This window comes from Pseudorca crassidens, chromosome 20 (assembly GCF_039906515.1).
Source record: "Pseudorca crassidens isolate mPseCra1 chromosome 20, mPseCra1.hap1, whole genome shotgun sequence".
NCBI lineage: Eukaryota > Metazoa > Chordata > Mammalia > Artiodactyla > Delphinidae > Pseudorca > Pseudorca crassidens.
In genome coordinates, this window is record NC_090315.1 from 27395593 (window position 1) to 27460548 (window position 64956).

Below are 64956 nucleotides of genomic sequence, written 5' to 3' on the forward strand. Positions count from 1 at the left end.
CTGGGACCGTATTCACTATTTTCCAAAGATGGCTGCACCTATATATATTATGTATGTGTGTATATATATATATCCCTTCTCTCAGGCTCTTACAAGATGGCATTGATGCTCCTCTGCCAAGAGGGAGAGTCTCTGTTTCCTACACTTGGACCTGGCTCCATCCTTATAACTGCCTCGACCAATAGAAAACGTAGAAGTGACACCGTATGACTTCTGAAGCCCTTACAAAGCAACGTGGCTTCCTTCCGGCTCTTTCTGTCTTGGGCTGCTTACTCTTAGAACGTAGGTACCGTGTTGTGAGGAAGCCCGGGCCTCAGATGGAGGTCGCATGAGTGTCCTAACTGCCAAGACAGGCTCACATGGGAGTGAGTGAGCTTTCAGATGGTTCCAGCGCCCAGACTTCAAGTCCTCCAGCTGAGTCCCCAGGCATCATAGAGATGGGCCATCCGCACTGGGTCCTTTCTTTCTACAGTTCTGATCCACAGAAACCGTGAGAGACAGGGAAAGATTATTGTTGTTTAAGCCACTGCATTTGGGGGTAGTTTGTTATGTAGCAACAGATCCCTTGACCAGCCCCCTGCTCCCGTCCTCCCTCTTGCCTTATGCGCACAGCACCCTGTACGTTTCTTCTTTGCATCTATCTCCACTGTCATTATGTCTATTTGCAAGTTTATGTGAGTACTGTTTCATTTCCCCACTGGATGTAAGCTCCATGAGGGCCAGAACCCTGTCTTGCTGTGTCTGTTTTGTCCCGGCAGTGAGCAGTGTGCCCAGTTCTGTGTTCAAAACACGAGGCTCAAACGAAGCTGGTGAGAGGCAGGGGCCAGCAACCTCCAGCAACCTCAGGGCAGAATTCCAATACTTCCAGGAATCCCTTGGGCACCAGCAGGTGACAGGGAGTGAGGAGGTGCACCGGGATGGCTGGGGACCTTGTGGGTGGCAGCAGATCCTGACGGCCACTGGAGCTGATGAACTTCAGACCCTGGTCCACTTGGCAGCTCCTCCCCCTGCCTGAGGATCCTTTGGTCTCTTCCCAGGCCATTGGACACAACTTGCTAATTCCTGCAGGGGCCTTGGTGGCCCCCACCACCCGGAGCGCTCTGTCCTGCTGCATGCTCCCAAGGTCCAGGGCGGTTAGAGCCTGTCAGACCCATTCCCACATGTGTCTCCTCCAGGAAGCCTCCCAGGATGGAGCCCTTTATATTTTGGATCACCCTTGTCACCTGACACAGGAAGGCTCCATTACCCGGTGGCCCTTGGTCAGCGCTAGGGGGAGGCTATGTAAAGTCCTCAGACCACCTCAAATGAATATAAGTTGACAAAGGCTCACGGGGTTCACAACAGAACAAGCAAACGCCCCCAGCATCTTCCCTTGAGACCTTTTCCCAATCTCCTCTGTTGGACCTTTCCTCTACCCATCACCATGGCAACCTGCATCTCATGACAAGCAACAGAGACATCGCAGGAGGCACGGGAGTCACAGGCCTTCGCCTCCACCCATCCTTGGAGGTTTTCGCCCTGTCTCTTACCTCTGAGGTCTTCTCCCCACATCGTGAACTGGTTGGATGCCTGCTTGGCACCTTGTTTGGGGTCAGGGAGAGCCCGCTGGGTGACCCCTTCTCCTGCATAGTCCCTGTTTTCTTTCTTCTACTTTTCTATCTTGATGAAGATGTTGGCGGCTTTACGAGCCCACAGGAAGAAACAAACCACGATTTGTATTTTGTGATTCTTGAAACAGCTTTCGTGTCCTTGGGACACTCTAGGAGTCACGGTCCCCACCCCACCCTGCCGCCAGCCACTGCCTGTTGGGAGGCCAGCTAACCCTTGTACTGTGTCCTGCCAAGACGGTGCTTATGCAGACATGACTGAACTCTACGGACCAGCCTGGGAGGGAGGACGGCGGAGTGCTCTGAGAACGCTGCGGGCTCTGGGCACGAATGAAACTACACGGCAGGGGGTTGTTGGGGGCACTGCATCAGGGACTGACTGGGGGTTAGTCAAGGCAGCGTAGAACTCAGCCCCTCTTTCATCTGGGGCCCAGCACCCTCCACCTAACTCTGCTTTTGTAGGACCCCTTTGTTCCTCCCTCCGCAAATGCTGACGCTTGCTTGGCTCACAAGCCTCTCTGTTCAGCTACTTGAGAGTTTCCCCGTCTCCTGGTCTCTGGCACGCAGAAGTGCTGGTGAATTTGCTCTTCCTGGAGGCCCCTCGGTGCCCGTTGTTAGTGATGACTCAGGGCCGCGCTGCCCATTTCCCTGGAGGAGCGTCTTCTTAGAAAGGGATGGGCTGGCACTTCCCAGGTAGCTTTCTGCACCAACCCCGCCCTGGCAACTTCTAACACCTGTCTTGGTGGAATGGCTTCCCAGCCTTCTCAGATGGGGCTTCCGGGCAGCTGCAGCTTGCCTGAGCTTGCAGCCCAGCAGCAGCGTGGGCGTGGAGGCGCCAGAGGGCCACGGGATCCCTGGCCTGCGGTGTGTCCCTCTCCAGGGAACCTCAGAACGTGGGCACAGAAGGGACTTAGCGCCTTGGTGGGCAGCAGAGGCATCGAGGCACGGAGATGTGCCTTTCTGATGTGTCAGTCACGGCATCTGTATGATCCAGTGTCCCTCCTGTGGCCCACTGGGAGGTGGCAGTGGCTGGCCGTGCTCAGGGGAGGAAACTGAACTAGGGTGGGCACTGAGCCAGGACTGTGCATCCATAGGTTGGTCAGCCAACGATGAAGGGGCCTGGGGCAAAGAACTCTGACCCATTGGGGTGGCGTTAGCCAAACCAATCAGATTTGGACCAGATTAGAGAATACCGAAGGACTGGGCAGTTGAGAGCCAGAGGAGACCAGAGACGCCGCCAGGGAGATCCCAGGGTCGAAGCTGCTGCTGTTCCCATGCCACCTTGGGCAGCTCTGGACCTCGAGTCCTAATGGGTCACAACTGTGCTTCCCTCCAACACTGCCTCCGCCCTGCCCCATGGCTCCTACCTTGGCCACTGTCTGACCAAATACACCTGTGTTCAGTGTTTTTGTTTTTTTTCTCTAAGTTTTACGGTTTCACACTGAGACCTATGGTCCACTTTGGGTTAACTTCTTTTGTATATGATGTGAGATATAGGTAGAGGTTTTATGTTTTGGCGAATGGATTTTCTACGTTGCATCATAAATTATCACAACCTTAGCGGCTTAAAATGAAACACATTTATTATCTCACAGTTTCTGTGGGTCAGGAGTCTGAGCACAGCTTAGCTGGGTCATCTTAGGGTCTCACTGGGCTTCAATCAGCGTGTTGGCTGGGCTGTCTTCTCATCTGGAGGCTTGACTGGAAAGAATCTGCTTCCACGCTCATCCAAATTGTTGGTGGAATTCATTTCTTTGCAGCTGGAGGACTGAGGGCCTTGGCTTCTTGCTGGTGACTTTCAGCTCCTAGAGGCCACCCAGTTCCTAGAGGTCTCCTGCAGTTCCTTGTCATGTGGGCTTTCTAAACACAGCTACTTGCTCCAACAAGCCAGCAGGGAGAGGCTGTGGAGCAAGTTGCCACAGGATGGAGTCTCATGCAACATAATGTAATCAGGGGAATGACATCCCTTGTCACTTTGCCATATTCTGTCGGTTAGAAGCAAGTCACAAGTCCCACCCACACTCAAGAGGATGGGTTTACACCAAGGTGTGAACACCAGGAGGCAAGGGTCATGCGGGGCCACCTAAGAGTCCTTCTGTCACTCGGACATACCAGTTAATGAAAAGAACATCATTTCTTCATCGACTTGTCTTTGCACTTTTGTGAAAAATCAATTGACTATATTTGTGTGATTCTATTTTTGGACACTCTTCTGTTCCACTGATCTATGTGTCTATCCTTTGCCAGAAACATAATGTCCTGATTCTGTAGCTTTCTACTAAATCTGGAAATCTGGTAGTACGATTCCTCCAACTTTGTTGCTCTTTTTCAAGATTGTTTTTGGATATTCTAGGTTCTTTAGCTTTTCAACATAGGTTGTAGAATCAGTTTGCAAATTTTTACCAAAAAATCCTGCTGGAATTTTGATTGGAACTGCTCTGAATCTATACAAGTGATTTAAAAATTTGAAGGTTTGAGGGCTTCCCTGGTGACGCAGTGGTTGAGAGTCCGCCTGCCGATGCAGGGGACACGGGTTCGTGCCCCGGTCCGGGAAGATCCCACATGCCGCGGAGCGGCTGGGCCCGTGAGCCACAGCTACTGAGCCTCCGCGTCTGGAGCCTGTGCTCTGCAACAAGAGAGGCCGCGATAGTGAGAGGCCTGCGCACCGCGATGAAGAGTGGCCCCACTTGCCACGACTAGAGAAAGCCCTCGCACAGAAACGAAGACCCAACACAGCAAAAATAAATAAATAAATTAACTCCTACCCCCAACATCTTCTTTAAAAAAAAACAACAAAAAGCAAGATATAAGACAAGTTCTATCGTCCCACATAGTTCCCTCTGGGCCTCCCCTTGCCACCACTTTCTGATTGCTGTTCCCATAGGGTAGTTTTGTCTGTGCTAGAACTTCCCATACACGATTCATGCAGCGTGTACTTTTCGTCTGGCTTTTCTCACTCCATGTAACGACTGTGGGATTCATCCATACTGTTGCGTGCATTATCTGTACAGCCAGAATAGTATTGTCTGAGTATCTGCTGAGTAATATTCCACCATATGGATGTTCCACAATTAGTTTGGACACTTGGGCTGCTTCCTGTTTCGGCGATTAGAATAAGGCTGCTATAGATGTTCTTGTACAAGTCTTTGTGTGGACATATGTTTTCATTTTCTTCAGTAAATACCTAGGAAGAGAACTGCTAGGCCATAGGGTAGATACTCATCTAACTTTATAAGAAATTTCTGCTTGTTTTCTAAGGAAGCCTCAGTTCGTTCTTCCTGGTCTTGACCTCCTTTTCTCTGGATGAGAAAAAGAGATTCCAAGAATCAGCAAAGATTGGAGCTGTACAAGTCTTCAGAGGTCAGCCTCCGACCCCTCATCCTGAGATGGGGATCCAGGCCTGGGGAGGGGTGAAGTTTGTTCAAGGAACTCCTGTGAGACCTGGAAGAGCCAGAACTGGGACTGGTGGCTCCCGATAAACTTGCTCCTGGCTTCAGCCAGGTTGAGGGGGTGTCTGTTCTTGCAACCAAGTTTCTTGACAGAAACGTATAAGAGAAGTGCAATCTCAGCCCCTGCGTACTACCCACATAGACTCACCCCAGACGGAATGGGAGACGCCAGCTGGGTAAGGGACCCAGGCCACGGCTCCCTGAGGGCAGAGGCTACGCCACCTTGTTCACAGCTGTGTGCTCCCTGTGCCGCAAGTAGAAGCTGCTAAATGAACAGACGGTACAAGCTGCCAGAGGCTGATGTGCTGAGGGGCAGGGGGCCTTCCTGGGAGACTTCCTGGAGGAGTGGCCTTGGAGCTGATGCCTGGAGAACTATCCCTCCCAAATCTCTCAGTGCTCTTATGTCCATGGGTCTGTCTCCCAGGGGGCCAGACCAGTAGCAGTGTGGGCACTCACTGGTTTTACATACTGGGACACTGACACCCCGACGGGAAGGAACGGGCCTGAGGGAGGTCACAGCAGAGCTGGGACCAGAACTGGCGGGGGGCAGTCCTTGACCTGAGAGGAGATGGGCTTGGAGGCGAGAGAGATGGGGACTTCTGCCCTTACAGCCACCCAGATAGCAGCCTGCATGGGCCTGGAAGCGTGAGTTTCCGCTCTGGACAGCTGGTTGCAATTACCAAGTGCAGGAGGACAGGCAGGCAAGGGGGGTGCTGCCTCCAGAGAGGGGCTAGGGAAGGCAGGGCACTGAAAAAAGGCCCTGGAATGCAGGCCACCTGGACGGCTCTTCCTTGAATGTTCCAGCTTAAAAAAAATGAAACTTCGCTACTTTTCTCTGGTCCACCAATTGGGCATGTGATTCTGAAGACCTCATACAATTTTTAAAGATAAGAAAAAAGTGTTCTTTTTCTTGGAAAGTGATGGACAAGTGCTCCTCTGTAGATTTGCTCTCCGGAGGTGTCTCCTGGGTTCCCCTGGGCAGGGCTGGCTGGTAAAGCCCCGGGGCACACAGGGTCCCACCCAGCTCCAGGGCTCAGGTGTGCACAGGAGTCCTGGAAACAGGCCCTTCTGATCTCTCTTTCTCTCCCTCACCCCCCTTTTTTTTTTTGCGGTGCGCGGGCCTCTCACTGCTGTAGCCTCTCCCGTTGCGGAGCACAGGCTCCGGACGCGCAGGCTCAGCGGCCATGGCTCACGGGCCCAGCCGCTCCGCAGCATGTGGGATCTTCCTGGACCGGGGCACGAACCCGTGTCCCCTGAATCGGCAGGCGGACTGTCAACCACTGCGCCACCAGCGAAGCCAGCAGGCGGATTCTTAACCATTGCGCCACCAGGGAAGCCCATCCCCCACCCCCTTTTTTGAAGGGTCCTGGTCTGCTCTGTACAGAAGGAGGAGGGTGAAGCCTTCTTAAAGCCCATGGGAAGTCAAGCTCGTGGTTACCTTGGTGGTGTGGGGGGGGCACAGGGGGCTCCCGGAAGCTCACGTGCTCCGTTCCTTTGTCTGGGTGCTGGTGACATGGTATGATGGGTTTGGGAACACTCAGTGAGCCGTCTATTTATGATGTGTGTGCTCTTCCCAAAAAGTTGAAAAAAGGACAAAGGAACTAAGCCCGCTTAATTAATAAGGGGCAGACAGCAGGCATTATCTTGCCAAACGGCGGTGACGGAGTGTATGATAGGGGAAACTGAGGCGCAGAGGAGTTAAGGAGTTCATACGCTGTCATGATTAGGAACGAATCTCTGCCCCTAGAAAAGCCACCTCGCCCCTTTCCCAAAGAGGAGCCAGTGGGTCTCCCTGATACCAGGGAAAGCCCTGGAACTCTGCGGTCACAGGCGGCAGGACGGAATCACTCCTTGGTCCTGGCTCTTCAGGGAGGAGACAAATGGAGGGCCAGAGGTGTTGCCGCAGAGGAGACCCAGCTCAGTCTTGGGGAAGATCTAGTCGTGACCATTTGGTGACAGACCACCACATGCTGTTGACTGGTGGGCCTCCCAGGAGACACCCTGGGGAGCCCAGCAGGGATTCCTCAGGCAGTGCCCTCCCTCCGCCACTCCCTTTACCCACTGCAGGAATGGAGCTGGGTTAGCCAGAAACTTAGGTCACGTTCCCGTTCCAAGAGCCAGGGAGGGCTGGAGCGAGGGTTGTCTGCGAGGTGCAGGAACAGGCTTGGAAAGGGCTTTTCCAAAGAGCAGAGCGTGCACCCCGGCTGGCCCCCCGCGGGCCCCCAGTTCAGGGAAAGAAGGCAGAACACATCCCTTAGGACGCAGCAAACCCTCTTCCCTGACCTCTCCAGCCTCCGCTGTGGCCTTCCTCTCCATGTGCTGTTCCTCTGCCAGGAACGCTCTTCCATTCACAGCCCCACCCTCTCTTCGTGGCTGATCCCATTTACCCCATTCGCACTTCTGTCTCTGGTCTCCTCGCCCAAATAGGCTGTCGGTCCCCCACCGTTGCCCATCCCAGCAGAAATGCAGTACTCAGAAGGGACTAGAGGTTGACATCAATGAATGCATGCATGGACACCCAGCTGTGGCTTCCTGAGTCATTCAGTGGAGGGACGGAGTGTGGACGCCTGGGTTCAAGTCTTGGCTCTGCAGGTCACAGGGCGGGCCTGCCTCAGCTTCCACATCTGTAGAGTGGGGGAATCATTCTTGCCTGTCCCACTGGGCAGCTGCAGACTCATCCAAGGAGGAAGATGGTGGGGCGCTGTGGCTGGGACTGTGACGGACGCCTGGAAAGACCAAACAGATGAGGTCTGGGTTCAGTCTGGAGGGGGCTGTGGAGAAGGGAGGGGGTCGAGGCTCGTGTTGTCAAGTCACTTCCTGTTGCGAGGGTTCTCAGGGCCAGCCCCAGGCCGCAGACTTTCCTGGGGCTCACCACGACCCTGACGGGGGCTGCAGAGCCCCAGGGGTGGTTTAGGCTGGGACGATCATTCCGCTAAGCCTCAGATGGCAGCAGCAGATGGCCCCAAGCTGGTGGCAGGGGGCGGGGGGGTTGGGACGTCTGAGGTAGGCAGCCCCTCTGCGGCCGCCAGCTCTGTGGCAGACGAGGGCCTCCTCCCACCAGCTGTGCCAGCAGTCACCCTCCAGTGTCCCCACTCAGCACGACCTCCATCTGCGCGCGATGCTCAGGCTGGTCCTCAATGCCCACGTTCCTGGTCGGGGGCGAGAAAGCTGGAGGTGTCAGGCGGCTGGAAACGCTCTGAGAGGAGACCCCGCGTCTCCCAGGGGGGCAGTGTATGAGATCTGGACGCAAGGCTTGCCTCACCTAACGGCTGAAGGTCCCCGGAGCCCAAGCCTGCCGGCCTCTGCCCTGTGAAACAGGAGGTCTCCGCGTGGCGGACTCTTCCAGTCCTCAACGGCGTGCGCCGATCCTGCTGGGCTCCCAGGGCCCACCAGTGCCATGCAGGGCAGTGACTGGGGTCTGCGGGGCAAGCGACGGGCTGCGGGAAGACCCTGGTTTGGTGGAAAGAGGCCCGTGTGCCTGGTGGGCGGCGGGCGCTCCCTTCCCTCTGTCCTTGTTCAGAAGTGTCCCAGGTAATTAGAGCCAGCTTCTGCCCGGCAGTGAGGACGCACAGCTGGGCTGGGGGTGGGGAGACCAAGCCAGTCCCAGCCGCTTGTCCCAGGAGGGAGGGGCCCCCTGGCTGCCCAGCTCTGCACTCTTCCGCCTCTGTGGGGCTTGGGATTTGGAAAACACTGAAGGTCAGATGAAGCCTGGAGGACAAGCCCTTCCTGGAGCCACTGAAGGGGGGTGTCAGGAAAGGGAGGGACTCGCAGGTGCCAGGCCCTTGTCTTAGGATTTTATCCTGGTGGCAACAACTCTTCATAGGGTGTCGGTGTGTTGAGGGCACCCCGGGATCCCCGGGGGTTCCAGACGCTGATCTCCCTAGTCTGGGGTGCGGCCTGGGCACAAGCATGTTTACAGCCCTTCCTCCAGATGACTCTGATGTGCCTCAGGATTGAAAGCCGCCAGCTGTGAGGGCAACATCCTCACTTCATTCACAGATGAGGGGACCAGCCTCATCTGAGAGGTTGCGTAACTTCCTCAAGGTCACACAGCAGGAAGTGCCAGAGAAGGGCCCACGCCCTCATCGCCAGGGCGGGAGGAGCATGGGCGCTTTGCAAAGGCCCCTTAGGGCTGTTTCTCGCCTCCCCCAGCACTGTCCCAGGCCCACAGCGGCGGCTTAGGGACAGGGGAGAGGGAGGCATCACAGAGGGGCTGGCAAGAGAGCACGCAGAGGATGCGGGTACTGGGGCTCCAGCTCTACTCCCGCCACTCACCAGTGGGCCTCAGGTTCCTCAGCCTTAAAATGGGAAGAAGCACCAGTGCCCTGCCCACCTTGGTGGGAAGGGGGCACGTGTTGTACCCTCAGGAGGGGCTGGCAAGGGGAGAGGGACCCGCTGTCATTGAGAGACCCTCTAGTCTGGGGAGGTCATGTGAGCAAAGCAGCTTCTGCAGCTCCTCGAGGCCAGCTGCGGGAGGCCCTCTCCTTCCTGCAGCCTTTTTTGGTGGCTGAAACCCTAGACTGATCCCGGAGCCAGACAGGCGGGCAGACAAGCGCATTCTTTTCAGGGGAGGCCCCCTCCTTCTCTCTCTGGAAGCCGGGAGCGGGGAGGGCAGGCCTGCCCAGGCCTGACCCCAGACTGGGTTTCAGACTGTGGGGCGAGTAGGGCTCCCTGGGGACTTGTGGGGCGAGCGGTGGGAGGGAAAGGCCCAAAGGCCCTAGTCTGCGGCTGGGAGTCGTGTGGGAAGAGGTGGCAGGGGGCTGATTCCAGGAGCCCTGGGGCTCCTGGGCTGCAGCTCCAGCACTGGCTGTGGGCACTGATGCCCAGTTTCTGGGCAAATCCCTGCGTGCCCAGCCTCAGTTTCCCCGATGACTGTCACCAGCCCTGGAACTACAGATGTCACAAGACTGGAAACTGAGCTGTAAAAAGGGCTGCTTTCAGTTTTCAAAACCCATCAAAGGTCACTTTACTGCTGTGCATCCCCCTAAATGAAGAGGAAGGCGGGTATGACGTGCACACAGGCATACTCTGGACGGCGCTTCTGCAGTGCTGGTCAACTTAAAAAAAATAACGTGTTCCTGGCGTCCTCCCACAGGAACAGGGCTGGACACGGGCCCCACTACTCAGGAAGGTGGGAGGTGGGAGGCAGCTTCCTTCCACAGCCTCCCTCTGCCCAGCAGGCTGACAACCTTGAGCCGGGTCACGAGCCCTCCATTCTGCTCCCTGGGTGGGGGAGGGGGTCCATCTCGGGCGCCATTCTGGCTGCTAAGTCGCCCTGGCACAGCCTGCCTCTCGGGGAGGTGGAATGGCTGCGGGAATTCAAACCCTGCATCCTGGACACACGGGCTTTGAGCAGTGCGAGTCTCAGCATCGCCGGGCCTTGTCTCGTCTCCTGCAATATGGAGACCTCAAAGCAGCGGCGTAAGGAGCAGATGAGGCAAGACCCGGCCTGGCGGGTGCTGTGTCAGCCAGGGATCAGCTTTCCCGCGCATCCTGTGGCCAAGCAGCGGCTCCGCTGGTGTCCCTCTGGTTCCCTCTCTGCTGCGACACCAACGGGCTCTCCAGGGAGCCGAGCCTGTTAAGGGGAGCGATGTCCTCTCCAGGTCACAGCAGGACCTCTCTGCAGCCCTGCCGAGGCTCTGAGGAGGGTCTGGACCACACTCTGGGTGAGCCAGCAGGGACAGAGAAGAACATTCAGAATCCAGAACACGAGATCGCTGAGCTTTTGCAGACACAAGATCTCTGCCTTTGGGATGATCTGTAAGGGTGTGAACAGTTCCGTAAGTGCCCACAGCGCTGCTGGGCAGAGCCAGTCACCACAGTCACTGAGCGGGCTCTGTGTCAGGCAGTTCCTGGCCCATTTCTTCCTCACGACAGCCCTGGGCTAGGAAAGAGGATCCCATCACCGATCTCTTACCGGTGAGCACGCGGAAGGGTACAGAAGGTCTAACTCTGACGAAGCAGGCCTGGTCTCTGCCCAGCTAGGCAACGGAGCAAGGAAATTCACATCAGGGCATTTGTTAAGGCACAACCTCAAGAGGACGGAGGATGGGCTTCCCTGGTGGCGCAGTGGTTGAGAGGCCGCCTGCCGATGCAGGGGACACGGGTTTGTGCCCCGGTCCGGGAGGGTCCCACATGCCGCGGAGCGTTTGGGCCGCTGAGCCTGCGCGTCCGCAACGGAAGAGGCCCCAATAGTGAGAGGCCCGTGTACTGCAAAAAAAAAAAAAAAAAAAAGAGGACGGAGGATTCCAGGGAGGAGCCACCCTGCGTGAGGGTGTGGGTGGAGCCTCCTGAGGTTACTTGGAAACTGACTGGGGGGACGCTCCTGCAGTGCTGATGCTCTGGTCTTTGGGATCTTCCTAACGATACAATGAGATTCCCTCATTTGATCTGCCAAGTGTAAGGACAGTGATATGTATGTCACTCAAGACTCTTGGTAAACCCAACTTAAGGAAAAAGTGAAGTGTGTCAGGATAACAGGCACCTCAACATCTGAGGAAAGGCATGAGAGCCCTCAGGTTTCCATGACAACAGGAACCTGGAACTCATGCCACCAGGAATCATGCTGTCATGCTTCTGCTTCTCTCCCACTATAGACCAGCTCCTCCCCTGACCCAGGGCAGGAAGCAGCCTCCAACAGACCTGGGTGTGACACTCTGTAGCCTCCCCCACCACTACCAGAGGGGACAATTCCAAGGAGTGGTCCTGACTGGCCTTAGCTTGGCCAGGTGTCTGTCCCGGCCACCTGTGGGCAGGACGACAGAGCACACTGCTTGGCTCAGCCTGGGGCAGGTGCCCATCCCTGGACCAGGTGGTGTTAGAGCCTTGACGTGAAGGGAAAATGGAGAGTAGTGGGTTCCAGGAGTGACTGCTGAGAATCTGATTTCCGAAGGCCTTGCTGGCTGCTAGAGCCGCTGTCAAGAAGGCACCATCCTCCAGTTCAATTGAGCAGACTTTATTCAGCACCTATTAAGTGCAAGGCACTGTGCTAGGTACTGTGGGAAATACAGAGAGTGAACACAGACAGCCCTGCCCACGAGGAGCTCACAGTCTAGAAAAGGAGGTAAGACACGGTACACAATCAGCTGCGGTGACACCAGCCAGAGTGGCAAGTGCCGAAAGCAAGACACAAATGCTATGGGGTCACAGAACACCATGAGGCTGCTTCTGTCGGAAGCTTTAGGCGAGGGTACAGAGGACGCAGGGCTGGGCCTTTGAGCGGGGAAGCCATTTGGGAGAAAGGGCATTTCTAGCAGAGGAGAGATGCACTCAGAGGTGGGAGCTCACAGGTAACAGAGGAAATTGGGTGGCTGCAGTGAGTGGGCAGGTGGGCTATACAAAGTGGGCAGTTAGGTACAACTGGGAGGTGGACAGCCAAGGATACTAAGCTCAAGGAGGTCTGAACTTGACGCTCTGGTCAAGAGAGCCACTGATCACCGAACAAGAAGAGGGGTGTGCAGAAATGTGTTCTTAGAAGATAAATCTAGTGGTTGTGGAGTCTGGGAGGGAGAGGGGGAAAGCTGAGAGGCGGGCTGACTGGTCAGAGGCTGACGCCCACACGGAGGCCATGAGAGCGTGACTGGGGGGCAGTGGTCAAAAAGGGACAAGAGTGGGCAAGGAGATCTTGTGGCGGGGGGGAGGGAAAGGAGAGCAAGGAACAGACGCAGGCCCAGTGTCTGGGGGACAGTGGGTCTGAAGATGTCCCAGGGCTTCTAGGTAGAGCTAGAAATGAACTCGTGAAGGGCAGGGCTGGAGCTGGGACTGGAAGCCATTGCAAAGAGGGGCGGTGGGAGTCAGGGAAGTGTGCTGGCCCCTAAGGGTGAGGGCTTCTCAAAATGTGGTCCCTGGGCCACCCGCATGGGAACCATCCAGGGAGCTTGCTGAAGCTGCAGATTCCCAGGCTTTACTCCAGAGCTACTGCATAAACATCTCTGGGGGTAGTGCCCAGCAATCTGCATTTTTACTAATAGCTGCCCTCCCTGCTGTGAGTCCCATAGCTGGTCCAAGGTTTGAGAACCACCTGTTGAACTGGCCTTTAGGTAAAAGAAGGAAGAGGAATGAAGACGTTTAGGAGTGAGGGAAATCTCAGAAAATAGGGAAATAAGGTCAACGATGTCATGCTACGGTCACTGAATGTGGACACGGAGATTAAGGATTGGGAAAAGGCCTCTGAATTTGGCAACTGGGCGGTCTCCGATGACTTTCCTAGACTATTCCCACGTGGTGGGGTGCAGGCCAAGTTTGCAGACAGGGGAGTGAAGAGTGGCAAGCGTGTGGGGGGGAAGTAGCGACAAACAGAGTTCCTTTCAGGTTATTTTAATCTCAAGGATCTGGAGGACATGGGGAATGATGGAGAGGTAGATAATGCAGAAATGGAGTCTGAGTAACTAACCAAACAAACTACCGTTGGGAGATGAGAGGAGATGGGCCCGGGGATGGATGGACGGACGGACGGAAGGAAGGACAGGTGGGGACGTGGAAGGGCTGGTGGGGAGGTGGAACTGGGGAGGGACCTCCAAAGGACGCGGTGTCTCAGAGGTGTGTGGGAGGCAGGCTGGGCCTGAGAGGGGGTGGTGCCCGGGCCCAGGGCCTGGGGGGAGGGGCACGGACCTGGCGGTGGCGGGGTGCGCTCAGAGCCTCAGGGGCTTCTATGCGTGGATCATATTCCCCACGTGCCACAATAAGCCCGGGCAATAAAGCAAAACCACCCCTCCTGTCACGGACACCAAAAGCTGCAACAGGCCCCCAGAGTCCCTGGAGACACAGCCACGGCCCGCTATGCCTGCCAGAACAATGCTGACCCTTCATCCAGGATGGCTGAGAGGCCTTCTTACCGTTCTTCCAGCTGGCAGCCTACAGGGTCTCAAACACCGGCTACTTGACAGAAAGGTCAAACCAGTCTTTCTTCTCCCAGAGGCGGCAGCCTGGGGCCTGGGGAAGAATGCAGGCCCAGGAATCACTCCGCATCACCACCTACTTATTCTTTAACCCTGGACAACCTCTCTGAGCAGCAGACACCAGTCTACTGAATGAGGGTGGCATCCTCTGCCCTGCCACCTACTTCATTCATTCCATGGAATGCCATGGAATACGGGATGCAGAGCCACCGCACACGACAGCCCCCTACAGCCCCAAGGCGTTACAGGAAGCACTGCTGCTGACACTCCCAAGGTGGTTTAGAACTCTCCCATGGGAGGCAGACCATCAAGAAATAGTTTACAGCATCAACACTGAGCCTAGTATTAAGAGGAGCCTGGGAACAAGTAACGGACTTCTTTTAATAATCGTTTGAAAATTGAATTGTAAAATATTAAATTTAACTAAATTTGATAGATTTAAGAACGAACCATGAATTGTTTCATTTACCAAGGTAAGTAAGTAATGCTTTTCTGACACTCCTCCCACTTGGTCTTCTATGTTCTTCCTTCCTGCAGCCGAGAAAGTGGAAAGGGGCAGGTAGAGCTCTCAGAAACAATACTAAGACCACAGAGGCTTACACAATTCATAGGTCAAAGGTCAAGTCACTTCTAGAGCCCAGAAAACTCCTGACCTCTAGGCCTAGCCAGCTCTACCTGGCATCAGTGGAGGCTCAGCCCCCTTCCAGGAAGACCTGTGGCTAAGTCCTGGCAATCAAGGTATGCCCTCTAGGTCCTTCTCTGAAACAGGAGAAGTGCTGGATTGGCAAGGCTGCTGGACAAAACCCTGACCCCAAAGGTCAGAGTCACTGCAAGACCCAACCCTCACACCTCTGCTGTTATTTTTAAAAACCACCAGTTGTGAAGCTGAGGCACAGGGGCTGGGACTAATGTCGCCTTCCGGCCTGCCTCGAGTCTTCCACCTCCACGTGCATAGCTGGGTGACTCGGGCAACCTGCCCCCTTGCTGACAAGCAGCTCCACAGTAGGATGCATCTTAAAGGCATCCAAGAGAAAACATGATTGAAGTACGACTTTGGCCACCTGGAGGACTCTGGACTCACCCCTCGAGGGATGCGGGGGTCAGACACGCCTGGAGGGAGCACTGGGGGGAGACACCTAGGTGTGCTCATGGCCAGCTAAGTCCCTTCACCGTGAAGAACGAACCAGCACCGAGTCCTTGGCAGCTGTTTCTGGGGACCGGGAGAGATGTGATCTACAAGGCAGACGTGAGACTGACCACGAGCAGCCTACGGAGAGAACAGGTATAAAATACGAAGCCCTTTGAAGGTCCAGAGAACAATAAAGATGTTAGGAATTAATTAGCCAGAAAAAGTATTTCACTGACACAGAATTTAGGCAACACTGAAAACACAATACTAAGATATCAGTTCTGAGAAAGACTCACAGACAGGAAGGGCAGCTTAGGAGGACACTAGAGAGACAAACACAGGAAAAATAAATATGGGGCTCTGGGTCCCCACAGAAGCTACTAATGCTGTTTACTGGCTTGGGTCATTCTTGAGAATAGAAAACCATTTTTTTGGCAAAGCTGCACAAACTTCACATGGCGGGTGGTCTCCCAAGGCTGTGGACACAAAATTACTCTAATGATGGGGCTCTTCACTAAACTTTCTCACATCCCACTAGTATCTTCAGAAGCTAATATGTGACTTCTAGAGTCAGTCAGGGACTGGCTGGTGAGTGTGTCTGAGCCCAGGACGAGGAATCCGGTCCACGGCTGCGGACTTGGGCGCGTCCAGACAGAGGGCACTCTGAGCCTCAGTTCCCTCTTCTGCAGGGTGGGAGGGGAGGAAGGGCTAGACTAAGTGAGCTCTCAAGTTTCTTCGGCTTGGATGTTCTGTGCGTCTAACTTTGCCCTGGTCATTAACAGCGGCTAGGCACAAGGTGCCATCTAGCGGCGCCACTTTTCACTCTCACAAATGGCTCCAATGAAAGACTCCAGAGGAGCAAAATTAACTCCTCGGGACTCTAATGCCAGGGCTGAGGGCAGAGGAGCTGGGAGGGGTGAGCACACTTCATGCTAGCGGATGTGACATAGTCATCTCAAGAAAATATAAGAGGTCTTGCCTTCCCTAAGAAAGCAACTCTTTTTTTATTTAGAAAGGCTAATCATATCCATTTGTCAATATTTTCAGCGTTAAGGAAAATAGTTTAAAAAACATAAAAATGTAAGTACACTCAAGAGTAACTGCTATTAAACAGTTCTGAACAGGCAGAAAATGTAGACTTTCCTTTTACAGAAAATGTTAAATCTGTAATAGCAGCATAATTTATATATAGAAAAAAGCTGGTTTTGAAAACCCAGATTTTTTTATACACAAAACATCTGTTTTTTTTCTATACACTACAACAGCATTTCCACTGGGAAATTGGTTTCTTCACATTTTGTCACTTCCTGCTGCCACGTGCAGATACTAGACTGAGTGCATCTTCAGCCCGGAGCCCCAGTTCCCGACGGCCTTCAGTCCAACACCATGGCGGAAAGCGCGTTCAGGTCTTTCATGTATGGATGAGCTGCCAAGATCTGGTCGATTTTCAGTCTTTGCTCTGAGTCAGGGAAGATCTTCAGAAGGGCTTCCCTTAGCTCGTTGGTTTCCGCAGAAGATCTCTGTGCTGGCATGGGCAGATTCTGCTGGATGTTGGGAAGGTTTGGCAAAAGTGGGAAGCGGGGCTGCTGAGGAAGCCAGTGGCTGGGTGGGGTGCCCTGAATCCGGGCTGGAGGCTGGTGGCCGGTGCTGGCTGCCTGGGTGCCAGGGACTCTGAAGTTGGGGTCAAACATGCCCACATTTGGCAGGGCATTGAGTAGGGGCTGCATATCTCTGTGAACGGAAGCAAGTCCTGGTGAGCTGGGTTATGAGATAAACAAGAAATCTGTCTAAACATCTGCTGCTGACACCAAGGCTCAAGGAGCTGCTTGCTCTCTGGCCTCTGAAGGCAAGATAGAAGACTGCAGCCAAGGCAGGGATGGCAGCTGTCCACAGTGGGGCCCGTGAGGATGCCAATGACACCAATGCCCCATCAGTCATGACAGGGAATGCTAGCTCTTCATGAGCGACTCCACCTCCCTGGCCTGCTGCTGTGAGGACTAACCAGCTGCTTGGCTCTAAACCAGGGTGTACCAGAATCACCTGGAAGCTTTCAAAAGAACTGGAAACAGGGCCCTACTCTCCTGCAGATTCTGATTCTCTGTGGAGCCTGGTTGACAGGGCTGAGAAAAAGGAAACCACTTTGGGCAGAGAGGCTGCCTCCCCAGCCCCCCAAGTCTGAGTGAGACATTGGTGCCCACAACTTGAATGCACGTGAGTGTGTATACAGCGTCCGTACTGTGAAAAAGCCTCCCACTTGACTCTGCCTTGCAGCTGAGAAATGGGGCTGCCTGAACACTTCTCCCAACTTCAAAAGCTCAGTCCCTCTGTGGGGGGGGCTATTACTAACTTCTTATTCAATTAGTTAACACTTTTGTGAAGAGCCATTAGGTGAGCAGGCAGGACTGACCCTGCTGCCAGGCTGCTGAGGCTGTAGAAGGAGCCGGAACTCTCCTTCCATTGTTTGACCCATGGGCCTTGATGCTTGCACACAGGCCTCAGGTCTTAAAGCCTAGCAGAGGATTTCCAAGTTCAGACTTCTGAAAGAAAATGAGACATGTGGACATTCAACAGGTGTTAAAAATGGCTGCCGTTCTCTTGGTGTCAGTAGAGAAGCAGGACCTTTGGGAACTAAGTCCTCATCTGTGTAATGAAACCCAAAGGCTCAAAAGAGAAATGATTCACAAGACCTGGGAGCTGAAATCATGCTGGTCTTGTGTGCAGAAGACAGCTCTGTGTGAACCACCCGTCCCCCCAAAGGATCCTGTTATAAATGGAAAGGATCAGCTATAGTCTCACTGCCTTAAAAAGCTGGGGGAGCTGTGCGTCTGATTCCTTTCAGTTTAGACCTCCATAGCATCCCTGTGCAAACATCTGCTGAGAAATACACAGAAATGTAGCCTGTTTTACTTTAAAAAAGGGAAAAGGTCTATCACTGGGGAATATGATCTGCCACTCAGGCACACAGGACACTTTAGTTAACAGCGTCCATTACTTGAGAATTCTGAAAACAGAAACAACCACTAGCAACATGTCTTTAAACACAAACAAACAAAAAACCCAAATCCACAACAAAGAAAACCTAAGCTATCAAATCAATTTCGGATAAATAGAGAATACTGGCTTCTCTATTAAGTGAGGTAGAAAGTAACACTTCCCCAGGCAGTGATTCCTGAAGAGTAAATAAATTAATATAAGCATAAAATATTCAAAGCAAATGATTTGGGAAAATCAACTTAAAAAAGATATTCAGACACACACCATGAACCCAAGCAGCATTCACTAATAAGTGACCACTAGCAAAATCTGCTTTGTCTTCTTAGACCTACAGAAAATCTGGCTCCCCATCCTCTCCTGGGATTAAAACCAAAAGGACCACAAATGAAGATTTGGTCTTTGGGAGACATTCCACATATATTTCACCAGCACTAAATCTAAGGCTATTTTAAAAAATAAAACACCATTTTTAATCTTTAGAGAGAGAGTACTCACCCTGAAGCACAAAGAACTGAAACAAACTTGTAAATGCAAGACAATCTGGAAAAGGAAATACCTAAGGAAGACTTCCTTCCGAAGAAATTCTTCTAATCGAGGTCCACTTCTTCCCAGAGGATCATCAGGGACCATAAATATGTCCCCCACAAAGGTATACTGGAGCAATCTACAACATGGAGAACAATTACAGTGCTGGAGGAAAAAAATTAAAGGCTGCTTAACTGCCTAAAGCAAAAAACAAATACACCCCAGTTAAACCATTTTAATTTCTCTTTTGGATACAAATATTGGTCAATACAATAGAGTAAGAAACTTTTACCCTATTGGCTCTCACATTTCTTAGCAAGACTTTCAGATTTTTATCTGGGCCTGGGAAGCAGTTCCTTCTCCTGACTTTCAATGTAACTTTGAAAAATAAGACTGAAAGACTGTCTTAGGATACAACAGGTGCTTAGGATACAACAGGTGCTCAACCAAGGTTTAATTTTTGAATAAATGAGTCCATAAGCAAACCCACTGATGTTCTTTTAAAAAAGGGAAACAGTGTATGAAGAAAGAATATTGAAGGTCAGTTGAGCATGATTTATCAAGTCTACAAAAATGTTTAAAAAAGAAAAAAGTCCAAATGGCTGGTTTGCTGCTTGGACTTTGGTTTCTGCCTTGTTTTATGAATTCTGAAGGCAATGGGTTGGTGTGTGACTGAGTCTTGACTCATTTAAACCTTCCATGCATACACAGATGAGTGTCCAATACTGACAATGAGCCCAGGGCACAGATCCAACAGAAGCACATACTGTACCCAGGTCAAAGACCAATTCTGAGCTCAGCTATCAACAACAGTTTTTTCAGTCAAAATGCATATAGTAATTAACTTTCACCTGGGCATCATTTTCTAGAATGATGAACCAAAGAATCATTTTCTAAAATCCTCCAATGATTCAACAAAATATAAATATCAGACAAGTGGCAACTGTGAAACCCCTAAAGAGGTAAGTAGGTAGTTACACTAGTTATAGAATAGTTATACTAGATATACACAGCCTTGAGGTATGTTTTTTAGATTTGTGGCATTTATGACTCATCCCTGGCACTACCATAAGAATATTGCTTTTTGTTAAGTAACTTGTCAGACGATGCTTGCTAATGGAAAGTCCTGGAAGCTTGTGTTCACTGATCTTAATGCAGCTGAACACATTCAGAGTGTCATTACAAACAAAAAACTTACAGTAGTGACTGCAAACTCCTGACTTTGTTATTTTGGATGATATTCAACATGTTTTCAATACAGATGACTAAACTTGGTAAAATGATGGTAAAATGCTCAAGAAAAGCATCAGATAGTAAAAAGTAGAAACACTCTCTCCTCTCCCAGAAGTGAAAGCCCAATCAGTATGTTGATTTTGGTCCTACCCTCTTGATGAACTCATAGTTGTCATTGAACCCCAACCTTCATATTTCATAACTGAGTAAGGTCAGGAGGCCCAATGACTTGCTCAAGTATCCCTCGGCATCAGGGCAAGGTGAAGTCAGGTGGCCATTTCTGCTCCATCACAGTTAACAGAGAGTTAACTGTGCCACAGAGATGTGCCTCTTGCCTCCTGCCAGGGAAAACTGATCTACAGAAGACACCTGTAGGCACAGAGCATGCTCACACATCACCTGCTGGAGCTACTGCTTTGTGTTGAGTCCTCCCACTTACGGAGAAGGGCCAGCCATCCTGTGGACTGGGAGCATAGTCTTATACTTTAGGCCCCCGACACTGCTTCCAAGGTGGACGCAAAACAAATAATAAACAACAAAAGACATCTCTGACCAAAGACAAAGAAGAAAATATTACCTTTTTGTAATTATTTCTCTCCAAGAGGCTGACTCAGTCACAAATTCTCTGAAGTTATCATTTGTTACAATTATGCCACCAGTTTTGTCCGCTAAGTGTAGTAGAAACCTATGGTAATATAAAAGTGGTTAAAACGGGCAAGGAGGCAGGCATCCCTGGCTCAGAGAAGCTGTGTTATAAGAAAACAAAAGGATTTCCTCTTCACAGGAAAATCACCAAAGAATTTAACCAAGGCTGGGAAGCAGAAAGTTAAGCCCTTGTCAACTGAAGATCAATCTGAAATACTGAACATCTGAAATTACTAGAATAATTATAAATGAAGATCTGGTTTTCATACAATCTAACTCTTTTTCCAAATAATCTCAACCATAATTTATACAGCTTTCTAGAGAAGTTGTATTATCAATAAAGGGTGGTAATAAGATAATGCATGAGGACTAGAGCAGAGAATGAATAAGGGTTGACAAGCCTGTGAAATCACTGTTAGGGTTTTAGTTGATAAGCTACGGTACTTTGGTTCTAAGAGTAGCTGCTTGACACAGTTGGCCTCGCAATGTTTTTTTCAATGCCTAAATTCACATTTTCTGCTCTGACTTAAGAAGAGATGTCCGGAACTGCCATTCAGTTTAGTCCAAGTTATAGATCCACTCAAATGCAAATTATGAAAAGATACATGGTAATCAAAAAGTTTAAGAATTAAATATTAAGGAGAATTCTATTTCATTGTTGGAGATTATTCATGTTCAAGCCCTCTTAATGAGAGATTCGTGAGGATAATATGAGTTTTATCTCCTAATCAGGATAACCGCATTTGCCTGAGGCAATGTAGACAAAGATAATGAAACAATAAAGTAAGAGAATCACTACTAGAATTAAAGGTGCAAACAACTGCTTTTATTAATAGCAGTGAGTACTTAAAAGAAGATTAAAAAACAAGCCTCATTAGTTTCAGAAATCTTAGGAAACCTTGGTAAGTAAATATGATTTAGCATTTTGGATTTATTAATAAGTATCTTAAATTATTTCTAACTGGCATGAACTGTAAGTGGTAATATCTGCCCAGACGTATTAACAAAAATAGGTAGTAAGGGCTTCCGTGCATGTACTGTGAATCAGGACTCATATTCACATCTGCTAAAAACCCAGAGAGCCATATAAATTAAGCAAAGGCCTAGCCTACACACTTGCGTATGCATTCAATTTCTGCTGGTGTGAGAATGAAGCTGCAGCGTTAGAGCATCTGAAGGTTCTTCACGAGCCTGGCGGTCCGACCTGCCTTTTCACCTGAGCACTCCACGGTCCCTACCCAGTATCTTAGAGCTGGAGCAAGGGTGGGCCCTCCATCCCACTCTCCCAGTACCTTCTCACCTACGCCCCGGCCCAAAGGTGCCCCCTCCCACACTCTTCTTCATGCCACCCCTGACTCTCCCCATCAGATCTGGTCTCTCATACCAGCCTGGTGAAGGGTAAGGGGCTGTCAGTGAGAAGGCCCTTTGGACGTTCTGCTGAATGTCCGCTGTCACCCCAAGTCCCCTTCCCTTGCTACGCCCCTCTTTTCAGCTCTCACCCATCTGACCATCACTCACTACCTTGGGTTACAAGCTAAGCACTGTCTTCAATGTGGGGGAGCACTGTGGTAGAACGCTGAGGCTAAACCACTAGGGGGCTTAAGTGCTAGAGGCCAGAGAGAAAGAAAGAGGGTGAGGGCAGGAGAGGAAAGAACAGGCAGCCACTGTTTAGGTTCCCAGACACTTGTCATCTCAGCACCTGTTCTCTGAGCAATGTAACAACCTAAGAAATGCAGCTTATTCCTATAACATGAGGGGCAGCTGAGACCATGTTCTATGATGTGGAAGAAATACTGAGGGCTCAGGCATCACAATGACAGACTAAGTCACTGGCCAAGTATAACCAGCAGGAGACAGAGGGATGTTTGAAAACCACTCTTGAGGCTGCCACACTAGGACAAGACAAACATTACTTTTAGGAAGTATCAAAAAGACTACAAACTCAATATCTGCTTTTACTTATAGATTCTCAGTCATGTTTTATTAAAAATTCTAACTCAGCAGCTTCTTTGGTAATCTCCTAAACCGTACAGCAAAGACCACTGAATGTATAACCTTAATGACCATAAATGTTAAAATTCTCAAACCCGAGCCAAGCGTGTCCACCGTCCGGTGGAGGAGGTGGTTGGCCCCTCACCACCCCACACCCACTTTAGAAAGGAAACCAGCCTTTCATACCTGTCATCATGAGAAGCAATTCTTTCTCCAAAGACCATCCGTGCAGGAGTTAAAGATAATATTCCGAGCTCCTGGAGCTGGGTTAAGAAGTGCTGTTCTGTTCATGGAATAAGTTGAATACACATTCAGAAAAAGGCTATCTTCCCAGATATTTAAATAAATGAAAGCACTCCCAAATGTTTCACCTGAAGAGTTGTGGGAAACCCTTTTTCTATTGACTCAAGAAGACTCAATGTTACTAACTTACTGGGACGGAAGGGAAAAAAAAAAATCAAGCAAGACATATACTAAGACAAATATAACATAAAAACTGACTTTAGCTATTTTTTAAACTTAAAACTGTTCAACTCATTTGCTTCTTAAATTAAGAAGAGTAAACCATAAACTTATATTTAATGGATCTTACCATTAAGAACTTTTTCACAGCCACATTACAAGCAGTAGAGGACAAAGAGAGTAAGGGCAAGAGTCCCTGGGAGGGAGGGCAGGGGTGGGAACAGGAAGAGTGATGGCAGTAGAAGCAGACAAACTGCTCTGTCCCGATCCCAGGAAAGGCAGGCTTGGTCTCTATTCCAAGAGTTTGTCAAATCTCCCTCTGGTTGGCATCCTATCTAATCTCTCTCTGTTATCTGTACAAATATTTACTGATTTTCATGGGAGTGGGTTGTGACAGAAGATAAAGGAGGGCCAAAGCCACAAACGAGTAATGGGCAAAAATGAAGCTAAAAGCTCAGAATCTAAGATCCCCACACCTACATTCCCTACAATGGTACTCACCACTGACTTAAGCTGAAGTGCCCAAACATGGTGTCTTTATGATTCTAGAAATGCACAGCACATAAGGCTTACAAGACTCTTACAGGGATCTTACTGCAAAAATAACTGAAATGAGTGGATCTGCCTCATTTCTCAAGTACCTTCTGTTAGGACCAATACATTCCCCTGAGTGAGGCAAACTGGGATACTTGGGAAATGTGGTTTTACCATTTCCACCTCAACAGTGACTAAGTTTTACTTCCTGCTGTAAATGTGTTGGGGGAGTCCTGTTCTCACGCTTCCTCCTCCCAATCTACCTTTTATTTCCAGGTAATCTGATGTGTTAAGCTGCCTGGCATAGCCCTTTCACTGGTTTTCCTATTACGACCCAAGAAACAAAAAACTTCAAGCTTCTCTGGAATATTTAAGGATTTATAGTAAGTTCAAATCTTTTGTGTGTGGCCTGCAGGTCAGCCACGCAGTACCATACAATTAACATAAATGACTCATATTAAGCTATTAAACAGGCTGTTAAAAAGGCATTCTCTTTGAGGGTTCCAAATTTATCAAATGGCCATTTTCAAAAATACTGTTTAAAGAGTAAGAAACCCAGGCTACTAGAAAGACATATTTAATCAACTTTTTAGAAAGTCAAAGAAAATTTTTGTGATATATAATGACGTCTAATATAACTTTCTATATAAACAGCTATTTAACTTTCCATCCTTCCCCCAAGTATTTCTTATGCTGTAATACTCTTCAACTGATTTTTTTTTACTGGGTGCAAAGAATTTACAGTTTTGTTTTTAAAGTTGCTGCACATGACTCTATTCTAAGTAGTGTGTGTTGCAATTACAAGCCAACTCATTAAATACCTAATTAGTAATCTGGAAAAATCAGTTTGCCTCACCTGTGACATTAGGATCACGCCTTGTTCTCCACTGCGGGACAAATACAGTGATGTTTCTGTTGCCAAGCTTCCAAAAATATTCAACCGCAATCGCAATTCCACGACAAGAAAAGAACTTTTTCAGACCATGGCTATATGAGAAAAAGTAAAATTTATTTCAGTTTAAAGCATGTTTAAAGTATGTTAAGTTTCACCATGATAACTTTAATAATTAATTATTTAATTTAATAATTTCCTTTAATAGTCTGCTGCTCTGCAAAGCCAAGAGAGGACCCATGATAGGAGGTAGGATTCTTAATAGCTCTGTGATTTCTGTTGTATTTTATTCAGCTGATTTAATTGAGTGCCCTTTTGTGGTAGAAGGCAGTTTTAGCTTTAGGGGAATACTTGTTTATTACACCTTTTTTTTTTTTTTCCTGCAGTAAAAAACACAGGCTCCGGACGCACAGGCTCAGTGGCCATGGCTCACGGGCCCAGCCGCTCCGCGGCATGTGGGATCTTCCTGGACCGGGGCACGAACCCGTGTCCCCTGCATCGGCAGGCGGACTCTCAACCACTGCGCCACCAGGGAAGCCCTTATGACACCTTTTATTTTTGTTTTCAGATAAAGAGACCTAGTCCACGGGCCTCTAAGAATGTTCTATGAATTTTATGAAGGAATTTGTTGCTGAAGCAGAAGCAGCTGCGATCAGAACTATTCCATGACAGGGTCCTCACCACCACAACTTCCAAAGGCTTCGCGAATGCCTGTGGCTCCAGGAGGGCTGCATCCCCTTTTCTGGAGAACTGTGAAAGTGACTCAGTTTACAGCTTCCAGGAAACAAGTTGAGGGCAAGGCTCAAATGAAACTACCTGGGGGCCATGGCTGTGATTTTGTTGAACGAAGCAGAAAGCAGGCAGAAAATAAACACGGGACAGTACTGAACATGACTGAGTACACTTTTTCTGCAAAAGGCCAGGCACTGTCTGCTGCGCCACGGTTGAACTGTCAACCGTAAGTAAAGGGGTGTAGCTAAATTCCATGTTTATAAAAACAGGTGGTGGCCAGATTTGGCCCCTAACTTGTAACCCCTGGTATAGAGGATTAAAAGCTGTTCCCCACCCCAAAACCTGGTAACAAATTTCAAAAGAAAAGAAGAAAAATATTTAAAATTTATTCTCCAGCAGTTAAGTAAAAGTAAAGGTTTTATTTAAAAAGTGTTTTTAAAAGTTTGAAATTTTGCAGGTAGTAATCCATTTGTCTACTCATGAGTATTAGAAAAAGGGAGAAATCCCTGTGATGTTACAGTTGAGATTAGCATAATCTGTCCTCAGTGCTTCAATGATCGCCTATGAGGCAATGACAGTAAATTCTGCATCTTCAGTCCTGTCTTCTCACATCTCAAAACCACTTGGCAGGTACTTCCTTCATTTGGAGCTCTGCCTCCTCAGGCACAAAGTGTCCCAAGTCACCCCCAGGCTCTGCTAATTCTAACCCACCTGTACTGACTCCAGTCAGACTGACCCTGAAATGCAGCCATGCAGTCTCTGATTCTGCTCAGGGCCTTCTACAGCATCATTCTTCTACACAAATCCAGTGCCTGGCTTCCAGGGCGCCTCCACACCTGACTAGTCAGATGGGATCTGGCCAAAGCATACCTTCTGCTTCCACCACCATCCGTCATCACACTCTGGATTTTGGCCCAGGTGGTCTTGCCATTTGACTCTTCCTGGATTCTGAGCTTTTTCTTCTCTCTTAAACCTCTTCCCCGAATGCCCTCAGGACCCAAGGCCAGTCACTCTTCTTCTATGAAGCTGTCTCTAGACACAGGCCCTCAACCATCCCTCTTCTTTTCTCTGACTTGCTATCTTGTACTGTGCCCCAGAACCACAGAACTTAGGAATGCATTTAAAAGTCACATTAGAGATAAAAAGAATGAAACACCTCTCGAGAGACAGAGCCACTTGCCCAGCTTGCACTGTCAGAGGGTGGATGAGCTGGGATTAGACTGACATTTCCTCACTCCTGGGCCAGTGCCCTTTCAACTATCCCCCCAGTGGTACTGTCCCCAACTAAATCTACATTCTCATGGAGCAGGAATGGGCTGGACCTGTAAGAAACATCTAAAGTCCAGAAGAGTGGCTCAAAAATGCCTCCTTTTAGAGGCTAAAGCCCACTCTCTTCTCAGTGAACCATAAATAAGAGACTGCACAGGCATCAGCTATACCCCAGAAAACGTATGCAAGTAAACAAACCCATTCTTGATGAAATAACTTAGCAGTGGTTTATTTATAAAAAAGCATTTAAATATGGCAAGAATGTAGCAATATGACATTTATTACTGGGGCAGGGGGGGTAGTTTTTGTACAGGGGGTCTTACCCTTGAGATAAACGCACTAAAAAAGCTTATAAAGTGCCTTCTTAGTTTATTCATCAGACACAAATGTGTATGAACTCTTTTTCTCCTCCTTTCCTTAAATGCTTCTGTTGATGGAAACAGTAGAAACTGGGTGGAAATAAAGTCCCCAGTCCATTACCTTGGGTCACTAAGGAAAAGGAGGGAAATGACAGTAGATAAAATTCTGCTGCCCTGGACCCCTCACAAGCTTAGAGGGGGAAAGTGGAGTTTCTAGAATCATTAGCACTAAAACAAATTTCCAAAGGGTTAGTTATCCTCAGTGATAAGATCAAATCATTTTTAATACCCTGAAAAATCTCTAGCGCTGTTTTAGGAATAAATAGCAGTTCAAAATTCTGGTAGAGAACAAATGGACTCATCCATAAAACAACAGAAACAAAATCAAGTGGAGCCAAATTACTGACCTTAAAATAATACGAAGTGTCCTTGACCTTGCCTACTTTTACTCTCACACCCTGACCAGGCAAAAAATGTGCTGTCTCCTAGCCTCCCTGCAATCAAACCAGAGCAACTTGCTGACAGGTAAACTCAGACCAGTGGTCTTTTCGGACTCAGAGACAAAGGGTATACGTACAATAACACCTCTCTACATCTGTGAAGGCCAAAGCTCTGGGGTTCGCAGATCCAAACATAGAATTAACAGATATTAAGCCTGAGAAGCCAGATGTGCAGGCTCTCAAGGGAGATTTAAACTCCTGTTTCCATAAACTTGGGAACAACTTATAATATCTGGTTGCTTTCCATACTGTAGCAGACAGTCAACTAGAAAGAGGGCCCAAAGCAGAGAGGAGGTGGGTGATAAATACCTGATAAACACTCATGGCCACCACAGAACCAAGACAGGGCAGTGTGGGAAAAGAGTGAGAAACCTTTTGAGCTACCCAGGAAAGAATAATCCCTTTCTACAGCTTCCACTTAATAAAAATAGCCACGGAACCCTGATATAGAAAGACTAGCATGAAAAATGGTTAAAATGTAGAGGCAAGTGAAGGGACAAACCTCATCTACATGGAAAATTATCTACACAGATAAGTCAGGTGCTCTTATGCTGAAGTTTCAAACTGACAGAGACCGAGTGTTATCTGGCCTCCATGGTGATGCCTAGCCACACACAAACAATTTCCATTTACTCATCGTTTGACTCACTCGTGGTGACAAATGGGAAAAACCAAGTAGAGATATGCATAATCAGCAGCATTAAGTAGGGTATTTTGGAATTTCTCACGGTGTGTTATAAACTGCAGACACCACACTGGACAGACAAATAAACAAGGCTCTGCAGAAACCCAGGGATGGGTGGGCCTGAATGGCTCTAAGGTGGGGTTCAAACCTATTGCTTAAGAACTCAAATTTCCTTTTTAACTACTTCCTCAACTAGCTGGGTCAAATTAGCGAGGTTTACTCAGCAGTGCCTGAGCAACTCAAGACTTAGGTATCCAATGTTGCCAAGGCCTAAAAGTTCAACCTCAGCTTCTGTGGGAAGAGGCAGGGTGTGTGATGGCTCTGGAGAGTAATATCATGGGCCCAAATCTCATATCTGCATAATCTTGGACAAGATTTTTAGGCCATATCATATTATATACATTACAGATTAATTTTTACTTCACAAAACTGGTGTGAAGATGATATTTTAAAAGATAAAGTTGAGCACCTGACACATAACAAGTGTTTGTTTTAAGATTCCAAATACTTGGGGGCTTCCCTGGTGGCGCAGTGGATAAGAATCCGCCTGCCAATGCAGGGGACACGGGTTCGAGCCCTGATTCAGGAAGATCCCACATGCCGCGGAGCAACTAAGCCCATGCGCCACAACTACTGAGCCTGCACTCTAGAGCCCGCAAGCCACAACTACTGAGCCCGCATGCTGCAACTACTGAAGCCCGTGCGCCTGGAACCCATGCTCCGTAAGAAGAGAAGCCACCGTGATGAGAAGCCAGCGCAATGCAACTAAGAGTAGCCCCGGCTCGCCGCAACTACAGAAAGCCTGAGCGCAGCAACAAAGACCCAATGCAGCCAAAAATAAATAAAAATAAAATAAATAAATTTATTTAAAAAAACAGACTCCAAGTATTTGTTCAAATGTAATCCAAATTGATTAGTAGAATAGCAGTTGGAATAGCAATATAAATGGGTGGTGAAAAATCATTTAAACAATCCTAATCTTTCTTAGTCTTTAATTCATTGATTCATTCAAGCCATCGTCACCAATTGGCTACTATGTGCCAGGCACCATGGACCTTGGGGGTAGTTCAGGGAACAGAACAGACACGCATCGCTTCTTTTATGGAAGTTATAGTCTATAATTCACATATAATATTGAAGCAGTTGATTTAGAATAATAATTTTTTCTGACTTAAAAAAATTAAGGTGAAATTCACATAACATAAAATAATCATTTTAAAGTGAACAATTCAGTGGCATTTAGTACATTCACAATGTTGTGCAACCACCATTTATATCTTATTCCAAAACATTTCCATCACTCCAAAATAAAACCCTGTACCCATTAAAGAGTTTCTTCCCAGAATAAGAGTTAATTTTAATTACTGATGTTTTCAGATCAATCTACATCAAATTAAGTATAAGTCTGTCTTCTTAGGATAATACATCCTTTGTAAAAGAGTTGCTTTTGAGACACCTGTGAATTCAAAGAAAATCGAAATCCTCTCTCAAATAATCAGCTTATGGTTTCCCTTAGTGCACTAATTCAGCGGTTTTCAAAAGAAATGGTACTGTACTGAAGGGTGTTAGGAAATATGTGACACTGTTTTGGGGTGTCACAATGGCCGGAGGGCAGTACGGGCAAAGTAGGAGGGACTAGATATGCAAAACACCCTGTCCTGGATAGCCAGTGCCACTCTAAATTCCAATAGTGACCCCTTTGAGAAATATACTAGTTACCACAAAAAGGTTTTTTAAAAGTGTCATTATCACTGCTCATTCTACCTTAATTTGCATTTCTTAGTCTTTGAACACCAATTTGGGAAATCTCTCCGTACACAGAAAAATGAGAAAGGATTAATATTACTCATAATCGTGACCTAAATTTTATATCATCATTTGGCTCAAGAAATTGTAACAAGGAGGAACTACTGTGGGGCTTGGACAGTGAGTGATTGAAATTGCACTTTACATTTTTACTTAGATAATGCTATGCAGCTATGGGTCATTTGCTGGGTTTCCCCCAAAAGAACTGCCAAAAAACAAAGTGAAATGACAATAAACAGTATTATTTGGAAATGAAGACAAGTATATTACACATTTTTACTGCCTATATTCAAACTTTAACATATGAAATGCTGGCATTTTCTTCTTTTTTTGACAGCAAAGTACAGCACCATTCAAAAAAATAAAAATCAAAAGAATCCCTGCATTTTAAAAAATAGATACTAAAATATTTATAGATGGAAATGAAATATCTGAGAATTCCTTCAAAATGGGTGAAAGGCAGCAGGTGGGGGTATAGGTGAAACAATGTTTGAAATGATGAAACAAGATGGGCCATGTATGTGATGGGCACATGCGAATCCCAAATGGAATTTCGCACATGCGAATCCCACATGGAATTCATCCTATTATCTTCTTGTGAATTTCTTTGAAAATTCTAACCAAAAAAAAAAAATCAACAAAACAAAAAATAATGAATACATAATAAATGTGTATTTTAATAATAAAATTCACTTTATTTTTCAATTTTATCAAGTATTCCTGAAAAATCAGGGGATTAACTGATCTTTTAGAACTCCTAGGAAAGAGGTCACATAAACATTCAGCAATTCAGAAAAGTACAGCTGACCCTTGAACAACACAAGGTCTGAACTTCAAGGTCCACTTAAACGTGGATTATTTTTTCCAGTAGTAAATACTACAGTACTGTATGATCCAAGGACTCAGAACAGCTTTATGGAGGGCTGAATAGTAAAGTTATTTTGCCTGGGCAGAGGGTCGGTGCCCCCTAACCTCACATCGTTAAAGGGCCAGTTGTATTTCAACGACTTCATTCCATGTCCAATGTCCATCGTTAAAGGGCCAATTGTATTTCAACGACTTCATTCCATGTCAGAAGGTCCTGCCAACCTTCCATGCCCCATTTCTTGAACTGCAGCTACTTAAATGCTACACCTTGAAGACTTCTTCAAAATCAGCGGAGTAACTGGTTTTGAAAACCGGAGGGAGACTACCTAGCAGTTGTTGAAATGGCGTGATAAAGATGTCCTTTAGGACGGGGCAAAAGGCTGTAGCAAGTGAAACTCAGGAGGCCGAAACCTGCCTGATGTCAAACAGCTGGTCCACAGTGAGGTGGAGACTCTCTGACCCCCAAACTCTCCTTAGTCACTATATCAAACCGCCCCTTAGAGAACAAATCCAATCCCACACTGGAAGTATAAAATCAGAATCCTAAGAGGGTTCCAAGACAGGCTAAATGGAAACGATCATTTAACTCCTTTTACTAAAAACAAATATACAAACTTTTAGTAGGAGCAGAGGCCCATAAAGAAGCCCAAACTGAAGAATTTCCTTAGAAAGGAAATTGCTATCACTCTATCAACAAAAGTATAACAGGAGTACATCACACCTATTATCCCTGCACATACATGGCTAAAGACCTGGCATGCTGTACATAAAAAGAAAAAATCTCTTTTTTGTCTTAAGCTTCATCCTCGTATTCAAAACCTAATGGTGTTCATGGCATTAAGAACCTAAGGATTTAAAAGTCTCTTTACTGCTTATCACTGGGAAACGCAATGTGAAAAGGCAAGTTTTCTATCATTCCTTGCTCTCAGAAATACAGGTTCAGCAGAGTGAAGAAAGAGTTTATACGATGCCAGAGGGTGGAATAACAAAACTTTCCCAATCAGCTGTTTTCTTCTTTCTTTTTGTCAGGTAAGGCTATAGGTCAACTACACAGACACACAGGATAGTTCCTACAAACACATGCAATTCTGAGACATGGCTAAGAGGCCTACTGAAAACGATAATTTGAAGAGAGTGGACTTACGTAATTGCAACATTGCTCCCATCTATAACAATGTGCTTCAAATCCGTCCTCCCTGGTTCATTTTTTAATTCCAGCTTGTAGGGCACTTTCAGAGTATCTCGAAATCTTTGAACCCCAGTAACTGAGGAATCGATGTGCTCAGAAGGTCCTGCCAACCTTGCATCAGTAACTGAAGGTAACAGTTGGGGCAGCGGCATTGGTGGAGAAAGGGGTGGACAATTTGGCTTAGACTGAGGAGAGGCACAACACCTCGAGCGGTTTTCACAGGCAGACTTCATATTATTTGGAAGCAAGGGTTCTGCTTGCTGCTGCACACCATTTTCAGGAAAAACTGGAATTCTGGGCTGGTGACTTGAAGCTCCTCTTGAAACAAAACTGACAATTTCTTTGGGACTTGAAGGGGCTAGAGAGGGTAAAAGGCCATCAGTTTCAAGGTCCATATTACAAAGGTAGCTCTGATTTGAACTCCAGATTTCTTGTTTCTGTTCTATTGGCACTGTTCTGAAAGTATTAATTTTGCAATTTGAGGTACATGGTTTCGATTCTACTTTGAATGGTAACTGAGAAAAATTTTCTACCATATTTTGCTGTGTGTGAGTCTGTGTTTTCTTTGGAGTGGAATCTGCTGTAAGCTCATTTATGCTGCTACAAACACCTTTATTTTTGGTTCTCTTGGTCTCTGGATACACAGTACCAGGTGGAAATTCTCTGTCTTCTTGGAATCTTTTATTTTCCTTTTCAATTTCCTCCAAGAGTAATAATGGTTCAGTAGACGGCCCATACTCCCTAATGACCTTTTCTACAATTTCTTGGGAATAGCCCATGGTTTTAAAAAAGTTTACAAGGATGTTGTATTCCATTTCCTCAGTAGTGTCTTTTACATCTGGACTTAAATTTTCAGCATCAGTAGAAGAATCAGATAGGTCAATGATGACACTTCCAGCTAATGTCTTACCATCATGTAAAAGCTCTCCCTCTTGAACATTTTCCAAAGAAAACTGTTTCTTGGTATGCCTTTCTTCAGAATCAGAAAACCTCCTTTTGTGACACACTCTGTCTTTGGAAAGCGCCTCTTCATCTGGCATTACACCATTTATTGGAACAAAAAGTACATCCTGTGAACTAGAAAAGACCGTGTCCATTTGTTTTGTAAGCTCAGAAACAGGAGTCCCAGCTTTATTTCTTGCCTCTTCCTGCAAAACAATTTCATCTCTGGAAATATTCAGCCCTGTGGCAGCATTCTGTGTAAACTCTGTTTGTTTAGAATCTCTAATTTCAATTACGTCATCATCTCCTGTTTCAAATAGATTCTCCTCACCTTGGGTGAGTGCCAAAAGTTCTTTTTTCAAGGAAGTGGGTAAAATCAACAAGTCCATTGTGTAACTGTCTGCACGAGCTTCAACAAATTGTTTAAATTCCCTTTTTACCTCTGATTCTTTTTGGCTGTTGGGTAGGTTCTCATTATTCTCGAAGAGCTTTACAAACTGCTGAATGTGACTCCTAGCCATGACCACAGCTTCGGCACTTCCTCTGATGCCAAGAAGACCGATGTCGAGAATGCAGAGATCGGCACAGGTGTCCTGAATCAAGCTCTTCAGAAACAGGCTCTGTGCCCCAACAAAAATGCAGTGCATGGCCTTGGGGTAACATTCTCTTTCTTCTAGTTCGGGTTCACAGATTCCTTTAATATATTCCTGTAAAGAGAAAATAAGAAATTAGATCAATTTGCAAAAGCTCCTTACAGCACATTACTATGTTACACATGAAATTACCAATATCAAGCTGCACAAAAGTCAAAAGCATGCTAACATCCTTGGAAAAAATACCACGTTTTAACTGAAATATTTAAAATAACAGATATAAGTCACTTAATTGTTTTCAGGGAACTGAAAACTTTGCATCTAAGTCTAAAAGGTAGGTATGTATAACATTTTCAATAGTGTATCTTGCAATGTGATCTTAGGAGTTTGCCCAGCTGCACAGTGGACAATGACAAGACTGGATTTATTTATGTCTATAAAGAATAAACATCTTTGCTTGTTACTAGTCATTTATTACTACTATGACATAATTAAGAGAGAAGATAATCAAATCAAATGATTTACTCTAGAACAAACCTTGACTTTTGTTTTGCTACTATTGTTTCCAGATGAAACAGACTGATTTTTTTGAAGGCATTTAATAACAAGATCAGTTTAACAAAAAAATTCTTCTAGCTGGCTGGAACAATGTATATACCCTATATACTTCTACATCTGTTTTCCAAGAAGACCAGACTATTTAAATGTAGATCTAAATATAAAGAACCACAGAATGCTGAATAGTACTGCCTTTCTCAGATATAAAGCTACGGTTTCCAGTGAAATTTGATATTGAAAGAGGCCTGAAGGAGGTAAAAAAGGGAACTGGGTTCTTAAGCAATTAGGTTGCCACTGGAGGCTGAAGTGTGAATCAAGTAAACATGCAAAAAGCACTCCCACAAACAATGGAGCATACTTGTTAATAACCTGGGCACTGGAGCCAGTTCCTAGGCTCAAATTCCAGCCATGCAACTGGTGACCTTGCTCAAGTTACCTAACCCTTCTGAGCCCAGTTTCTGCAACAGTGAAAGAGAGAGAGGCTAGTGCAATCTCAGGTGTTTTGAGGAAATTCAAAGAAATAATAAATGTAAAGTTCTGACAATAGTGTCTCACACGTGCTTACTAAATAATAAACACTGTTACTTCAAATTATCAGTGAGAGCTTTCTGGACAGACATCTGTAAGAAATGAGCCTGGCGATATCTGATCTATACTTTACACTAAAATCAGAATGGCGTTATCCAAAATGGTGCTATTTTAAAAAGTTCAACCTGTGCAACCGGTTACAATGAGGCTTTACAAACTTGCACGTACTATGTACACTTGCTGTTATAATGGCCACATGTCCTCCACTAGAATTTATATACAAATGTGTACATATTCCTTGTTTACACATGAACTACAAGATTCCTACAAGGAAATGGAACACCAGAAATACAAGGAAAACATCAAGGGGAAAAGCTCAACCCACGCACTATAATAATGTTCAGTCATGAATTCTTTACTCTCTTATGTTCTTTTGGATAAACGTGGAATATCTATGGGCTTGGTGGTATGAATGAATCCTTTGTCAAGTAAGTGGCTTGCAAATATTTTCCCCTTATCTATAGTTTGTCTTTTCATCCTCTTTTGTGACAGAAAAAGTTTTTGATTTTAAGGAAGCCCATTTATTGGTTTTTTCTTCATCAAGACTTAGGTCCCAAAGATTTCTCATGTGTTAGCATCTAAAAGTTTTACATTTAAATCTATAATCCATTTTGAGTTCATTTTTGTTATCAAATGTGAGGCTTTGTTCGAGGTTCATTTTTTGCTTATGGATATCTAGTTGCTCTAGCATCATTTCCTGAAAAGACTATCTTTTCTCTATTGAATTGCTTTTGCCTGTTTGTCAAAAATCAGTTGGCCAAACTTGTGTGGGTCTATATCTGGGTTTCCTATTCTGTCCCATCAACTTATGAATTTATCCCTTCACCAATACCAGTCTTGACTATTATAATTATCTAATGTCTTAAAATTGGACAATGACTGCTCCCACTTTATTCTTCTTTTAAAAATTATTTTTAGCTATTCTAGTTTCTTTGCCTTTCCAAATCAAATTTTAGCATAATCTTATTTAGCAATTATGTTAAACTTGCACATTGATTTGAGGACAAGTGACATCTGCTGACTCTTCTGATGCATGAACATGGTATGTCTCTCCAGTTCTCCAGATCTCTGCTTTCTTTCATCACTGTTTTATAGTTTTGAGTCCTATACACATTTTATGAGGTTTACGCCCAAGTATTTCATTTTTTTGAGCAACTGAACATGGCACTGCATTTTAATTTTGGTTCCTATGTGTTCATTGCTAATAAATAGAAATACAATTGATTTTTGTATATTGGTCATATATCCTGTGACCCTGCTGATCATATTTCTAATTCTAGGATTTTTTTCTTCTAGATACCCTGGGATTTTCTATGCAGACAATTATGTCATTTCCTTTTGTTTTTTTTTCTGATCTATATGCCTTTTACTTTCTTGCCTTATTGTACTGGTAGAACTTCCAGCACTGTGCTGAAAAGCAGTGGTGAGAGCTGACATGCTTGCTTTCGTTCAGTCTTTGGAGAAAACATTCAATCTTTCACCATTAAGTTAAACTTTTTGTAGATATTCTTCATCAAATTAAGGAAGTTACCCTATATTCCTACTTTTCTAGGAGCATGAACATGAAACATGAGTGTTGAAACTTGTTAAATGCCTTACTAAATCAACTGATGTAATCATGTTATGATTTCACTTCTTCAGCCTGTTCGTATGATAGATTACATTAACTGATTTTTCAATATTTAACCAGCCTTCTATCCCTGGAATAATCACCGCTTGGTCATGATGTATAATTTTTTTATACATTGATGGATTCTATTTGCTATATTTTGTACTGCCTTGTCTGGTTTTAGCATCGGGAAAATACTGATTACGAATGAATATAGGAGTGTTCTCTGCTCTTGTATTTTCTAGAAGAGATTGTGCAGAATTGGTGTTAACTCTTTTAAACACTTTGTAGACTTCTCCAGTGAAACAGCTTGGCTCAGCAATTTCTTTCTTGAGAATTTTTTTTTTAGTATTTATTTATTTGGCTGTGCCGAGTTTCAGTTGCAGCACATGGGGTCTTTATTGTCGCACGCAGGAGCTTCATTGCAGCATGCGGAATCTAGTTTCCCCGACCAGAGATCGAACCCAGGCCCCCTGCATTGGGAGCGCAAAGTCTTAACCACTGGATGACCAGGGAAGTCCCTTTTATGAGAATTTTATTTTATTTTTTTTAACATCTTTATTGGAGTATAACTGCTTTACAATGTTGTGTTAGTTTCTGCTGTATAACAAAGTGAACCAGCTATATGTATACATATATCCCCATATCCCTTCCCTCTTGCGTCTCCCTCCCACCCTCCCTATCCCCCACCGCCATCTAGGTGGTCACAAAACATTGAGCTGATCTCCCTGTGCTATGAGGCTGCTTCCCACTAGCCATCTATTTTACATTTGGTAGTGTATATATCTCAAAGCTACTCTCTCACTTTGTCCCAGCTTACCCTTCCCCCTCCCCGTGTCCTCAAGTCCATTCCCTGCATCTGCATCTTTATTCCTGTCCTGCCCCTAGGTTCTTCAGAACCATTTTTTTAAAAAGATTCCATATATATGTGTTAGCATACAGTATTTGTTGTTCTCTTTCTGACTTACTTCACTCTGTATGACAGTCGCTCGGTCCATCCACCTCACTACAAATAACTCAATTTCATTTCTTTTTATGGCTGAGTAATATTCCATTGTATATATGTGCCACATCTTCTTTATCTATTCATCTGTCAATGGACACTTAGGTTGCTTCCATGTCCTGGCTATTCTAAATAGTGCTGCAATGATCATTGTGGTACACGACTCTTTTTGAATTATGGTTTTCTTAGGGTATATGCCCAGTAGTGGCACTGCTGGGTCATATGGTAGTTCTATTTTTACTTTTTTAAGGAACCTCCATACTGTTCTCCAAAGTGGCTGTATCAATCTACATTACTCTCTCCAGCATTTATTGTTTGTAGGTTTTTTGATGATGGACATTCTGACCGGTGTGAGATGATACCTCATTGTAGTTTTGATTTGCCTTTCTCTAATGATTAGTGATGCTGAGCATCCTTTCATGTGTTTATTGGCCATCTGTATGTCTTCTTTGAAGAAATGTCTATTTAGGTCTTCCGCCCATTTTTGGATTGAGTTGTTTGTTTTTTTGATATTGAGGTGCATGAGCTGCTTGTATATTTTGGAGATTAATCCTTTGTCAGTTGCTTCGTTTGCAAACATTTTCTCCCACTCTGAGGGTTGCCTTTTTGTCTTGTTTATGGTTTCCTTTGCTGTGCAAAAGCTTTTAAGTTTCGTTAGGTCCCATTTGTTTATTTTTGTTTTTATTTCAATTTCTCTAGGAGGTGAGTCAAAAAGGATCTTGCTGTGATTTGAGAATTTTAAAATTATTAATTCAATTTCCCTAACAGCTGTAGGTCTTATTCAAATTATCTATTTCATATTGGGTAAGTTATGGTAGTCTCCACTTTTTGAGGAATTGGCTAATTTCATCTAAGTTGTCAAATTTACGTGTGTAAAGTTGTAGGATTTCCTTATCTTTTTGATGTCTGCAGGGTCTGTAGCTGATATCCTGATTATTAGTAATTTATGTCTTCTTCAGTGTTGCTGAAGTTTGTCAATTTCACTGACTTTTTCCCCTAAAGAACAAGCTTGTTGTTTCATCGAGTTTATTATTTCTGTATTTTCAACTTCACTGACCTCTGCTCTTTATTTCCTTCCCCTTGCTTACTTTGAGTTTATTTTACTCATCTTTTTCTAGTTCCTAGAGGTGAAAGCTTAGATTATTGATTTGAGACTTTTCTTCTTTTTTAATGTAATATGTGTTATAAATTTCTCTTTCAGGGGACTTCCCTGGTGGCGCAGTGGTTAGGAATCCACCTGCCAATACAGGGGACAGGGGTTCAATCCCTGGTCCGGGAAGATCCCACATGCCACGGAGCAACTTAGCCCGTTCGCCACAACTACTGAGCCTGCGCTTTAGAGCCCGCAAGCCACAACCACTGAGCCCGTGTGCCACAACTACTGAAGCCCATGTGCCTAGAGCCCGTGCTCCGCAACAAAGAGAAGCCACCGCAATAAGAAGCCCACGCACCAAAACGAAAAGTAGCCCCTGCTCACCGCAACTAGAGAAAAGCCCATGCGCAGCAACGAAGACCCAATGCAGCCAAAAATAAATAAATAAATATATTTTTAAAATTTAAAAATATTTCTCTTTCATCACTGCTTTAGCTACATCTCACAAATTTTAATATATATTATTTTCATTTTCCTTCAGCTCAATGTATTTTAAAATTTCTCTTCAAATTATCTAATATTCAGAGGTCTGTTGTTGAGTTTCCAAGTATTTGGATATTTTCTTGTTATCTTTCTGTTACTGATTTCTAGTTTGATTCCTTTGTGGTCAGAGAACACACTCTATATGATTTCAGTTCTTTTGAATTTGTTGAGATTCGTTTTATGCCCAGGTTATAATCTATCATGATATACATTCCGTGGGCATTGAAAAGAATGTGTATTCTGCTGTTGCTGGACAGAGTGTTCTATAAACATCAATTAGAACCTGGTTGGTTGGCGGTGTTGAGTTCTCTTATATCCTTGCGGATTTTCTGTCTCATGGTTCTATCAACTGTTGAGAGAAACATGTTGAAGTCTCCAACTATTACTGTAGGTATGTCAATTTCTCCTTTCAGTTCTACCAGGTTTTGTTTTAACTATTTTGCAGCTCTATTATTAGGAATATACACATTTAGCAATGTTATGTCTTTTCAGTAAATTGACCCTCTCTTAGGCTCTGAAGGCTATTTTGTCTGACAGTAATATTGCCACTCCAAGCTTCCTTTTGGTTAATGTTTACACAGTATATTTTCCCCTCCTTTTAATTTTAACTTACCTGTATCATTATATTTGAAATAAGTCTCTTGAAGACAACACACAGTTTGGTTGTTTTTTAAATCCATTCTGATAATCTCTTTTAAATTGGTGTGTTTAGACTGTTTAATTTCAATGAAAGTATCAGTAAGTTTGGATTTAGGTCTACCATTTGTTTGTTTTCTGCCTGTTCCCTATTTTTAATTCCTTTTTTCCCTATCTGGCCTTCTTGTGCATTATGCAAACATTTTTTAGTATTACAATGTAATTTATTGCATTTTTACTGTATCTCTTTATGTAGTTTTTAAAGTAGTCATGCGATCAATTACATATTTAATTTTCACAGTCCACTTAAAATCAGTAGTCTATCACTTCAATAGGAATGTATAAACCTTACCACCCATACTATTCGTGTTTTTTATTTTCTATATCTTATGATGCTTTGACATCTTGGGAGGCCTTTCAGACCTGGGGAGAGACTCACCCGCCCAGCTAATTCCTAGGAGTTGTGGCCAGCCTGCTTACAGCATGCCTTTCGAGTACAGTGCTGTGCCCCCACCCCTTCTCCTTATCTAATTCACAAATCAAGTCCTGTATCAAGCCAGGACCAGGTACCAAACAACTAAGGGCATCCCCTATGCCCCAAAGCTGGCAGGGATTATCCAAACTAGCCAGTCCTAAACTGTTTACCCTGCTATGCCTTTCCCCTTACTCCTGCTTCTGCCTCCTGCCAAAAACCTGATGGCCCTGCAAGGTGAGGCATGCCCTCTTGTCTTGGGAAATGTTAAGTAATCAAACTCTTCTTTCAATGGCATTGACTTCTCCGTGCCATCACTCAGTCACCTCCATAATTTAAACTCCTGTGGGTATAAATTTTAGAACACCACCATCATATGGGTTCCTTTACCCTAAGTCTCTACCCTCCCTGCTCTCTCTTGTATGTTACAGCTATCTTATCAATTCCACGTACATACATTTGAAATCCTATCAGATGATGTCATAAATTTTACTTTCAACCATTAACTCACTTTAAAGAACTCAACAGGAGAAAGTAATCTATTGTATTTACCCAGATATAGTATATCATTTCTGTCTGAAGAACTTCCTTCAGCAATTCTTTTCCAGCAGGCTACTGGCAATGATTTTAGTGTTTTCTTCAACCGAGAATGCTTTATCATGCTTTATTTCACTTTCATTTCCCTTGACAGAAAATTCTTGGTTAAAAGTCCTTTTCTTTCACCACTTAAATAATATTGTGTCACTTCTCTGGTCTCCATGGTTTCTGATGAGAAATCTGTACTCACTGTAGTTGCTGTTCCCTGAACTGTGTTTTTGTCTTGATACTTTCATGATTTTTAATGTGTCTTCAGTTTTCAGCAGTGTGGTTATGACATGCTTGGTGTGGAATTCTTTGAGTTTATTATGCTTGAGTTCACAGTTTCTTGAATCATTATGTTTACATCTTCTGCCAAACTTGGGAAGTCTTCAGCTATTATTTCTCCAAATATTTTGTTTAGCACCACACTTTCTCCTCTACTCACCTTGTTCAGATTAGATAACTTCCATTGTTCTATCTTCAAGTTCACTGACTACTCCGTCATCTCCATTTAAAAACTGAGTTCAGGGACTTCCTGATGGTCCAGTGGTAAACAATCTGCCTTCCAGTGCAGCGGATTCAGGTTCGAGCCCTCGTCAGGGAACTAAGATCCCACGTGCCACAGGGCAACTAAGCCCTCGCGCCACAACTACTAAGCTCGCACGCCTTAACTAGAGAGCCTGCATGTTGCAAACTACAGAGCCCACGCACCACAAATACAGAGCCCACACACTCTAGAGCCTGCACGCCACAACTAGAGAAGAGAAAACCTGCACTCCACAACTAGAGAGAAACCCGTGTGCCACAACGAAGAGCCCTCACGCTGCAATGAAAGATCCTGTGTGCTGCAACTAAGACCTCACGCAGCCAAAAATTAATTAATCTTTAAAAAAATAAAAACTGAGTTCATCCAGAGAGGTGTTATTTAGGTTACTGTAGTTTTCAGTTCTAACCTTTCCATTTGGTTCTTCTTTATGTCTTCTATTTCTTCGCTGAAACTTTCTCTTTTACTATTAGCTTTAAGAGTACTTGTGATTGCTTGTTGGAGCATTTTTATAATACATGTCTTAAATTCTTTGTTAAATAATTCCAACACCTGTGTCATCCTGGCACTGGTGTCCACTGTTTTTTCTCATGAGATTTGGTATTTTCCTCGTTCTTCATATGCCAAGTAATTTTGTATTGTATCCATTTTGAATATTATGAGTTCTGTGTCTTGTTTAAACCCATGATGAATGTCAACATTTCTGTTCTAGCAGGTAATTGACCTAGTTAGATTCAGGTTGCAAGCTGTACCCAGTCTTCTGTGAGCTGTGGTTCCAATATCAGTTCAGTTTTTAAAGCCTCTGCAGTGCTATTTGTATCTGTCCCACATGTGCGATACCCAGTGGCCAATCTGGGACCTGGATGGTGGTTTTTCTATTGTTCTCAAAAGTCTTTGTTTTGCTGATAAGGAGTAGATCCATGCATGTGTGTAGCTTGGGGATGAACCTAGGAGATCACACACAACTTTGATGGAGTCATTTTCCTGAGCTCCTCCCTCTCTGCCATCTTTCTAGTGTTTTCTGATTCCCTGCGCTCTTCTTTTCAGTCCTCCAGTCAGAAAGATGGGGCTTTGGTTACCCCACTTTGCCTTACATTTCTGCAACTGTGCCTGGTCCATCCAAAGGACAGAGAGGGAGAGAAAGCAATGAGACTAGCCCCATCCTCCTGGAACCACAACCCCACCAATCAGAGAGGAAGGTTCTCCTCCTTTAGAATTTTGAGTCCTGCAAGCTCCCACTGCCACCATCATAGGACTGTTTGGAAACTGGTGTGCAATGGAATGAAGAAAAACAAAAACGGATTTTTGCACAGTATTACATGCTCCATTTTCTGCCCCTTGAGTTAAACTAGAGGGCTTCTCCAGGTGCTCCTTTTGTGCCCTAGTGCCCATTTCCACTTCCAGATTAGGCTGTATTGAGTTCAGGCTGAGAGATAACAATGGAAAAAATGGTAAACTCACCACTGGTTTGGTGGTACTGTGAATTCTGGTTTTCTTTCCCAATCTGCCTGCTACTGTTTACTTTTCAGAGTCCTTAAATACCTGTTCCATGCATTCTGTCCAGGTTTTATCACTATAGTCACAGGACTGGCAGGGTAGAGTCCATCTTACTCAGAACTGGAGCTGCTCCCTGCTGCCTGCTAATATGTAAATGAGGCTGCCTGTTTAGCTTAAGTAAGTGTATGGTTGAATTCACAGGAGTCAAATACTGCTGACTACTATGCAGCCACTGGATAAGAAAAAGTGGATTACATCCACTCAGTGGAATGCCAGCAACAGTGAGCCAGCCTGGGAAGAAGAGCTTTCTTCTCCAGATAACAGACTTCCAAAAAAAAAATATCCTCTCAAACAACCGCTAATTCTCCAATTGATCCAAGATAAAGGCCACTTATCAACAGATCCTGCCCAGACACAAGGTTTCCAACTGGCTTTTCAGATTTAGTATGAAACATTAAAAAAAAAAACCATGTCAGAAGAAAGTCTGGCAAATATGAAGACAGAAACCAATAAAGCAGAACGCAAAATAGAGAAAAACTGGAGGAAAGTAGGTAATGCAGGGTAGAAAAGAAAACTAAAGCAAAATTTTAATTACTGCTTTCAAACAGATATAAGATGATAATGAATTCATAAAACAGATATCAAAATGCTAAGAAAAAAATAATTAGAATAAGAGCACTAGCAAATTACGAACATGATGGCCAAAACAGAGTCAATAGAAGAACCAAAAGACAAAGTGGAAGAAATCCCTCCAAAAGTATCAGAAAAAGAAAGAAATGAAAGAAAAGAAACTTTAAACGTCCATCTAGGATATCCTAAGTCCAAATAACTGGCATTCCAAAAAGACAGAATGGCACTTAAGAAATAACACAAATCATTTCCTGGAACTAAAATGCGTAAGACCCCATGCATTAGTGAAAAAAGTTACATTAAATCTTGTTTGGGAGCCAGTGCACCCAGATCCCACCTTGAAAGGGTCCACAGAATATCCAAGCATGATTACTTTTTAAAGGCCCACTAGAGAAAAATCCTGTGGGCGGGGTGGGAATAGGGCACACATAAAGGAATGATAATCAGAATATCAAATTCTCAGTAGCAAGTCTGGATAGTCAGGGAAAACAGGGTAGCAATGCATTCAAAATGCTAAGGGAAAATGATCTTCAATCTATAATTCTATAACATCCACATTACATACCAAATATAAAGCAGAATAAAGACATTTCTAGCATGCCAAAGGCTGAGAAAATTACTCCCATGGATTCTTTTCTTGAGAAACTATTTTAAGATGAAGGCCACCAAAAACATGAGAGATAAAGTAATTACTAAATTCCATCCAAGAGTGGCAAATAGAAGTCCACAGATTTTAGCCATGCGGCAGATAAGCTGAGCAACCAGCTGACTGGAGGAGGGAAGAGGACTCCAGGGGTGTTCTCCCAGAAAAAGAGGCTTAAAGAATAGTTAAGATATAAAGGAATATTTATATCTTAAGATGAAAAGAATATTTGTAAAATATTAGGGATGTTTAAAGCAAATTTCATAAGTAGGTAAGAAAAGGGAAGATAAAAATCCCAGGAAAAATTAAAAGCTATACCAGAAAGAGAACATAATGTAATATAATAAAGTACTTGGCCTTGCAACAACTAGTATTTATATGTCATAATTATATAAACCTGTTTCTTGCTTTAACTAAAAAAACCAAAAACCAAACAAACGAAAAACTATGTTGGTGTCTTAGTCTGTTTGGGCTACTGTAACAAAATGCCATACTGAGTGGCTTATAAACAACAGATATTTCTTTCAGCTCTGGAGGCTCGAAGTCCAAAATCAGAGCGACAGCACGGTCGGGTGAGGGCCCTCTTCCAGACTGCGGACATCTTGTTGTGTCCTCACATGGTGGAAGGGGCAATGGAGCTCTCTCAAGCCTCTCTTCTAAGGGTATTAATCTCATCCATGGGGGTTCTGTCCTCATGACCTAATCACCCCCCAAAGGCCCCATTCTCCTAATACCATCACATTGGGCATGAGGATTTCAACATTCATTAATTTTGAGGAGATACAAATATCCAGACCATAGCAATTGAGAAAATGGGCCTAGTTTTTGCCTCATCATTTATCGTAAAGAAAGTGCATAATGCCTAATATTGATAAGAAATAGCAGTATATTATTTATAATTATTTAGGTAAACATCAGAACAAACAGCTAAAAACAATGTGAAGTAGTTACCTTCAAGAAGCTAGGGTGTTTGGTAGAAGCAAAGGGACTGCTATTCTTACTAAAAACTCTAGTACTTGATTTGTTTTAACCATGTGCATATATTATTTTATTACATTCCCTACTTCCTAATTTTAATAAAAAAGTTTAAAAGTGGATGCATAACATGCTGTGATGCTGTATGACAAGATTACAGAGGGCCTCAGGAGAGCTCCTATTGTGTAAGCACTAGGAAGACTGGCAGAGAAGTGCCCAATACAAGCACAGCTGTCTGACATTACCCCCAAGTAACCAAAACTATTAATGCAAGATTAACTGCATAGATTTGAGGAAGAGCTGTGCTAGGAGCTTGTTATAGCTTCACATACCCAAAACTCCTTTTTGTGTGTCCCCTAAGAGGAATGAGTAATTATCCCTTGAGATTCAGATTCAGTTTTTTCATTAACAATTTACTCTTGGGAAATTACTAATAGCAACAATTGATTTCTATACTCCAGTTCAGGAGTGAGCAATAAAGTGTACAGGCATACAGTGTTACAAAAATGTCTGGCCATCAGTTGTATTGGTAAGAAAGATTCTGTGGATCTAAGTAGTCATCATTTGCATTTGGCTGGATTTGGTACCTGAACATTTGAATGTTAGTCAAAATTGTTTCCCCTCCATCCTGCAGCATTCATATATTGTTTTACTTTACTCAGGATTTTAAGAAAAAAGGGGGGGAGCATATAATATACACAACAGTAACTTCCCTTTCGTATGGCAAAATGAATTTCTGTTATTCTACTTTCTACAAATTCAGTTCTTCTCAACTATATAACAATTCACGAATCAGAGAGAAGCTCCTGGCAACCCCTGCCATTCAGAACATAGCTAAAACCTGAAAGGATCAAAGTGGCTATTCAAGAGTCTGCAGGTTTGACCTGGGGAAAGGGTTCTTGGCACCACTCTTCACTATCTACCACCTCTTATTTATGGGCACACACTTCAGGGACTTTATCAGATTGTCTCCCAGATTGCACATGGTTTGAAGCAGCTGAATGAAAATACAAAAGGAACAGCATAGGGTGCTACCTGCAGAGCACGCAACAGCAAATGATAATTGACAGCACAGGTGCAAAAATAAGGAAGACATAATGGTTAAAAAACATAGCAACTTGAGATCATCTATCATGAGTGTAGAACTGACACGCTCTGGCAGCTGCCAGGAGCATAACTGCACCCTGGCACAAATATAACCGAAGATACTCAAGTCCACCACAAATCAAGGAGGAGGGAGAAACTACAAAGGCAAGGAGGCTCCTAATACATTACAGATAGATTTCTAAAACTGTTCGGACCGGCAGTTCTCTGCTTTGGCTGCACACTTCAGGATTCTAAAGATTTCTTATAACTTAAGATACTCTCGCATAAATGGTGATATATGTTATCTCTAAGAGAAAAGAAAGTAGGAGGATTAATATGATTTTTAGACTTTGACATATGAGTCCTACAGAACGTACATAAATTAGAAGCACCATAGTGCCTTAGATAAAACAAACTTTTAATATCATTACCTACATATCTGTAACAGGTCCATTTTAACCTGTTAAGATAACATGTCTCTATCTGGTCACCTACATTAATAATATCACTATAAAATAAAAATAACCATTTTAGTCATTTTTCCAATGCATTTCCAACATTTGCTTTCTGTTCCATCTTCCTCCTCAATCTTATTTCCAAAATGCCGACCGAGTTCTTCCCCAGGAGGAGCACCTTAACTGCCCCACAGGGACTTCCCTGCATGCTCACTCTGAGTCTACTTCTGGAGACACACCAGGGGCCACACTCTACCCTAGACCTCATCCCCATTACATCTGTAAATCTCTGAAATTCTACAGCTTCCAAAACTTTCAGCTCTCCTGAGCAACTTATCTTCACTCTTACCCAAATAATGTCTTCAGGTCCCCAACCTCATTTCTGTCAATTTTCTCATTTTTCGTAAAAGATGTGATTTTACCAGAGCCTGGAGGCCAACAGATATGAATTCCTTTGACTGCCTCTCTGTTTTCATCTAAAAATTCTACCTTTCACAAATTCTTCTCCTTGCTTCTGCTTCAAAGCCATGCCATTTTCCCAGACCTTGATTCATCCCTCCCCCTTTAGCCACCTACCCCGCCCCTCTGTCTACAAACATGCGTGAGCCTTCCTGATCCCCCAGAACACTTCCCTCAGCCCGACTGCCTATGCATGCAACCACTCGGTCTTTTCATCTTCACACTTTTTGAAAAAGTAGCCTAAAGCCCTTTCCCTGTCAACCCCTTGAAATCTGGATTCTGCCCCCATTCAAGCTGAAACCACTTTCCTGAATGACAACTAATGCCAAACCCAAAGGCCCTTTTCTCTGTACTCTCCTACTTGGGCTCTCTACTTACTTGGTAGGTAGCACGATATCTACCGTTGACCAACTTCTTGACAAGTTCTTGCCCTTCCACACTTCTGAGATACCACTAGCTGTCCTTACTTCCTATCTTTCTGACTATCCTCCCAAATCCTTTGCTGCCTTTTCCTACCGTACATTAAATGTAGATATTCCGTGAGGTTCTGTCTTGGTCCTCTCCCTCAATTATACTCTAATAGGCTTTTCAAGTTCCAACCGTAACTTTTATTTCTCTGATGGTAACTCCAAATGTCCACCTCTAGCCTTTAATACTGTTAGGCTGCAGACTATCCCCTGGGTATTTCTACCTATCCCACAAGTGCCTCAAACTTTACAGGTCTGAATCAGAGCTCTCAGCTCTCCTCCACTCCATCTTTGGTCCAAGTTCCTTTCTATGAAACGTAGATGCCTAGATTCAAAGCTTTCTTTCCTCTTCCTTCACTTGCAATCCTTCACAAACCTAGCTGCATGTGAACACTACAACCAACACTAACCTCTTCTTTCTGTTGCCAGTCTTGTCCCACTCCACTGCCTTGTAACAGTATAAAAGCTATGCCTGAAAACACACCCTTCACCTCCTTACTCAAATACTTTCTAAAGCTCCTCACTGAGAAGGATTAATGTTCAAGATCCTCAGAATTATACTCAAAGTCTTTGTTGGTTTGGACTTCAGCATGGTTTCTTATTTTTGGAGCCTAATTTAACCCTTCCTTCAAGAATTGGCAAAAATGGGGTGGGAGGATGTTAATCTGTTTTCTACACACAACAGTATCTTATTATTTAAACAACAGCATTTATCATAACTCTACTAGACAGTGCGGGTACTGGCCTTGGTTTTAACCAGAGGTGTTTCTGCTCTTCCTGGGGGAACTAGCAATGTCAGGACACAATTCTGGTTGTCACAACTGAAGAGGTGCTCCTGGCACCTTGGGGGTAGAGGCCAGAGATGCTGCTAAACATCCTGCAGCGTACATTACAACCCCCTACAACCAAAGTATTAGCTGACCAAAATGTCAATAGTGCCACTGTTGAGAAAACCTGAAATCAATCAATAAATGTCTAACAAATACATATCAAAACAGGAATTAGGAAGTTTGGGAACACAGGCTGACATCCAGCCTAGTAGTATCAATGATGTGTGTAACATTGTTGAAGAGAGAGTGTGGCCAAATGACGAAAAAGTGGGGGAGGGTGTTCATTTTAATAGATTGCATAACATTAAGAAAAATTATCAAACACTTCTAAATATGGCAAAAGGATGGCCTCTCAATCACAACGGAGCACTCTCTTTCGCCCACCCAAAGATGATTTACTTCTCTGGGAAATGTACCTTTGTCTTACACACCATTTATTATTGATTAGGGCCCGGACTGTGATGCTACATGTCAAAATGTAGATTTCTGTCCAGCCGAGATGCCAATTATCTCCATCTGGTAGAAACAGTTATAACTTCACTGCTTTGTAAGATATTAGCCAGTTTATATCTGCATGCAATTTTATTCCATCATTTGTTTTTTTTTTGGTGCAGATACTCAGAGCCTCAAATAATCAGATCCTCAAAAGCTCTTTGAAACACCTTTCCGTTCCTGTTGGTTCCCTCATTTATGAGATACCTGACTGTCTGAAAGTCATGTTTATAACTTTTAAAATAAATTTTCACTTTGGCAGTCTTGTAGGACCAATGGAGATGTCCAAGTGAGCTCACCTGCTTGGAGCTATTAAACTGAGTGGCCCAAGAAGGGTACCTCATTGGCTCTGGGAGCCCAGGTTTACCTAATTTTGGCTCCTAGAGTGAATCCCAAGCAGGAAGTGAATTTTACTAATGCTGTTACCCTGTTCTTTTCCCTTCTGATTTTGTGTTTTCACTTTATGGTTCTTCGCCACATGTCCGTTTCCACACTGCCTCAGGGACCAAGTGGCTACAGACTACCAGGTCAGTCTCACACATGAATCTAGTCTGCAGGAATCTGAGTTTTAGGTGTCTGACCATGTGGCGATCTGTCACCAGATAACAGGGATCCACTTTCTGTGGCATGAGAGACTACAGGAAAATCTGGTTTTAGTCTTTTCTGTTCTTCTGTTTGTGCAAGAACATGTCTCAGGACTACTAACAGAAGAACAGCCCTTATGAAATCTGGGCCAGTTTTGTGTTTTTGGATTACTTTCGACCTGTGGCTACAATTACGGAACCAAAGCTGAAAGCTCTCTGTGTGTCTGTCTCTATAAATGAGAAAAAGCCTTTACTTCTTCATGGTGTGAATGTGAAATATATTCCTATCTCCAGGGGTTATTAATGAAGTAGATAATAAAGTTTCTTAAAGAATTTCTCTTCGGGGCTTCCCTGGTGGCGCAGTGGTTGAGAGTCCGCCTGCCGATGCAGGGGACATGGGTTCGTGCCCCGGTCCGGGAAGATCCCACATGCCACGGAGCAGCTGGGCCCATGAGCCATGGCCGCTGAGCCTGCGCGTCTGGAGCCTGTGCTCCGCAACGGGAGAGGCCACAACAGTGAGAGGCCCACGTACCGCAAAAAAAAAAAAAAAAAAAGAATTTCTGTTCGAATTGGTTTATAGAGAACAAGCTTTTACATAAATCTATATATCTAGAACTCTTAGAAAATAAAGAAACTAAACATCCAAACTTATAATGTGTTAGCTTTTTAAGGACAAAAGAGAAACAATGCAAAATGCACAGAAGCTGAAAATTCAAAGGCATCTGTATTTAGAATCCAAATTCATGTAATAAAAATAATCCTTAGGGAATTCCCTGGCAGTCCAGTGGTTAGGAAGCAGTGCATTCACTGCTGTGGCCCAGGTTCAATCCCTGGTCCCCTGGTTGGAGAACTAAGATCCTGCAGGCCGTAAGACATGGCCACAAAAAAAAAAAAAAAAAAAAAAAATCCTTGGACAAATCAATCTGACTTGATAATTTTAATACTAACTTAAAAATAGATGGCCTTTCTCTGATTTTATCAGTGCAGAGTACAATGCATCATAAGATTTTTTTAACTTAAAAGTTTTCTTTCATGAAGAGACTGATTATGAAAAATAAAAATTTATACATTAAACTAAATTGAATTATAACACTGCTACATTTTTTGATATCAGAAGTTATGTTGCTCAGTAATTGTCAGCTTAAGCATAATTTCCAACATCCTTAGTTAACTTTAAGACCTTGGTTGGACCAACAGTAAATGGTTAACTAATGGACACTCTTTGGATACATGGCTAATTTCCAAGTGAGAGTCGCCAAGCATAAACACACACATTACACGTTTTCTTTTTAGTATAACCACAATGTCATTACTGCACCCAAGAAAATGAACAGTAATTCCTTAGTATCATCTAATACCCAGTCTGTATTTAATGTGTTTTTCCAGTTGCTCTGTTCTAATTATTCTGATTTTTTCCCCACCATAATTACACAATTCTTGTCTTGCTTAGTATGTCACATATAGAATTAGTATGCACTCTTTTTTTTTTTTTTTTTTTTTGCGGTACGTGGGCCTCTCACTGTTGTGGCCTCTCCCGTTGCGGAGCACAGGCTCCAGACGCGCAGGCTCAGCGGCCATGGCTCACGGGCCCAGCCGCTCCGCGGCATGTGGGATCTTCCCGGACCGGGGCACGAACCTGTGTCCCCTGCATCGGCAGGCAGACTCTCAACCACTGCGCCACCAGGGAAGCCCAGTATGCACTCTTTTTGTGTATGGCTTTTTTCACTTGGCATACTATTTTTGAGATTCATCCACATTACTGCACGTCTCAGTAATTTGCTCTTTTCTATTGCTATGTAGTATACCACTCTGAATGTCTTTTACACCTAAACTATCTTCGATGTTTCGCAAAGGTCCCCAGGCAATCAATCACAAAGACTTGTCTTTCACCTTATAAGGATGCTAAAACTATTAATTTCATTGGGTTACTCTGAATTTCTTAAATCACACTTACTAACTGTGTCAAATCAAAAGGGAAGCTTGGTCTACTTCTACTGAGTCTCTTTACTTTTCATGGCAATGTAGTTACTTGCACAGGATCATTAAGAATCTGTCCTCCCTTTTACTAGGACAAAATCAGACAAATTCATTGTGCAACACAGACCATAATTAGAATGTCATATTTAAGAATAAACCTCACTTAATCAGGTATGGCAAGGTTACTATTAAAAAACAAGGATTGTAGTTCATCTATGGAACCAACTCAGGATACTGCTCTGGTACCTACTCTGTGGCATGCAGTATAAAGAAAGTCCCTTCCTGGCAGGCAAGAAATTTTAGCATATTTTGGGAATCTTGAGGAGAGAAGCATTCATCCAAATGTATAAATGCTACAGGTGAAATATGTAGAGATGATTTTCTTGATTTTTTTTGGAGATTTGCTTCCTAGCTTTAAAATAGAAGAGACAAAAGAGACAACTAAAACCAAAAACAAATGAAAACCACCCAGCTACTGAAAAGGTAACCTAAGGTTCCTTATGAAATTTCCAGAGAGGATAATTCTCTAGTGTCAGTAATTGCTAATACCTCCTGCCATACTCTATATACAATCAGGCTAGTCTACATGCATGTGTATGTGTGTGTGTGTGTGTGTGTGTGTGTGTGTGTGTATGTGATCAAGAGTAATCTTTGAAGCCATTTATAACTACAAGGGCACAATTAACACAAATTACAGAAACTCTGGAAGTAAGGTAAAAGAATAGCTGCATGCTCTCTCAGTGTCATACTAGAGAACTGTCTAGCAGGCCCGACCAAGGATTATTTCATAGCTAGGGCAGCACTGTCCAATAGAACTTTCTGTAACGACATATGTTCTGTATCTGCACTGTACAAATTGGTATCCAATAGCTACATTATGGCCACTGAGCACGTGAAATACAACTGAGGAAATGAATATTTAATTTCACTGAATTTTAATTAAACAGCCACATGTGGTAGTGGCAATACACTGGACAGTGTAAATCCAGCCTTCAAACTATTTTTGTACGGGCCCTAAGAATTGTTTTTACCTTTTAAAGGGTTGTAAAAAGCAAAAACAAAGAAGAATATGAGACAGAGACCCTGTATGGTTCATAAAGTCTGAAACTATTTATCGCCTGGCCCTTTACAGAAAAAGCTCGCCCATGTTTGTATGCTCTAGTGGAATGTGTTTTTTGTTTGACATACTATTTATATTGAAAAAGGCCCAGAATCTGTGAAATTACACATTTAACTTGCATATTTTTGTCCAGTAAAGACACAGATGATTTCTGTGACAACCCCCAAATTACTGTTTCATTATCCTGTAGGACATGAACAAGTTTTGTATCCAATCTAGCAGTCTTATTTCAACATTCTTTTTCAGTACCTATATTCATTTCCTGTACTGTTCCTTGAACCAGTTTTCCTATCCAGCTAGTTCCCTCAAAAATAAGTTATAAATAAATGCTTGGCATGTGCTCACCTTGTATCTTTAGGAATTACATTTTAATTAAAAACAAAAAACAACCAAAAATAAAGTGCTCATTTAAAAAATTCCTATTTACAAAAACAAAACTAAAAAAATGGTGAGGATTCAAGGCATATTTTGAGAAGTAGATAATATGATGTGGCAGTCGTTCCTATTGTCTACCAATATCCACGTTCTGCTTCTTTAACAAACAGAACCCAGATTTTGTTCAGGGCAGCAATGTGTCTAGTTAAAACTGAACATTTCCTAGCTCTCTTTCCTGCAAGTATTGGCCATATGACATAGTTCTGTCCAGAAAGAGATAAGGAAAAGTCTGCTGGGGTGTTGTAGAAAGGTGTTGTGGCTTCTTCCTTCCTTCTTGAAATAGAGACTTGATGGCTGGAGCTGCAGTAGGTATTCTGTGACCATGAGGGAAAGGCCAAAAGAACTGCAGAGACCTTCACCCTGACAGCTCCTAACCACTGCTCAGCCTTGGACTGTTGTTTATCTTAAGATTTTTTATTGAGTGAAAGAAAACTAAACCATTTTGTATAATTGCTATCACTGCAGCCAAATCCTGATCTATCTATCAGTCTAACTGTTAGAGATATATCATCTGCATTAACCTATTATAACAAAGTAATGACTTTATTATCTTAATTTAAAAAATACCAGGGTTAATAATGAAACATACAGTGAACTAAACACGTAGGTTCAAGAATGGATAAAGATCCCAGATGACTGGTAGATAGGGATTTTCGATGAAAAGGTGTCATAATCACAACTGACTTTTACATAGAAAATTCAGATGTGAATCCACACAGTTCTTATTCATCAATTAAAGTAAGTAATTCTGTAAGCACTAAGACTGAACAAAACTTTCTCTAAGTTCAAAGGAACCTCTTAAATTAACAATTAAAAGAAATAATTCAGTTTCTTTAAACAAAAGGATTTTCCTATGTTGTTTCCATATGACATAACTTATTTTTATAAAAAACAGTTCTTTAATTAATTACTGTAAGGATTTCCCCCCTATAATTCTGTTTCTGAAATGCAAGCCTTCTAACTTCATACAATTATATTAATTTAGTAAAAAGTCAACATAGAACAAGATGTTGTCCCTGATTTAATTAAAACCCTGTAATACTAGCTGGTAAACAAATAGGGAAGAGGAAGCTACAGTCATGAGCAATCACTTTGACCCTAGTACAATCAGCGTGAGTATCCCTTATTTCAACATTCTGGTATAACCCCAAAATATTAACCATAAAAGAGACTGAACAAACCTCTGTTTCTTGAGAAGATGATTTACAACCATGGTGAGTTAAAAACTATCATTCTAGAAAAAGCAAAAAGGCCTCCAACCTCCTTTCTGGTAAAATCAAAACAAAAAACTCTGTCACTACCCAGTATTACATCTATGAATTATTTCCTCCATGAACAAATCTACTGTTCAAGAACTCATTCATGAAACCAGGTACCAAGTTCTCCTAACGGAAAAGGAAATAAAACAATATAGGGTCCATCTTAACCCTCTGAAGTCAATGAAGTAACAGGCCACTTCTACTGGAATTGCATTTTCTTTACCCTTATCTTTCTCCTCTCTTACTCCACAAATATGCAAGCAAAAACTCAGGTAAAGGACAATCATCAACTCTTCATAAGACCCTCTCTTCTTTTCCTCTCAAATAAAAAGCAGACTGGATGTTAGCCTACCTTACCACAGTTTCTCAGGTGCATTGTAATTTCAATGTTTAAGACTGATGAGTCCTCCAAATTACTCTCCTTATAAGTCCTCCAGATTGGTGTTCTTGGTAGGTCACTGGCTATGCTTCACAGTGGCTATTCACTGCCATGAAGTAATGCCTGAAATAACACCACCTGATGGGCAGCTGAAGGTAGCAAATTCAGTACCCTAAAGGTTCAGGGAGAAACCATACAACAAGTAGCCATGCTGTTTACTTCCAATTACTCCTCTTTTGTTTGTTAACCTCCAGGACAGGCTCCTAGCTTACCAACTAACTTTAGCACCCAATTCCCTGCTATGGACCTCCATGATCTCAGCACTGCATTATCTCCAGATGGCTCACACGTCCATCCTTTAGCCTCTCACTTCTCTAAGTTAAAAGGAACGCTTCCACTTCACCCATGACCACTGAGGTACCACCCCTTGGTTCTCAGAATTCCTCCAGATCCAAGATTCTGATCTATGAAATGCTTCTTTAACTACCACCTCTAGAATTCTCCAACACTTACTGAAACTGTCCTCTGCCTGCATGATTCCCTGAGTCTAGGAGGGGACACGGTCTAAGGTCCTGTCCCTCCCTTTATTCTTACAGTTCATTATGCCCTTCTGCCTTCACCTGCCTCCTCTCCAGTCTGAACCTCTCAAGCTATTAGTTCACTAACAGTAGAAGGTAAGTCTTGCATATTTTTGGACTGTCCTAGCTCAAATAAGGCTGACCATTCAGAAACAGTTCCTGGGCCCCGTTTTGCCTTGCTCAATTGCACTTCAGATTCCTTTAGCCTTTATGTGCTGGCTTCACCAACATCCTGAGTGGGGGAAATCATCACCTACTTGAGAATTTCTGGATCAAGTGATACTATAAATTCAAACCACCTAACCTTCCCTGGCCCTCACTTCAAGTCCACAGTCCTTTTTTGTTTTTTTCTAATGCACTTCCAACAGTTCCACTGTATCTGTGTTGACATACTGCACTGTCTTCAAGGTCTCACCCTCCCTCTCTGGGCATAAACTGGCATCCCACTTTACTAAGACAGTACTATAGGCCATTAAGGCCTTCAATTACCCACTTCACCAAATAGGAAAAAAAATGTGTATCCTCACTTATCTTGTCTCCTACTACCTAAAGCAGAGGTCCTAAAAAGGCAGTCCAAAAGCTGAATCTGGTCTACTGCCATGTTTTGTTTAGCATATGTGGTTGCTTCCTATATTTCTTTTTTTAGAATATGTACTTTAAAAAGAATGTATTAGTGCAAAACTTTTACTGAGATGTAATTCATAGCATACATGGCTTTTAAAACATAAATTAGCTGCCTCTTAAAACAAAACAGATTTCCCATTACAAAATGCAGACTACTGGCTTCCCTTGGGTGAGAAGATCAGACATCACTAGGCCCATATGTGTAACCAGCGGATACTGAGCATGAGCGTCTGCCCTCTCCCACAGGGCATGAGCATCTCGGTTCACCCGTTCCTTCCGACCAGCCAGCCACTTCCCTATGCAGTCCCCCACCTAGTCCCAGGGGCTCTTTGATCTAAGGGAAGGATCTAACTCTTTGCACTCCCCAGGACAGAGATCTCTTCAGCCTCATCTCTCCTCACCCAGGCCAGACTCCAAGATCCCACCCCTGCTTTGAATCTTCGATTTCTTTGTGAATGAGGCAGCTCGGTCGGTCAGTGCCTCCACTTCTTCTCTGACGTTCAATCCTCAACTTCCTTTGTTTCCATGACGTCTGCCACCTTGGACTTCAGTCCCCTCCCACTGGGCCCCTATGGACAATGCCCGCTTTTGGTTTCCCTCTCACTTTCAGACATTGCTTCTCTAGCCCTTGTAGTAATGTCACATTGCTATAAAAGTTCTAAACACTTATCCCCAATTTCTATACTTATATCATCAGTAGCCAACAATGGACCTGATGATGGAGGCATTGAAATGTAAATCTGACAGCATCACTGCTGTTCTTACAACCTTCCATTACTCTCCGCTGCCTCCCTGCTTGGTAAAATCCATGTTCTTTAGCAGGTCGCACGTGCTTTGTGAGCTGGCACCTTCCCCCATTCCTGTCCTTCACTTGAGGAATCCATGAAAAAACGGGACTACTTCATATCCCTGTGATTTTGCACATGCTCTTCCTTCTGGAAAACTCTCATTCATCCTCCAGCATCCCACTGGGCAGAACAACCCTTCCTCTCCTATATTACTTGCACATACTTCAACTCTTAAATGTTGTTTCCAACTTTCTCCCCTACTAGGCTGTGGGTTCCTTGAGGTCCAGAGGCAACAGCTAGTGTATTTCCTGGCACAGAAGTTGTCTTTAAGTATCGGCTACCCGGTCCCACCAACCTACAGGTCAAACAACGTATCCACCATCCTTCCTGACACCAGGGCTTCAAACCTCTCCCTCAATCCCTGCATCCACTCAGTTGCCAAGTCCCAGTGAAAACCGTGTCACCCCACCCATGTCCAGTTCTAAACTGGAACAAAGTTCCTTCCACAGTTGGGTCTGCCTGTCTTCAAATACAGAGTTTCAAGCAAATCCTTCCTCTCCCAAAGCCTCACTGACTCCCTACTGATAAGGCCCAGTGGCCTTAGCACAGCATTTGGGTCCCTGGAGGCTTCATCTCTCACAGGGCAGCATGACTCTTCCTACCCAGACACTCCATGTTGTTCTGGCTTCGAGGCCCTTGCTTGCAACCACCTCTACCTGGGAATCTTCCCAGATCTTCAAAGCCCAGCTCAAGTACTGCTTCCTCCAACAAATTTCCCCTTTGACAAAAGTGGTCACTCAAGAGCATGTGCCTTTTTTAAAAAAACAAAAACTTCCCAGGACATTATCACTTTCTACCAGTAGCCCCATCTCACCTCTCTCCAGTGAATGGAGCCCTAACTAACTAAAGCTCCACATTCTCCTCTACTCAAGCATTTTCTAAAGGGTAGTGAATTAACATTTTTAAAGGAGGAAAACGACACGAACCACTTGATGGGACCCACAAAGCTGCTTGGAGACTCTACCAGCTAGTTTAAAAAAGTCCTTACTCTAAATCTTCCTTCCCCCAAACCTTCTTCTCCTCCACAGCTTAACTTAAAATATTGTATACGCTGAAGATTGTTCTCCTGTTCTTAATTTTTTTAGCCACACTACGGGACATGCGGGATCTTAGTTCCCTGACCAGGGATCGAAGCCGTGCCCCCTGCAGTGGAAGCACAGAGTCCTAACCGCTGGACGGCCAGGGAATTCCCTTCTGTTTTTTTTTTTCAATTAATTTATTTAATTAATTTATTTTTTTTGTCTCTGTTGGGTCTTCGTTGCTGCGTGTGGCCTTTCTCTAGTTGCGGCGAGCGGGGGCTACTCTTTGGTGCGGTGTGCGGGCTTCTCATTGCGGTGGCTTCTCTTGTTGCAGAGAACGGGCTCTAGGCGCACGGGCTTCAGTAGTTGTGGCTTGTGGGCTCTAGAGCGCAGGTTCAGTAGTTGTGGTGCACGGGCTTAGTTGCTGCGAGGCATGTGGGATCTTCCCGGACCAGGGCTCGAACCCGTGTCCCCTGCATTGGCAGGCGGATTCTTAACCACTGTGCCACCTGGGAAGCCCTTTCCCTCTGTTTTTAATTTTTAAAAATCAAGTTAATGGTTTTCTCTTCCTTAAAGAAATTAAAACACACTCCAAAATGAATTAACAAGAACAAAAACCCCTTGAGTATGGCATTCAACTTTTCCCCATAAATCTCAAAGGGAAAAAAAGGATTTCTTATAAGTGGGAGAGTTAGATTATGAGTAGCACACATCAAAAAGATAAATGGGCAGGTGACACATACTACCAATATACTGTAAGACACACCTTTTCCAATTAGCTTATGCTGAACTGCATGGCAGGGACAAGCGAGGCAACTGGAGTTGGGAGGGTCCAGCAGGGTTTTTCTGTAGAGCAAAAGAAGCACTTGCCATGCTTGCAGTGAGCCTTGAGTAAAGCTGAACTGGGATCAGGCAGAGTACACAATAAAAGCAGTGAGACTAGTCAGGCTACAGTGGAGATTTAAGCTGAGACCTGCTAAGGCAGAGAATTAGGAAAACAAAGTGGGGTTGAATAAATAAGTGTTTTGTAAATCAGAAAAGTTTAGAGTGAATGAGATAGGCAACAGGAGGCTCTACTAGATCCTAGGGCAGGAGAATGACTTTTTGTGGGAGGATTAGTCTAAGGCAAGTTGTACTGGGGAGGGAGGGAAGGCAATGAAATAAGGGAGAGGGCACATACCAAGAAAGAAGGTCTTAACTGCTGCAAAAATAATGGAAAAGGAAGGAATGAATGCATGTAAGAGACTTTCAGAAGCCATAATAGGACTTAGTCATGTCAAACTTTTTAGCCCTGGGGAGTGGGAAGAAATTGGGTAGCTGGGGAGAAAACAAGGAGGGGACTGGGAAGGAGTTAGACCAGACAACTGGTTCAAAAAAATCAAGAACAGGAAAGCAAACTTGATTCAACATCTGCTGTGCTTTAAGTTAAGCTGTGGAGAAGAATCATACAGTTAAGTGTCCTATCTCCTCTAAGCACGTTAAAAGCAAGCATACAGCCTTCTTTTTTAATCTAAGAAGGTCAAGAGTCACAGCTAATCAGATTCTTCAAGGGCACTGGGAAATTTCTGAAGTACGACGCCAAAAATGGATCCCCACCCCCAGTGCTCAGCATCTGGGAGGTAGGTATCAAGAGCAAGGTCTCTGGAAACAAACTCCCTCGGTCTGAATCCTGGCTCTCCCACTTACTCGATGGGAAAACCTGGAGAAACTTGGCTCCCCGGGAGGGGGAGGATGTACTCTTGCAGTATTTGGGCTTGGGGAGGGAAGGGAGTAGCTGAAGGTGCCCGAAGTAAGTCTAAGTGTGAAATGCTGATTTAGAGAGAAGGTGAGTCACCTCTTCGAAAGTTTCAGTTTCCCCAGCTGTTAAAAACAGGAAGATAATAAAATCTACCTCACTGGATTTTTTAAGGACTGAATTCGATAATCCTTCCGAAGTATTGAACATAACGTCTGATGTGCTACAACCGTTCGATAAATGCTAGTGGTACACAAAATCAATACATGGAATAATGCTATTTTTAATACTATTATTAATCATCCTTATCTCTTCTTGATATTCTCTGAGTACTGTACTACTGTGATGATTTTGTCAGATTCTCAGAGGGGTCTGACATCCCCAAGAGGTTCAGAATCCCTGTAGCGGAGACCTGGGAAGAGATAAGTGGCTGAGGTGGTAGGCCAGGAGGCTGCGGGCCCAGCCATCAGGCCCTGCGCACCAGCCCGCGGGCTGGGGGGAAAGATAACAACAGGCAACACTCTCAACGCGTTCACTCCGTGCCTGCCAGCCACTGCACTCTGCGCTCTACGCACATCACCTACTCCAATCCTCGCGACGGCCTTCCGAGTCAGCTGCTTTCGTCAGCGCCACTTTACAAATGGGGAAACTGAGGCGCCCGGGATGAAACCGCTAGCCCAAGGTCACATGGCTCTAGAGCGGAGGCTCGGGAGACCGCGCTCTCACCACCGCGCCTGGCTCGGTCAGCGCAGGAAGGGCAGGAAAGAAGGGGGTGGGGACGCCCAGGGACCCCGATCGACAGAAGGCCGCGGGGGCCGGGCTGGGAAAGGCGATCGCGCGGGGTCGGCGGCCGGACTCACCTTAGCGCTGTGCACCGCCTCTTGCGCCCCGCGAAGCTGCAGCCAGATGCGCGCAGGGAGCGGTTCCTCAGCCCCGAGCGCGCCAAGCACGGCCAGGCTCACGCCGAACAGGCCCTCGATGCGGCCGCGTCTCCGTTCCAGCAGCGCCGCCTTCTCGGCGGGCGCCGTGAACTCGTCCAGTACCGCCCGGGCCGCCATGGCGGGCGCGGCCTCCCGCGGCGGCGCCGGGGGTCGGCGGCGGCGACGCCCCCTCAGCGTGCTGCCCCTGTACCCGAGCTCGTCAGGCGGCGTCGGCCCTCCAGGCCGCCTTGGCCCGGCCCGCGCCCTACCGCCTGGCCGGACGCCCAGCTACACCATCCCGCAGCGGCAGCCGCAGCTGGGCAACTGCGGGTAAAAAGCCCCTTCGCCGCCGCCGCCACCCCCGCCGCCGCCGCGGGCCGGGCCCCGCCGCCGCGCATGCGCCCCGCCCGCCGCCGTCATTGAGTGTCGCCACCCCCTGGGGGGGGCGCGGAGGCGACGAAAGTGTACGTCACGCACAGTCGCCATGTTTGTTGAGGGCCCAACGATGGCTGTGGAGGGGGGCCTGGGTGGCCTTTGGTTAGGCCACGACGCTTTTGCGTGGCCTGGTGGATGATGAATTTATGGTTTTACAGATGGGGAAATTGAGGCTCCGAGCCAGTAGGCGGGACTGACCCAGTGTCACACAAGGGATTTGGCTTGCTTTCAGACAGCTTGAAGCCCAATATAGCACTCTAGCAAACTGAGTTATCCAGCTTCTGATTTATTGATAGATGTTTTTTTCTCTTCCTCCCTCGATCCCTCCCCCACCTCTCTCTCTCTTTCTGTCTCTGTCTCTCTTTCTCTCCCTTTCCTTTGCTTTCCGTTGTTTTTTCAGTAAAAATGGTAACAGGAAGAGAAGAAAATGGGAATAATGTGTATGGAGAATTGAAAAGCAAAGAAATGATTAAGGAAAGGTCAAGAGAGTGTTTTCTTCTGGGAAGGGAGGAGGAGAATGTGTTATAGAAGAGGTACAAGAAGTGTGGGACTAGGGGCTTCTCCGTGATTTTAGTGGGGTACTTGGGCAAGTACACCCTAAGCCCTCTCCAGGTCTGTTTTCCCATCTGTAAATTCAAGGGTTGCTCTAGTTATCTCCAGTTCTTTTCCAGATATTATGTTCTCTGTGTCCATGAAAACAGATTGTGGAAGATAGTGGTTTCCTTTCTCTGGGCTAAATATTGTGGGTATAGTAGATAGTTAGGGACCATGGGCGTATTACTTAACTTGTCTAAGTCGTAATTTCTCATCTGGAAATGTGGGTAACAATAGTACTTCCTACTGTGAAAATTAAGATAGTACCTGGACACAGTAAATGATCATTAAATACTAGCTATTATTATCGTTAAATTAGCAATATAGTTAAGGCTCCATTTTCACAGAAAAGCTTTGTGTGGATTATGCAACCATACTGAACTTAATGGGCCTGGGAGCCCCCTCCCGCTGTATAGATTCCCCCTTGAGGAGAAAGAAGGGGAACTAAAGATGTTGCTGTTGGAAAGGCCAAGTGGGAATGGTCTTGGTAAGAGGGATTACCCAAGGTAAAACCTCTCAAGGATCCGGGCTCCTGGGGTTTTCCATATGCCTCAGAAATTCAGACAGGTGTGGTCCCCTGGTGCCCCACCAAAGGATGACTCAGCACAGGGAAGAGAGCCACTAGGCTCACGGACTGACAACTTCCTGCTCCCCTGGGCTTTTCCCTGGGTGTCCACACAGCCAGCAGCCTTCCTCCATGAGGTAGATGACCTGAGATTGGCTGGTCAGGTGGAGAGTGTGGCCTTGCAGATAGACTGCACCCAGAGCAGGAGTCAGCACAACGTGTTATTTCCTGTCTTCCTGGTGCACTCACCTTAAATGGAATTGCTGTTGTTCAGTGATTGGACAGGGCTTTCCCCAGGGCAGTTCCTGTTTGCTCCCAGCAACTTCCCTGCTGGTGAGAGTCTTAATTGCTTAATTATTAGGGCTGAGAAGAGGCTGCTTTGAAAAACACTCTACAGCTCCTTCCCCTTTCCCCCAAGAAACCTGCCCTAAAACAACACTAGTAGTTCATACACACAACCACAGAAGAAAATTGGGCCTTTAGACTGTGTTCAGAAGGCACTGGGTTGGTGTATCGCCAGAGACACAGCTTTGGGATTTTTTCCCTCTGTTTAGAACACTTGCCAGTTCATATCTGGTCAGCATTTCCCTTTAGGGAACTCTCAAGGTTTCCTGAGTGTAGGGAACAAGGAGAGAGAGGGAGAGAGAGAAATCCCCTTTTAGGAAACTCCCTTGCTTCCTGTAGTTTCTGAACCACAACTTCCGTCACTTGGCCGGTCTTGCCTACCTGGCTGGCCTCACCACCCAGGACAGTTAGCACCAGGGATAAGACCTTCACGGAGTCTATATTCCAGATACTGTAGCTGTTTGTTTTCTCTAATCTCCATAACAACCCATGAGAGGGTGTTGAGGGAATCACTTATTTCCCCTTCTCATATTTTCATTGTGAGGGCAGGCGGTGGATTCCTACCCTTTTCTCCAGCAGGGCTGACTGTGGAAGAACACATGCAGTGCCCCTCGCCCAGTCTCCCCCAGGGCAGGAGAAGAACTTCTCTGACCCCACTGACGGCTGACTTTCTGAGAAGGATCAGTGCTGGGTTGGGCCGCCCTGCCCCCAGAGAGGGTGTGTTATTATCTGCTGTCTGCGGTTGCCCACGGTGTCAGTGACTGTGTGAAGTATTTTCACTCAACCACATCCTCCAGTCCAGCTTTGTCAGTAATAAAGATGACACTTTGATCTCTAACTGTCTGACACCTGCTTTTATTTCTCAGTCCTGAATGCAGGAGGGTCAGGAAGAGTGTTGACTGGCTCCCTAAAACTCCAGCAGTGGTTGATATTTTTATCATTCCTATTTTAAAGATGAGGAAAGAGAAGCATAGATAGGTTCTGGAACGTTCCACAGAGCTGGTAAGTGAAGTGCTAGGAATAGGCATTTGAATCCTGGCAGTTTGACTCTGTACTGGGTGTTATATACGCAACTGGCTCCCTTTTCTGCCCTTGTACAAAAGCAAGAGGAAATAATATGTTCTCATGACTAACCCCTTAATGTTTGGACCCTCCTTGCCTTGGGATGCTCTCAAAACCAGACAGACTTGAACCTGTCATATTGCTTGGCTCACCAACCAGTCTAATAAACAGACTCAAGATGGAGTGTTTCCCTGGGTTCTTTGTTTTTGGTGTAATAACACCTAGGGCTTAGAGTAAGGAACAGGAATACAACTGCGCTTCAGCCTCACAGAAAATTTAATACATTGGCAAACTGTTCAATGTCTCTTATCTCCCTTGTCACTAGTCCAAGTTACCGTCATCTCTCCCTTTGACAGCTGTGGGGTCTCTCCCACATTCTTCCTGCCCTCTCTCTAAATTTCAGGAGCTACAACTGCTGGAAGGTTGGGAGAAGTTACTCTGTGGCCAGAGTAATCTTCTCAAGTTACAAATTTCATCAGTTAATCTCTTGCTTAAGACCTTACAAGAGCTTCGCATTATGCTCAGAATAAAATTCAAACTCTAACTTGGCTTGCAGCACTTGCAAGACCCACCCCCTGCTTTCTTCTCCTCCTCCCTCCACCTGGCCCAGGTTATACTGCCCAAGGGTATTTGCACAAGCTGTTGCTTCCTCTAGCTTTCTTTTCACTGACTTAACGCCTGCTCAGCCGTCAGATCTCAGTTCTGGGAGTGACTTGTTCAAGAATTCATTCACTGGTCTCTCTGATGAGTCAAGTCCCCTGGTCCCAGGCTCGTGGGGCACTGTGGCCCTCTCACTCACAGCACTAGGGCCAGTTTTACAGGCATTTGTGTGATATGACTGGTGCATGTCCATCTCCAGATGTCATCAGAACTTCAGCTCCAGGGGGCCAGTGATCTGAGCCTGGATTGAGCTAGAAGTATTCCAGGAATGGAGAGCAGCCCTTCATGGCTGGAATGTGCTGAGGCAGCGGGGCACCCGCAGGTAAAATAGGGTTGGATCCTCCAGAACCTGGTGGGCCAACTACTTTTGGCTGCGTTGGGTCTTTGTTGCTGCTTGTGGGCTTTCTCTAGTTGCGGCGAGCGAGGGCTACTCTTCCTTGCAGTGTGCAGGCTTCTCATTGCGGTGGCTTCTCTTGTTGCGGAGCACGGGCTCTAGGCACGTGGGCTTCAGACGTTGCAGTATGCGGGCTCAGTAGTTGTGGCTCACCGGCTCTAGAGCACAGGCTCAGTAGTTGTGGCGTATGGGCTTAGTTGCTCCACAGCATGTGGGATCTTCCCGGACCAGGGCTCGAACCTGTGTCCCCTGCATTGGCAGGCAGATTCTTAACCACTGCGCCACCAGGGAAGTCCTTTCCCATGTTTTTAAACAGCAAGTGCACCATTTATTTTATGTTCCAAGATCTTTCTCCTTTCCCCGGGGGAGGAAGCCTGGGGGGGGGAGGGGGGCGGGGTGAACCTGGGAAGAGCACTTAGGGGATATTGGTCTGGGAGGGAGATGATGGTGGCTTGGACTAGGGACTTTGGAGTGGAGACAAAGAGGGGGAATTTGAGAGGGATTTTGGTGGTAGAATCTTGACATTAAAGTGCAAGGGACTTGTTTTTCCTTCGCTGCAGAAAAAACTTGCTGCTTCTCATCATGTATTTTTCTCCCTTTATAATTCCTTTGCATTTTCATTATCCATGCTGTTGAAACTCCCCTAACATTAATTCCACCTGCTACTACTACTACAGCATTGAGGGGAGTTATTTATAAAATTCAGTCATCTTAAGTGGGACGCAATTTCTGGACCAAATTCTACTACAAAGATTGCCTGCCTGCCAGCTCCCTGATGCTCCTAATTCTCAGTATTTTCCCATCACCCTTTACAGCAGGAGTTCTCAACAATGGCACAGTCAACATTTGGGGCAGATAATTCTTTGTTGTGGGGGCCTGTCCTGTGAATTATACGACGTTTGGCAGCATCCCTGGCCTCACTCACTGGATGCCATTAGTGCCCTCCCACCGCAATTGTGCCCA

General features: G+C 45.0%; 1 protein-coding gene and 1 long non-coding RNA gene across 4 annotated transcripts; one reads left to right on the forward strand and one right to left on the reverse strand.

Moving 5' to 3' along the window:
- Window positions 1–11995: 11995 nt before the first annotated feature.
- N4BP1 (NEDD4 binding protein 1) lies at window positions 11996–60325 on the reverse strand. 3 transcript variants are annotated; one of them, XR_010939279.1, is made up of 8 exons: window positions 59879–60325; window positions 31722–33415; window positions 24324–24454; window positions 22658–22754; window positions 20412–20519; window positions 18633–18740; window positions 17490–17619; window positions 16679–16813 (listed from the first exon to the last, which is right to left on the reverse strand). XR_010939279.1 is itself a non-coding variant. In XM_067720609.1 (7 exons), exons 1-7 carry the CDS (start codon window positions 60074–60076, stop codon window positions 16456–16458), a joined length of 2721 nt encoding a protein of 906 aa, XP_067576710.1. In that variant the 5' UTR covers window positions 60077–60323; the 3' UTR covers window positions 11996–16455. The 3 variants fall into 3 exon arrangements, 2 of the variants coding, with proteins under 2 accessions (XP_067576710.1, XP_067576711.1); XM_067720609.1 differs by lacking the exon at window positions 17490–17619 and having other exon boundaries at window positions 11996–16840; window positions 59879–60323; XM_067720610.1 differs by lacking the exon at window positions 17490–17619 and having other exon boundaries at window positions 11996–16813; window positions 59879–60322.
- On the forward strand, window positions 32018–38622 carry LOC137215381 (uncharacterized). Its single transcript, XR_010939280.1, has 2 exons — window positions 32018–32155; window positions 38261–38622. It is a non-coding gene; the product is annotated as an uncharacterized lncRNA (long non-coding RNA).
- Window positions 60326–64956: the final 4631 nt, after the last annotated feature.

What these genes read in the sequence shown, in the direction of transcription:
- N4BP1 (XM_067720609.1), bottom strand. Translation starts at nt 60,076, where the DNA reads ATGGCGGCCCGGGCGGTACTGGACGAGTTCACGGCGCCCGCCGAGAAG. An exon ending in GGGAGCAATGTTGCAATTAC is followed by an intron (nt 24,455 to 31,721) that starts GTAAGTCCACTC and finishes TTTCTCATATAG; the next exon opens with CCATGGTCTGAAAAAGTTCT. An exon ending in GCGTGATCCTAATGTCACAG is followed by an intron (nt 22,755 to 24,323) that starts GTGAGGCAAACT and finishes TTCCATGAACAG; the next exon opens with AACAGCACTTCTTAACCCAG.